Source organism: Rutidosis leptorrhynchoides, chromosome 6 (assembly GCF_046630445.1).
Source record: "Rutidosis leptorrhynchoides isolate AG116_Rl617_1_P2 chromosome 6, CSIRO_AGI_Rlap_v1, whole genome shotgun sequence".
Taxonomy (NCBI): Eukaryota; Viridiplantae; Streptophyta; class Magnoliopsida; order Asterales; family Asteraceae; genus Rutidosis; species Rutidosis leptorrhynchoides.
Genome location: NC_092338.1, coordinates 309,123,416 through 309,195,504, shown reverse-complemented (window position 1 = coordinate 309,195,504; position 72,089 = coordinate 309,123,416). Strand labels below are relative to the sequence as shown.

The 72,089-nt window shown below is 34.0% G+C and overlaps 2 protein-coding genes and 1 non-coding gene across 3 annotated transcripts; all 3 read left to right on the top strand.

The window, feature by feature from the left end:
* Positions 1-10,177: 10,177 nt before the first annotated feature.
* LOC139856654 (small nucleolar RNA R71) lies at positions 10,178-10,284 on the top strand. The gene has a single exon (XR_011762121.1). It is a non-coding gene; the product is annotated as a small nucleolar RNA R71 (small nucleolar RNA).
* Positions 10,285-47,915: 37,631 nt separating this feature from the next.
* Positions 47,916-48,500, top strand: LOC139854638 (L10-interacting MYB domain-containing protein-like). The gene is made up of 2 exons (XM_071843932.1): positions 47,916-48,254; positions 48,336-48,500. Exons 1-2 carry the CDS (start codon positions 47,916-47,918, stop codon positions 48,498-48,500), a joined length of 504 nt encoding a protein of 167 aa, XP_071700033.1.
* Positions 48,501-55,198: 6,698 nt separating this feature from the next.
* Positions 55,199-58,074, top strand: LOC139853174 (mitochondrial import inner membrane translocase subunit PAM16 like 2-like). Its single transcript, XM_071842556.1, has 4 exons — positions 55,199-55,323; positions 55,998-56,085; positions 57,077-57,210; positions 57,639-58,074. Exons 1-4 carry the CDS (start codon positions 55,321-55,323, stop codon positions 57,765-57,767), a joined length of 354 nt encoding a protein of 117 aa, XP_071698657.1. The 5' UTR covers positions 55,199-55,320; the 3' UTR covers positions 57,768-58,074.
* The last annotated feature ends 14,015 nt before the right edge of the window (positions 58,075-72,089 follow it).

Genomic DNA, 72,089 nt, shown 5'->3' with positions numbered 1-72,089 from the left:
ACAGTGCACCCACTACTTAGGGTGACTACGCACGAGTCGAACTCGTGAGTTTGCTCACTCACCTTAACTAACCAAAACCACCGTAACACTTCCCGAATCACAAAGAACCCGATGTGACAATAAGCACATCACTCGAGACCACTACTGATGTCTGTTTTAGGGGTGTGGTGAAACGGTTATCAGTTTTATATTATTTACTACAGGAAATTACCTAAAATTAAACTAAAACACATTAGGCAAGTATACCTATCGTATAGTAATATAGCTAAGGTAAAGTCCGGGAGGACGATCCATGGACACTTTTATTAGGTGCTTTACTAGGTTATCTAGGTAAATTAAGTAACTATGTTAGATTTAGTAATATATAGTAATTATAGGTAACTTTGGAGAGATTTACCGTTTAATGACCGGTTTGTCTTTTTGGCTTTTCTTTTTAATTTAAACAACAAGATAATAATTTTAAACTAGAATAAAGCGACAAAGTAAATAAAAATTACTGCAGTAAAAATAAAGTACTTTAACTAAACGAGATGAAAATACAATAAAAAGAGTATTATGCTTATTTAACTTCTGTAGTTACGATGTTTGACTTTTACTTTTTTACTTTTTTTTATCCTGGGTTAATTTTCTTTGCACCCGTAGAATATTTAATATGTCCACCTGGAGTTGTCCAGCGTAATCCTATAATTACAAGCATCAAATGCGAGTGTCCTCGTCATTCTATCATGTAACCACAGTCAAATATTCTAACTAATTACTATTTAGATGGTTTGACGCGGTTGTCACGTATGTCAATAATTACACCAGTTGTCACTGAATGTAACCCACCTTAATTTTAACTAGTCTTTTAACCATTAATCCATTTGCGTATCCGTTTCAATGAATAATTTACCATATAAATAAATAACCCGTCTTTCGTGTCCGGTCAACGTATGTGATTATTTATACATATAGTGAATTATAAGTAGTGGTAATTTAACAAGTTGTCACTTAATTATTTTATCATACCCATTAATAGTTAAAACCTCAATCTCCCTTAAGGTCGTTCTTTATCTAAATATTAAACGTTGTACAAATTAAATCATCCCATTTCCTATTTTTAGTCAAACATAATAACTACTTGGGTTAAATAAGCATAATAATAAATTAGCTATTAAACATGGTAGAAAAATAAATAAAACTTAGACAAAAGTTCTTAACTTCCATTAATTCAACGCGGTAGAAATCTTCAATTACAATACTCGTACAATACCAAATATTAACACACTTTTTATTACGGAGTAAATATTAATACTACTATTTTTACTAAACCAAATTACACTACGGAGTATAACAGTTGAGTATATATTTTTTCTAACTTGTGTGGTGCTCTTCTACAAATGGAATTGGAGTTGGATATTTAACTTGGAAATTTTGAGTCAAAGGAACCAGTACCTAACTTGTTACATATTTTAATACCATTTCAGTCTGACTAGATTCCAATTGATACCTAACTTGTAATATATTTAATTTCATTGCATCTTGTGGGTATGACTTGAATTACGTCCACCTTTATGGATAATTTGGGGTAAACATTTAAATCAAAGTTGTAGTGCTCTGAGTTAAGAACGTCTGGGCTTTGGATTCACCTTTTTTCGAGTCCGGATGATTTAGTTATGATTTTTCTCGTGCAGGCACGCAGAATTGGTGATTTCAATCTTTTTAACTTGTAGTCTTGAAGCGCAATGTTTTGGTCTTTTGTTGCTCATCGGAAATCTTCATTTTGTCTTCATTTTGAGCATTACTTCCTTGATAATCCATAATAACATTTAATTCGACGCTTTAGATATTCTAACCAATTACAACCCGAAAACTACTCAAATACACATAAAATCATAACATTTAGGACTGATATTGCGACTAATAATATGTTCATTTTGAGCAATATCAAAATCCCCACACTTGACCATTGCTTGCCCTCAAGCAATACAGAACTAGAAATACTCCGAAGTAATGGAAATCACACTTCACATAATTTATTCTTTTATTTTTCACTCTATTTCACACTATATACAATGATGATTATTTCTTTTTCACGTCACGATACAAATTCCGTCAATTCAATTCATAACAACGAGCAAGTTCCAAGTTAATGAAACTTAAGGGTCGTAGTTAAAGTCTTACGTGACTTAGAAAAATTTGGATCCTTAGGGAAATAGGAACCTGATGAAAACATTTTGTATTTTGAAAATGCATGCTAGTTTTTACACTAGACACGTTTTCCGAATTAACCCATCACCGGTGTAAGTTTTCATAAACATTTTTGTGGGTTGTGGGTTTCGTATTCTCTTTTGATTTTAAGCTAAAAACTTTCAGTTTTGTGTACCCACTTGCTATCCCTGTGTTTGGAAAGCACACATCCAGTTTACTTGTTCCGTATATTACCTTACTTGCAAACTACCGCCCGGTTGTAAAGGAGAGCGATGAACAAGAAACTGTTAAGACTATGTTACATGAACATGCATAAAATCATGGTCAACATCGTGTCGGATGCAATTACTATCCTTGGTAGGAGAAATAGTAAAGATCACCCTAGAAGTTTTTGGTCTGGCACAAGGTCCTGTCTTCGACCATGCTATGCAACCACCTTTCGTACGGTTGACACCCGATTTAGTTCAGGTGACCTAGTGAATTTCGGTAAATTCCTAGGATTTTACGTTCAACAGTAATGAACGTACTAAAAATAAGTTCTTTGAAAACAAATCGGTTTTATATTTTTCAAAACATTTTCTCGATCAAGTTCGAGTATAGATATCATCGAATTCCATGAGTTTGTAATTCTCAATCTTTAAGGTCAATCTCTAGGATTGAGTTATATCAGGCTTAAATGCTGATTTTTAATCTTTAAGGAGATTATCCTTTCTGGAGATCTGATTCATCAGTCTTATCCAGCTGATTTGCAAGGGGTCCTCCCCATTTTATGAGACAGATCCTCTCATGGATAGGATAAGTCTGACCACTTGGTGACCCTGTTTGATGCTGAGGTCCGTGGATTTCCAGCTGATTTTCGAGAAAACTTTACAAGGTTTTTTGTAGACTCTACAGCCAGTCTGGACGACAACTTCTTGACCTAAATCAAGAAGCGCGTTTCTTTTTTGGAAGACTTTACTTCCTCTAAGGATGGAATTGATTCATCCTGAAGACCTCGTGTATTAAAAGATTAATATTTTTCTTAAGGAAGATAAGATTTTATGAACACATTTTGATCTTTTAAAAACATTTTGTACGAAGGGTCAGTTGGGTGCAACACTATCCCTTATAGTGTAGATCACCCTTTTAGTTCTCCAATTGGCCCATGTCTCGGTTTCAATCATGCTGTTTAATCACCATTCTTTATGGATTACGACAAATGTACCTGCAAAAACTTCGCACAAACACGTGATATGCAATTTTAAATAAATAGATTGGTAAATCTCCCCACACTTGGCTTTTTCTTTGCCTTTTTATTCTCCTCTATTCTATTAAATAAATTCAACATTTGTGTTGTTTCTCAATTTATGTTCATTTTAGGTGACGATAGTTTCAGTAAATTTTACTTAATTTTACCGTTCATAAATATATATAAACATGATTTGAATTTATTTAGCTAGAATTTTTTTTAAAATTTTTCACAAAATTTAAAGAATAAGCCAAGTGTATAAATCGAGAGAATTATAACCCCTCCCCACACTTGAGATCATGCAATGCCCTCATTTGCAATGAAATCGGACAAAAATTAGAATTCACGAGGGCAATTAGTATAGAAAGGGAGTTAAAACCTCTTAGAGCTAGAAAGCCCTAACTTGCACTGTTTGGAGTTGAATTGGTCTTTATTACCAATATCTTCTCTTGTTTACATGTTTCGTCAAAAATTAGTTACTTTTGCTGAACTTACTGCCAGTCTATGAACATGCCTTGTTTTACCTATTTTCACACAACAAACAAAACAAACAAGCATGCACACAAAGACACACATTTTTTTATTATTATTATTTTACAATACTTAAAATTAATAACTTGCAATAATAAAATTTGCGCCCCGTCCTTGGGTAGGGTAATTTCGGTTTTATCACCTATTCTTACCCGCGACAAATTGTTATAATTATCATTTCAAGTCGATACATAGAAAATAAAATCACACAAAAGAATTAAATTTATTTTTGGTATATTTTAAATTAATAAGGATAAAATAACGATAACAAAATTCTCGCCCCACCCTTGGGTAAAGTAATTTCAATGTAAACACTTAATCTTTACTCGCAACCAATTTATAGCAATCGTCATTTTAAAGTTATTAATTAAAAGTAAATTTTTATCCCACTTAAGTCAAATTATCTTTAATAATAATAACAAAATTTTCCGTTCTAGCGTGATTTCAGCAGGAACTTAATTTCACTCATGAATATTTTGAAATCGTTATATTAAGTATTTGACTTAAGATATTTATATCTTCTCAATAAACGATATTCCCTAATTCAAAATTTAAACTTTTGTTTGATAACAGTAATTTCAGTTTTAGTTACCTAATTTTACCGATTACCAATTTAAATACTTAAATTAGAAGATTTATCGCTTGAAAGCCGAAGATTAAATTCATTTAAACAAACAAACAAACTTAAATTACAAATACATTTGTCTTTTTAAACAGACATACTTGTTTATCACACAACAGCATACTAAAATAAATCACACATCAAACTTGCACACTTGCACACATGCACACTCGCACACTTGCACACTCGCACACTTGTGAGAATTTCAGAATCTCACAGAATTATCATCTTGAAAACGACCTGAGCGAATTGCTTTGAAAGCGAGTCGACCAAGTTGATTTTCCATAGCTTCATATGCGTACCCTGTTGGGTTTAGTAATTTTTCTTGGAAACACTTGACTGGCCCTTCTCGGCATAAAGTTACAAACTCAAAATTAGAATGTGTTTGATTCTTCGAGCATTTTCCTTTGTGGGACCACTTTCCGCACTTGTAACATTTCTCGAGTTGTTTTGCCCTTCGTTTTGTAGCAGATTTAGATGTACCTTGTGCGAAATTAACTTTGTTATGTTCTGCCCTTTTCTCTTTTCTAATAGCATTCATTTTCTCCCTGATCTCCAACACCATATCAATTGGTAAGGTGTAGATCAGTGCGTATGTGAGAAGAGAATGGTTTTGATCGACCGAAGTGCGCGACTTATGCATCTGAAAACAAATAGAAACAAAAATAAAACACACGAAAGAAAAATAAAAATTTAGAATGGGGGGAGAAGACTAGTTCTTTAGGGCCTGCTAGGGAAAGACCAATCGGATTCCATTCTTGGAAAACTAAACAAGAACAGAATATCAAACACGAGATCTTTCTCTCTCTTGGAACATTCGACTCTCCCCACACTTAGTTAGCTGTGGTGTCTAACTTATGATTAAGATCATTATCAATCTCTCGTGGTCCATCAAAATAGTGTTTCAGCCTGTGTCCATTTACTTTGAATGGTTTATCATTTGAGTACACTAATTCGACCGTTCCATAAGGTAAAACTCTTGTAATTATGAACGGTCCTGACCATCAAGATTTTAACTTTCCAGGAAATAGTTTAAATCTAGAATTGAATAGAAGGACACGGTCTCCTTCATGAAACATTTTTTTGTTTAAACGTTTATCGTACCATTTCTTTGTTTTTTCTTTGTAGATGAGTGAGTTTTCATATGCATCATGCCTTAACTCATCTAATTCATTCAGCTGGCTTAAACGTAATCGTCCTTCTTCATGCAAATCAAGATTGCATGTCTTAAGAGCCCAAAATGCTTTATGCTCAATCTCAACCGGGAGATGACATGCTTTTCCATATACGAGACGAAAAGGTATGGTTCCAATTGGAGTTTTATAGGCCGTTCGAAAGGCCCAAAGAGCATCCTCCAATTTCATGGACCACTCCTTCGGATTTGCACCTACAGTTTTCTCCAGAATACGTTTTAATGCTCGGTTAGTGTTCTCAACTTGTTCACTTGTTTGTGGATGATAAGCTGTCGATATCTTATTAGTTACCCCATATCTTTTAAGAACTTTCTCAAGTTGAGCGTTGCAAAAATGTGTACCCCGATCACTTATCAAAGCTTTCGGTGTTCCGAACCGTGCAAAAAGACGTTTCAAAAAGTTGACTACAACTCGTGCATCATTTGTAGGGAGAGCTTGCGCTTCCGCCCATTTAGACACATAATCAATAGCAACTAGTATGTAGAGATAATTATGAGATTTTGGAAAAGGGCCCATGAAGTCAATGCCCCAAATGTTGAAAACTTCGCAAACTTGAATGGCATTTTGTGGCATCTCATCGCGTTGACTTATTCTCTCGACCCTTTGACATGCATCACAGGATTTACAGAGAAGATGGGCATCCTTGAAAATAGAAGGCCAATAGAATCCAGCCTCGTAGACCTTTCTTCCCGTGAGTTGAGGTCCATAATGCCCTCCTGTAGGACCTGTGTGACAATGGAGTAAGATTTGTCTAGCTTCATTCTCGAATACGCACCTGTATATTACTCCATCGAGATAATTTTTAAACAGATGTGGATCCTCCCAAAAGTAGTATTCAATGTCGCTAAAGAATTTCTTTCGTTTTTGATACGACATTCTCTTTTCAAGAAATCCACATACCAGATAGTTCGCATTGTTGCGAACCATGGTATTTCATCACTCTCGATCTTCATGAGATGTTCATTAGGAAAGTCATCCTGTATCGCGGATTCATCGAGAGTTTCTAGTTTAGGGTTCTCAAGGCGTGAAAGATGATCGGCGGCAAGATTTTCTGCTCCCTTTTTATCTCGAATTTCGATGTCAAACTCTTACAGGAGCAAGATCCAACGAATTAAGCGTGGTTTAGCATCTTGTTTTGAAAACAAGTACTTAAGAGCAGAATGATCGGTATAGACAACCATTTTTGCTAGAACAAGATATGATCGAAATTTATCAAAAGAAAAGACTATAGCAAGGAGTTCCTTTTCAATGGTTGTGTAGTTCATTTGTGCTCCTTGTAAAGTCTTACTAGCTTAGTAAATGGGTTTAAATCATTTTTCTATCCTTTAACCAAAAACGGCTCCTATTGCAAAATCACTTGCATCACACATGAGCTCAAATGGAAGGGTCCAGTTTGGAGCTATCATGATTGGCGCATTGGTGAGCTTTTCTTTAAGGATGTTGAAAGATTTAATACATTCGTCCGAGAAGACAAATGGATTATCTTTTTCGAGGAGTTTGTTCATTGGAGTGGCAATTTTAGAAAAATCCTTAATGAATCGTCGGTAAAAATCGGCATGCCCTAGAAAACTCCTAACTCCTTTGACATTGGTAGGATGTGGAAGTTTAGCAATTACGTCAACTTTTGCTTTATCCACTTCAATTCCTTCACTTGAGATTTTATGACCTAGAACGATGCCTTCTTTAACCATGAAACGGCATTTCTCCCAGTTAAGCACTAGATTTGATTTCTCGCATCTAATTAGTATTCGTTCAAGATTTGAAAGACACGACTCAAAAGAGTCACCGAAGGCTGAAAATTCATCCATGAAAACTTCCATGCATTCTTCTATCATATCATGGAAAATTGCCATCATGCACCTTTGAAAGGTTGCAGGGGCATTGTAAAGTCCGAATGGCATGCGTTTGTACGCAAAAGTGCCATATGGGCATGTGAAGGTGGTTTTCTCTTGGTCTTCGGGTGCGATTGGGATTTGAAAATACCCTGAAAAACCATCAAGGAAACAATAGTAACTGTTTCCTGCTAACCTTTCCAACATTTGATCGATGAAAAGTAAGGGAAAGTGATCTTTTCTGGTGGCGTCATTTAATTTTCTATAATCAATGCAAACACGCCATCCAGTTATAGTCCGAGTAGGAATAAGCTCATCTTTTTCATTTGTGATCACGGTAATGCCACCTTTCTTAGGTACGCATTGCATCGGGCTTACCCATGGACTATCAGAGATGGGATAAATTAAACCTGCATCAAGTAGTTTAATTATCTCTTTCTTCACCACATCTTGCATGTAAGGGTTTAGTCTTCATTGACGTTGCACACAAGGTTTGAAATTATCTTCCATGAGAATTTTTTGTGTACAATATGAAGGACTTATACCCTTGATATCTTGGATCTTCCATGCAATAGCTGGTTTGTGGGCTTTTAACACGAAAATCAATTGAGATTTTTCATTTTCGGAAAGGGAGGATGAGATGATTACAGGTAATTGAGATTCACCATGCAAATATGCGTATTCCAAATGGTTTTGAAGTGGCTTTAATTCCAATGTTGGTGGTTCTTCAATCGATGATTTGTACCTGTATCTGTCTTCCTTTTTCAGAACTTGAAGTTCTTCTGTTGTTGGTTCGTATTCATTAGCCATGAGTGTAGCTAATAATTCAGCTTCATCAATTGGTTCTGTTCCTTCTCCTAAAGAACATTCGCCCGTTCCTTGTAATTCTGGAAATTCTTGTAACAATTCTTTATGTTCATCTATAGTTTGCATATAATAGCACGCGTCATCTGTAGATTGAGGTTGTTGCATAGCCTTATCAACAGAAAAGGTCACACTCTCGTCATCTATACTTAGGGTCAATTTCTTACCAAACACGTCTATTATTGCTCTAGCCATGTTTAAGAATGGTCTTCCTAAGATAAGAGGAACTCGAGAATCTTCTTCCATATCCAGAATCACAAAATCTGCTGGGAATACTAAAGTACCAACTTTAACTAGCATATTCTCCATTATCCCTCTAGGATATTTGATTGATCGATCAACTAGTTGTATGCTCATTCGTGTTGGTTTTAACTCTTCAAGGCCTAGTTTAACGTATAATGAATAAGGCATTAAGTTAATACTAGCACCTAAGTCTGCTAATGCTCTTATTGAATCAAGACTACCCATTAAACATGGAATTGTGAAACTTCCGGGGTCGGAGAGTTTTTCGGGTATCTTGTTCAATAATACTGCCGAACATGCATCATTCATTGTGATAGCTGAAAGTTCTTCCATTTTCTTTCTGTTTGTGATCAGGTCTTTCAAAAACTTCGCATATCTTGGCATACCTGAAATTACATCGATGAAAGGAAGATTGACGTTTATTTGTGTGAACATGTCAAGAAACTTTGACTGTTCGGCCTCGAGTCTTTCTTTTCTTTGTTTGCTCGGGGAAGGAAGCGGTGGTTGGTATGGTTTAACGTATGGTTTAGGTCGTACTGAACCTTCTGGGATTTCAGCTTGTTGTTCATTGGCTTTCTCAACTACAGGTTCAGTCGCCTTCTCTGGTTCTGGTTGTGGTGGTGGAACAGGATAATCGGAAATGACTAGTATAACAGGTGGCGTAAGCATCAAACCACTTCGGGTGGTAATTGCTTTGGCTGCTTCATTTCGAGGGTTGGTATTCGTGTCGCTCGGTAAACTCCCTGGCTTTCTTTCACCAATTAACCTTGCTAGGTTACTTACTTCTTGTTCCAAGTTTTGGATAGAAGCTTGTTGGTGTCTGAATGATTGCGAGTTTTGTTCATTAGTTTGTTTTTGAGATGCAACAAACTGTGCTTGGGATTCCATGAGCTTTGTCATCATTTCCTCCAGGTATGGCTTTTTCTCGTCGGTTTGTGGTGGCTTATTTAGAAAACTAGGTCTTTGCTAATTGCTAGGACCTTGTTGGTTATACGAGTTATTGTTAGGCCCATTTGGATTGTAAGGGGTGTTGTAAGGTCGGTTGAAATTATTCCTTGGCGGTTGATAATTATTTCCTGGCCTTTGGTTCATGTAGGAAATATTCTCACGTTGTTCCATCGTTTGCTCAACACCGAAACAATCTTTCGTCAAATGTGGTCCTCCATACTGCTCACAACTGATTCGTATCGAGTGAATATCTTTAGTCATCTTTTCCATTCGTCTATCAACAGCATCTAACTTTGGGGAAATGGAATCAAAGTCATGGCTAGAATCGGCTCTAGCCGCTTTAGATGAACGAAAGATATCTTTTTCTTGGTGCCACTCATGTGAGTGGGATGCTGTATTATCAATAATTTTGTGAGCTTCGGTTGCGGTTTTCTTCATAATGGAACCACCAGCTGCTGTGTCGATGTCCTTCAGTGTAGCGACGTCGACACCTTGGTAGAAAATTTGTACTATTTGATAAGTGTCTAAACCATGCTGAGGACATCCTCTCAACAACTTTCTGAATCTTGTCCACGCCTCATATAATGTTTCATTTGGCTTTTGCGCGAACGTAACAATTTCTCCTTGAAGTCTCACGGCTTTAGATGCCGGAAAGAATTGTTTAAGAAATTTCTCAACTAAAACATCCCATGTGTCAATCGCTCCTTCAGGTAACGATTCTAACCAATCTTTGGCTTCCCCCTTTAAAGTCCAGGGAAATAACATGAGATAGATCTATTCATCCTCAACTTCTCTGATTTTGAATAGAGTACAGATCCTATTAAAGGTACGAAGATGTTCGTTTGGATCTTCCTTCGGCGCACCACTAAATTGGCACTGATTAGTTACCATGTGTAGGATTTGTCCTTTGATTTCATAATCTGGTGCATTAATGCCTGGTTGAGTAATGGCATGACCTTGGCCAGTGCGTTTAGCTCGCATTCGGTCTTCCATACTTAGAGGTTCCAGATTTTCCATGATTGGATTTGTTGAATCTGAATCACTAGAGGATTCTGACTTAATGGTTTCTTCCTCGACAATCTCTGGATGAGTGATTTGTGGTTCAGGAGGAATGATTAGTGGTTCAGGATCTCTGAATTGTCCTTGAATATCCTCCGGGTGCTCAATGATTGCTTCTGGTTCAAAAATCGGGTTTTCGGATATTTGAATCAGCGAGGACGCACGATTCGATGATGATCTTAACGAAAAGTTTAACTTATTGGGATTAGCTAGGCTCCTAGATCGTGTTACAGGTGGTGAACGTATTGGTGATTTTTTCAATTTGTACATTCATTACCTATTACAACTAAGAATTAACTATAACTTATAAAAATTACCAATTTATTAATTTAAAAATTCTATTTAAACTAAAAATGATAACTAAAAAAAAAATATTTATTATATTTATTATTTAAACTAATTTTATATTTATAAACTAATCTTATATTTTAATACTAATTATCCAAAAATATCTAATTGATTAAAACTAATTAAAAACCTAATTTAATAATAATTAAACACTTAACCCTAATTTAATTAATAATATTAAAAACTTAACCTAATTTAATTATTAAACTAATTAACCCTAATAGTACGATGTATGCAAGTTTAAATTGTGTGTGAAAAATTCTGGATCAAAGTAGCGACTGCTTTTGTTTGCCTTTTAAATTAACAATGAAAAAGAAAAAGAAAAAATTTATTCATTCAGATTTCGGGAACATAGTCATACCAGATGCCAGACCAGATCAATTGGTTTATGCACGTTCCTGGAGGATCTTTTTTTTTAATATAAATTGTTACTTTTGTTAAGACTCCTCTATAATTGATATTATTTTAATCAAAAGCACATGGAAATCTGTTAAAGTTGCAAATAAAAATCAAAAAGGGAAAAAGAAGGCAGATCAAGTTGGGAGGCTACGGAGTATATTATGGACACAACACACAATTTAAGAGTCAAAAGATTCTATCATTGTACACACATGCATGCATACCATGACACATATATTCATATTCTATTTCCTATTTTATTTATCTAGTTTCAACTAGTGTTTGTACTGTAACAGTAATATATGGAATTTTTTTTTATTTTTTTTATTTTTTATATCCTAATTAAAATTTCCTAAAAATTATGTATATTACAAAATCTATCTTAAAAACTTAAATACCCCGTGAAGACACAAAAAGTGTCCCCGGCAGCGGCGCCAAAAACTTGATGTCTATTTTAGGGGTGTGGCGAAACGGTTATCAGTTTTATATTATCTACTACAGGAAATTACCTAAAATTAAACTAAAACACATTAGGCAAGTATACCTATCGTATAGTAATATAGCTAAGGTAAAGTCCGGGAGGTCTATCCATGGACATTTTTATTAGGTGCTTTACTAGGTTATCTAGGTAAATTAAGTAACTAAGTTAGATTTAGTAATATATAGTAATTATAGGTAACTTTGGGGAGATTTACCGTTTAATGACCGGTTTGTCTTTTTGGCTTTTCTTTTTAATTTAAACAACAAGATAATAAATTTAAACTAGAATAAAGCGACAAAGTAAATAAAAATTACTGCGGTAAAAATAAAGTACTTTAACTAAACGAGATGAAAATACAATAAAAAGAGTATTATGCTTATTTAACTTCCGTAGTTACGATGTTTGACTTTTACTTTTTTACTTTTGTATCCTGGGTTAATTTTCTTTACACCCGTAGAATATTTAATATGTCCACCTGGAATTGTCCAGCGCAGTCCTATAATTACAAGCATCAAATGCGAGTGTCCTCGTCATTCTATCTTGTAACCACAGTCAAATATTCTAACTAATTACTATTTAGATGGTTTGACGCGGTTGTCACGTATGTCAATAATTACACCAGTTGTCACTGAATGTAACACACCTTAATTTTAACTAGTCTTTTAACCATTAATCCATTCACGTGTCCGTTTCAATGAATAATTTACCATATAAATAAATAACCCGTCTTTCGTGTCCGATCAACGTATGTGATTATTCATACATATAGTGAATTATAAGTAGTGGTAATTTAACAAGTTGTCACTTAATTATTTTATCATACCCATTAATAGTTAAAACCCCAAACTCTCTTAAGGTCGTTCTTTATCTAAATATTAATCGTTGTACAAATTAAATCAACCCATTTCCAGTTTTTAGTCAAACATAATAACTACTTGGGTTAAATAAGCATAATAATAAATTAGCTACTAAACATGGTAGAAAAATAAATAAAACTTACACAAAAGTTATTAACTTCCATTAATTCAACGCGGTAGAAATCTTCAATTACAATACCCGTACAATACCAAATATTAACACACTTTTTATTACGGAGTAAATATTAATACTACTATTTTTACTAAACCAAATTACACTACGGAGTATAACAGTTGAGTATATATTTTTTCTAACTTGTGTGGTGCTCTTCTACAAATGGAATTGGAGTTGGATATTTAACTTGGAAATTTTGAGTAAAAGGAACCAGTACCTAACTTGTTACATATTTTAATACCATTGCAGTCTGACTAGATTCCAATTGATACCTAACTTGTAATATATTTAATTTCATTGCATCTTGTGGGTATGACCTGAATTACGTCCACCTTTATGGATAATTTGGGGTAAACATTTAAATCAAAGTTGTAGTGCTCTGAGTTAAGAACGTCTGGGCTTTGGATTCACCTTTTTTCGAGTCCGGATGATTTAGTTATGATTTTTCTCGTGCAGGCGCGCAGAATTGGTGATTTCAATTTTTTTAACTTGTAGTCTTGAAGCGCAATGTTTTGGTCTTTTGTTGCTCATCGGAAATCTTCATTTTGTCTTCAACTTCCTTGATAATCCATAATAACATTTAATTTGACGCTTTAGATATTCTAACCAATTACAACCCGAAAACTACTCAAATACACATAAAATCATAACATTTAGGACTGATATTGCGACTAATAATATGTTCATTTTGAGCAATATCAACTACATCCTAGGAACCAATAAAAGATTCCTAACTTGTCCCGATTCTACCCCAACCATGCCACGCTTCCTCCGCTCGGTACTCGTCATGTCATGCTTGGTGTCAAGATACACGGTTGTAATAATGGTGATCAGTCACTATTACAATTGTGTATCTTACCATTTTCGCATGGTCACGCAAAGTACTTTACCCTGACTGACGCGACATTCACACAAAATAACACGCGATAACTCCTAGCACTCAAATGACCAAAGTCCTTACGGTGAACTTGATCACTCAAAACCGCCAAACATCCGAATCTCTCCAGTAGATTCGTCTCTAGGATACCGCACCAATAGATACCTGTATCTGCACCTATATACAATATAATAATAAACATACAAACGTACACCGCAACAAGTCAACCTACAACCTACGTGACTATCACTAAAACAACGTTCAAGTTCGCCTACTTACATTAGGCATTAACTATCTAAGGCACTAATTTACACACGAAATAAGGCCTCGCATAATCACACTTTGGACAAACAAAAGTCCTAGTTAGTCACCTACTCTAAGGCACTAACAAATCTCAATCTGACCCGTATTCCTACAAGTCCCGCAAATAACGCACAACCGTCAATAAGTCTAAGACTAGGCACCTATTCCAAGGTCACCTAATTCCCTTAGACTATGCTCTGATACCACTTATAACAACCCCAATTTCGTTTACCAAAAATGAAGCACATTTTTTTTATAAGTTAGGTCCCAATAGCATCCAAGTACATAACCATTTCAAAATAGTTTCTCGTATACAATTTATCATACTAACACGTTAACGTTTTATCTTGACTCTTGGTTTACAAATGACATCATACATCCTTACGAGAATGTATTTCACATACAAGGTTTGACTCGACACAACCAAACAATACGACCTCGAAACATTTATTCAATACCACGGTTAAGACACAATAGCCCAACCCGATACCAAGAGCATAATCTCGGGGACTACCAAATCCCCAATCCACGTCCAAATCCAAAAGCTACCCCATCAAGCCCAAGCGCTCCTACGCATCTAGTCTAACAACTAGCTAGCTTCACAATCACAATACCTGTAAAAGGTAAACAACGAGAGGGGTAAGCAAACGCTTAGTGAATGCAATAATTATACATATACATATATAATCTACTTACTTGCAATCACTTACCCAATACCGCATACAAGCTAGCAATTCAACAACCATGCAAACATCATGCATAAAACTAATATCCGCAATTCACAATAAGCTAGCAACACCAATAACATATAGTTCACAATTTAATATGCTAATACAAAATTCACACAACCATGGTTAACCAATCGTACAAAGGAATGGTACTCGAATTTCTCATCGGTGTTCATAACAACCATTAGTATACAACAACATATATCATTAACCCTTGGGTGGAACAACAACACATATCAGTTCATAACAACCGTTAGTGTACAACGACATATATCACTAACTCGTGGGTGGTAAGGACAACACATATCCATTCATAAAATCCGTTAGTGTACAATGACATATATCACTAACTCGTGGGTACTAAGGACAACACATATCCATTCATAAATCCGTTAGTGTACAACGACATATATCACTAACTCGTGGGTAGTAAGGACAACGCATATCCATCCCACACAAATAAATACATTATATACATACACGTATACTTATTCCACTCACCTTGGATTGCCCGCACAAGTCATGTATGTAATTCGCATCCAAACGCAACCGAGCAAGCCTTTACCTATAATACGCATATAGGTATACACATAATCAACATACATTCTCTAAAATAGAATTCGATGCCAACACCCTTAACCAAGGGTTTATACCTAACTCCACAATCTGCCCATTAGACACCTAAAGTGGACTTCACCAACTACCACTACGGGTGGTAATTCAAACCCCACAACAAAGTACAATTTAGCCCAAATCATACTTTATACCAATTAGACCAAACCTAGGTCTTAACATTAAATTACTACTTAGGTAGTAATCATTTCGAACGTCATTTACGCCAAAACCCCAACACGTGTAATATTTACCCATTTTGCGTTTGACCACGTTTGACTTATGTTAAAATATCACTTTAACCCAAAATTACTTCTCGCGAGTAATTACATCCAAAAACATCATTTAACACTTAACAAAAGCGTTTAACATCTATTTAATCCCAATTAGTGTCATCCTCAATTTTGACCCAATTCAAATTACCCATTTTGGCCAAAGTCATAAAAATGCCCCGTAATCATTAACGGCTAGTGATTTTATTTACAAAACACCAATTAACAACTAAATCAAGTATTTACATACTTGATTCACCAAAACCTGACTCAAAACTCATTTTGCCACCAAACCAAGTCAACACCCATTTTGACTAGCAAACTTTGTTCTTAAGAACATCAAAATTACTAACAACCTTTCAATCTAGTGATTTAACACCCGAACCATGACAAATACTTCCAAAATCATCATTAAACCCTAAACCCACAATAATCGGGTTCACTTACACTAACAATACCCAAAACCCCTAAATTTCACAAGAAGTGGGTTCTACAACTCATCACTAACATAAACCCTAACCAAAATAAGAATCAAACAATGAAAATCGGAGTTAGAACTTACCACCACTACCAAAATGTAGCTAGGAACGAGATGAACAACATTAACACTCGCGACTTGACCCGAATCACTCTTCCACTTCCTCAAACCAAGCTCTCTCTCTCTCTCTCTCTAAAATGGGTTCCTCTCTCTAGAAATGGATGAGAGTGTTTGTGTAGGTGAGAAATGAGCTAGAGATAAGATTGTATATGCATTTGTGGTCTACAAATTGTTCCCTAAGTGAAAAGACCATTTAGCCCCTTAAAAACCCTAAATTTAAGGTTAAATTCGTAACCTGCCAGCACCAATATTGCGGCCGTAATCCACAAAATTGCGGCCGTAATCCCCAATATTGCGACCGTAATCCCTAATATTGCGGCCATAACTTTGGCTGTTTTCAGAAACATGTCTCCCTGTTCAAAATTTGCGGCCGTAAGGCCATAAATTGCGGCCGTAAGTTTTGGTTTTCAGGCCCTTTTTCGTGTTATGACTAGATTAAACAAATGTGGCTAAATTCAAGCATAAAAAAGATCGAATACGCACCTTTGGACTTTGTACGTCGACCAAAGCAACATGCCAAAGAAAAAATGGGGTGTTACAGTTTATAATCTAAACTATGTTGTAGTCAAGTCGCGGTTAGTTTTCGGGTAAAAAACGAGCTTTAGATCAAGAATTGGTCATTTTAGCTTGAAACCTTTGTTAATCTTCTGTTGTAGATGAACATTGTCGGTCGATTGTCTATTGACACTCGACCGATAGTCAAGACCCTCGACCGACTGAGTTGACCATCAATCGATGGTGTCTGCTAATGACTACTGACTGATTGACTTGACACTTGACCGATTGTGTATTGACAGTCGGCCGAATGTCTTTGACAGTTGACCGATGGTGTATGGAAGTTGAAATTTTACTAAGTGTTGTTTTCTAGCCGTTATGCTGCTCGTGTGTCTAATTTTATTAAGAACACCATAGCAGCTAGGATCGTGGTTTTAGTATGATTTTGTATTATGTATGTCATACTTATGGGTGTGTTAAACTATTCCATTGAATAAAAATCTGGCTTTGTAAGGGGTCGGTAGATGTAGACCTTTTTGTTTATAATTCAATAGTATCATCACTAATCTTGGAATAAAGTTACCGACTCGTGTTATCTTTGCTCAGGTGATAAAGACAGAGAGAAGGCTCATAAATATTAGACCTCTGAGAACTTCTATTGCTGGTATTCAGTGAGTGGAACTAGCCGTTAATGCATAGTATAGAGTAGCTAGTTATCTTTGTGCCATGCTAGTTAGGATTGCCATGCTACTCTTGTTGTTGGATACTGAATGCTATCGTATATGTGGATATGTGTTTGCTTTCTATGATTACCTTAGTACGTCCCTATCGAGTTAGCGGTAGGTAGAGATCAACCAGGTTTAGGGGTTGGGTACCTTAAGGTAGAGGGATCGTGTAAGTTTGAGCGCCGCATTTGTTGCGTATGAAGGACTTATACGATTCGTTATGCGAAGGAAATTCCAGTAAACCCAGTCTAATCAACTGTTGTTAATGGCTCGGCCAGGCCGTCGGAGTCTCTTGTGACAACACTAGTAGTTTGTGTGCTTTAGAGGTATGACGATGTATGATAGTGTTGTATACTATTATTAATTGTTAGTGTCATTCACCTAGCTTCGTGTTAACCCCTTCATTTCCTCCCTGCAAGTTGTTAGCTTATCAGATTGCATTTTTTGGGGAGTTGATGGGCGTGCTGATGTTATGTTTGCCATGAAGTTAACTCTGATGTGGATTTTAATTTTATTAAGTAAATTGTAAATTATGTTTAAGTGACACTTATGTTTGCCATGAAGTTAACTCTGATGTGGATTTTATTTTTATTAAGTAAATTGTAAATTATGTTTAAGTGACACTTGGTTTCTGTAATGATATTATAACTTAAATGGTTGTGTTTGTTTAGATAACGTATAAATTACTTCTTCTGTGTATTAAAAAAATAAAAAAAATCTGGCCGGCGTAACAAGTTGGTATTAGAGCATAGGTTTGGCAAATTTTGTAAACATACTACAACAGAACCTGGGTACACGTGTTAATTTGAGTACATCTTATCATCCTTAGATAGACGATCAGAGTGAGAGAATGTTATAGACCTTAGAGAATATCTTAAGAGAATGTGTACTAGATTACGGTGGGTCGTGGGATTCACATATGATGTTGGTTGAATTCGCGTATAACATCTCTTATCATTCGAGTATAGGGATGTCGCCTTATGAAATCTTATACGGTCGTCATTGCAGAACTCTGACTTGTTGGTTAGAACCTGGGGAGAACAATTTGCAGGTTCCAAAATTGTTCAAATGACGGCTGAAAAAATTGCTATTGCACGAGAAAAATTAAAAGCCGCTAGAGACATGCATAAAATGTATGCTGATTCGCGTAGACGTCCAGTAACTTTCGGTGTAGGTGACTGTGCATATCTTAAAGTTTCACCGTGGAAAGGGGTTATTAGATTTGGTAAACATTGTAAACTAGCACCGAGGTATATTGGTCGTTTTCAATCAGTGGGGTTTTGAACGATCAGATGGTGGTGCTTGACCTTCCTCCCGAGTTAGCGGTATTCATAATACATTAAATGTGTGTTATCTTTGTAAGTTTAAGGTGGACGATGAAACATAAATTTTATCGATTAAAGATCTGAAGGTTGATATAAATAAGAAGTTAGTTGAAGAACCGATTCGGATAGTCGTTAGAAAAGTTACTAAGTTAAGAAAGAAAAAGATTCTGGTGGTATTAGTTAAGTGGAAGCACAGTTTAGGTTCTAACCTTACGTGGAAGACAGAAGAGGTGATGAAGACCCGTTACCCTTACATGTTTGACCAAGACAGATTCCGAGGACAGAATCTCTTTAAGGGTGGTAGATTTGTAACAGACGGAAACCCGAGCTAGTTGTAAGTGGACTATTTTTCCCTTAGGGTTTGTGTCGAGTCTTATGTGCTTTTATTTTAATTAAGTGCTTTATATTATTTAAATATTATGTCAAGAACAGTTTATGACAAGGGTCACAGAACAAGTTCAAGTGTTTTAATTGGACCCCGTTTGAACCACAAAATGAAGTACGAAGGTTATCAGATAACATATAAATACCCGTGTGTCGAAGGGTATTTGATTTTAACCCTTAGAAGCTTTTTATCAGTTGAACTTAATCTCTTTCACCAACTTTTCACTTCTAGAAACTTTCTTCTTCTACCTCTCTTGACCTAACTTTCTAAAATCTTGAATCTAATCCTTCAATCTCGTTTTTGGTTAGCTATTGTGTTGTTTAACCTGTCACAACTGAATTCGTGGTTAATCAAATGTATTAATCTTGGATTTTTTAGTTCATATCAGTAGTTTTTATGGTTATTAAGTTAGGTTTTGCTAAAAATAGGTTTTAAGTCAAATCTTGCAAAATTAGGGTTGTTGATGTTTAAAATTAGAAAATTTAAGTCCCTAAATGTTTTCCTAACTTGTTGTGTATGGATTTTGGGTCAAAAACAAGTATGGAAATGAGATTGAGTGATTTTGGTTCGAAAACCTGTCGTTTACTGCTGTTGTTGCTGAAGAACACAATCGTACGGATGCAGCTTGCAACCGTACGGATACATTGTATAACCGTATGGGTGCACCTGCAACCGTACTGATGCACTGGTGTTGTACAACCGGGATATGAACATGTAACTGCACGGATACTCATTGTATCCGTATGGATGAGCTTATAACCATACGGATGCATTAGCAATCATATGAATGTGGACCAGTGTAGTACTTATTGTTTATTTAGCTGCTTTCTAGCTGTTATGCTGTTCGCGTGTCTAATTTTGATTAGAACGTTGTAGTGACGTAGTTTATGATGTTCTCAGGTGATAAGAACAAGGACAAGGCTGAGTAGATAGAATCTGAGCAGTTGTTGGTAATCGGTGAGTGGGTCTATCCGCGGATAAAAATTAAGTAGCAAGACATGCTACTGTTATTTACTCTGTTACTGTACTATTAATATTTCCATGTGTAGACAATTACCATATTTAGTTAGTGACTGCCATGCTAGTTAGATATTTTCATGACTGTTATGTGATTTATGTGTTCACTGATCAATCCTATATTAAAGAGTACTTAATTAAGGATCGAGTGCAATGATGTTAAGATGGAGAATGGGATGTTTGATGATTATTTTGGGCCCTGATGATCGTCTTTCACTTTGCCAATCAAGTGATCAACCACCCCGACCCGGTCTTGATTGTTAATTAGCATGATTCACCTTAAATCAATGTAAAAGTTCCTTGGGCAAAGTCACAAGTGAAAATTACAAAGGTCTCGGCAAGTGATATAGAATCAACAACCTATAAATGAGAGGCCATTGATATCGGCTAAAAAGTCACATTTTTACCCCCGATATTAGCCCCATTTATGATCAAGTAATTGACTTTATCATGTAAATAAACATTTATTTTCTTCATTTAGTAGATTATGTTATTGCAAAGGCTATGTTTCAAGAATCACTAAAAACGGATGAAAAACGAGGAAAACGAGCAAAACCGGCTAAGACGATTAACTCGCGTTTAAATAACTTATTTTATAATTTTTAGAAAAATTTATTCACTTATTCTCATATTGTAGGATATTTAATTACGAACGTGTGAGCGCAAGAATCGTCAGAAACGGAGCTAAAACGAAGATTCTAGAGCGAAAACGGTGAAAGACAAGAAATCAAGTTACGATCCAGTGAATCAGCAAGCCAAACGGGCTGCCAAACGGCCTGCCAGTATGGCAAATGACTTGCCAAATGGGTCAAGCAAACGGGCACAGCAAACGGGCAAGGCTGGCAAACGGCCCCTGACAACGGCTTGCCAAACGGCATGCCAGCCGTTTGCAGGCAAAAATTTGGAATAATCTAGAATGTGCTTGCTCTCCAAGTTATACTTGCTCTCCAAGGTCACCTTGGCCACTAAGTTCTCAAGATGCTTTGCTTGGTCACCAATCCCATTTATTTACAACTTTGCCATCAAGCTTTTCTATAAATGGGGGCTTCATCCCACCATTTCAACACACACCAATTCTTCACTTCTCTCTCTAAATATTTCATTATAGTCTCTCTCTAGTGATCTATAGAAGATTAGTTCTCTCTCTACTTTCTCTCTATAGATTCTATAGAGAGAAAAGTACAGAGATTAGGAAAATAATTATCTCTCTATTGTCGCTATCTAGTGATCAATAGGAGAATAGTATGTAGTTAGTAGTAGAAGCTATCAAGCAATGTAACGCTATAGATATTATGAAGAAATACAAATGTTATTCTGCCGACATTATTCGGTAATCTCTATCCTTTCTTTTATTAATTTATTATAATATTCTTGTTTGATGTTGTGATTTATTAATATTAGAAATGCTTATTGCCATGATGTGTGAGTAATTGCTTGATTGTTTGCCATGATTTAATAATGTTAGTTAAGGATGATTATCGTTTCGTATTCGCTTTCTGTCTATGATATTAAACCTTGTTATTATCGTCCTTCCACCAATAAACGTGATTAAAACCTTTTATAAAGTCGACAATTATAAGGTAATTAATTATCTATGTTTATACGTTGGTCAAGGTATGAACCCATCGGAAATACTATGAAGTACATGGGGAATTATCATAGGACCAGATCAAGACATTGGTCAAGAGTATAAGACTCGAAGAAATAATGTTGCAACAGTAGAGTACAGTGTTGATGTACTATAGGACTACTTGAGCATGGTCAAGGTTAGAAGCTATGGAACTACTATAAGTCTAGTACATGATGGATAACTAAGGGATTTATTGGGTAGATTTAAGTAAGGGCTGGTTTAAATCATAAATGGGAATTTAACGCACTATAATACAAACTAAGCTTATAAATCTTTAAGGATGACTGAGAACCATCAGAGGTTCTAATTTGTCTACAAACCCTTAGATTTTACCAAACTATTGACAGAAAGGAATTTGAAACACAACCATAACCACTCACTTGGGTGATACACTAAGGTGTTAAAAAAGGTTGGATATTATATGTATATGGCTATGCTACTTTATTCGTGCACCCAAGGTATGCACTGCATCCAAGATGGGCCGCGTGTATCCTTAACCTGGATAATGCATCGGGAGTTGAGCACAGTCCATCCGATCAGAATCTTAAAAGCCTAGTTCCTCGTGACATGCTAATCGGAAAATCGCTTAGTAGGGAATCTAGTGTTCACACTAAGGTATATCTATCCAAGGAGTGTCTCATAATCATCCCGACGCTACGTTATCTTAAATCATGGTGAACCACGTCTTCTCTGTCCTTAGTTGTTGCATGCTAGCTAGATTATTTTAATTATATTGCTTTAATATTCTAAAAGCAATTATAAATCGAATCAACCCAACTATTGCCTTTACATAATTTGATATTCCGGATAAAGTGGTGTCTAGAATAAACCGGTTGGACTTGATTGTTGGATTTTCCGAACAGTCGCTAATTTATTGGGACCAAAAGGATCCTGCCTCTCCACACAAGGTGTACCTGGCCACTAGTCTTGGATACTAAATTGTGTACAAACCCAATCTTAATTACTAAATTATCTGAATAAGCTCCGTTTCAAATTCGACTGCTCAAGGAATGACCCTAGGTCATATTTGCCCTTGCTAACCCATAGAAAGGAATAATAGATTTAGGCCCAGCATATATAAATTAAACAATCAACTTCTTCTGTTGATATCCTGAATTGACGTTTTGCGACATAACGACACCGCATAAATAAACCGTCCTATTCTGGCATATCAGGAGAGAGTTAATTTTTGGCGCCGCTGCCGGGGATCGGTAGTACGATTTGGAACCTGTTTAGATTAGTTAGTTTTTAAGAGACCCTTTTCACTTAGACTAGCTTTGTCAGAAGTTACTAGTTTACCGTAGTTAGGTTAGATAATATTAGCTTAATTTAGATTAATTGAAAATTTTAAAATGGACTTCCTTATTAGTGAACCTTTAGGATGGTTTAACCTACTTAGACCGCTAAGAATTCTTCCGACACATCCTTTCTTCTATCCGATATCATGCATTGTACCCATCCGACGAGATCCACACTTACCTGCCGATAGTTCGACGATGGCCGCACGCATCACTCTTGCTGACATCACTAAACCCTCGTTAGAAGAATGAGGAGGACCGATACTCTATCCAGAGGTTAAAGGAGCGTCTTTTGTGCTTAAGCATAGCATCTTACAACTCATTCACAACCATTGCCAGTTCCACTGCTTACCAATTGACGATCTCAACTGTCACATAGATAGATTCCTCTCCTTATCCAACTCATATAAGCAAAAAGGGGTTGAACAAGATGTAGTTCGTCTGTATATGTTCCCCTATTCCTTAACTCTTAATGCAAAAACCTGGTTCGAGGGGTTAGAACCCAACTCTATCACCTCATGGGAGGAAATGGCAACAACTTTCTTAATCAAGTACTTTCCCCCATCAAAACAAATCAGACTTAGGAATGATATCTTAAACTTTCAACAAGCCAACGGTGAATCACTCTACACTGCATGGGAAAGATTAAAACACTTGCTTCGAAGATGCCCGACCGTCTTGAGAGCTCTGATCAGATTTTGACCTTCTACAAAGTTCTGAATCAGAACAACAAGTCTACTCTTGATGTTGTTTCTCAATGCAACTTAATGAACTTCACTGCTGATGAGGCCTGGAGATTGATTGAGGAGATGACTATGCACCATCACGATTGGAACACGGAAGAGCACATTTCATCAGCCTCCGATCCTATCAAAACCATCAAATTTCTCTCGGACCAAATAGAAAACATCACCAAAGAATTCGGTGAGCTAAAGAAACTCCCGCAACATGTGTCTCAAGTGCAATTATTCCAGAATTGTACTGACCCACATCCGGCCAAGTTATACGAGGCTGAATGTGAGGACTCTGTTGTCTACTCTGATAAGATCCTAGCTCATCCGCATAACCCACCCACCAAACCCACTACCCTACCAGAGACAAGTCCAGACGATGTCCTACTGCGTATCATCAACATGATCATAGCAAGACAAGACGCAGCTGACTTAGTCATGACTAATCACCTGAGTAGTCTTGAAAATCAAATAAGCCAGCTAAATCAACGTCTTGATTCTCTAGGTTGTCCTAAAAATAACTCAAAGGTGGCACATAGCAGACCTTCAGTTTCTTCTAAGGAGAAGAAACTAACTAATACCCATTCGGTAGTAGTCATTGAGTCATCACCTAAACCTACTGGGAAAACACCCATTCCATTCCCGGGCCGTCTCAAGCAAAGACATAACAAGATGAAATCTTTCAAGCTTGACGGTAAATTTTTGGACACTGTGTCTAAAACTCCTCATAGTAAGAAGTATTTTAGGAAACTCCTATCAACCAAGGATAAGGTACCCGAAGTACCCAATGTCCCACTGAACGCGGATTGTTCAGCCATTCTCTTAAATACTCTTCCTGAAAAACTAGGGGATACCAGACGATTTACCCTTCCTTGTTCTATCTACCAATCTGATACTATCTATTCTCTCGCTGACCTTGGTGCCAGCATCAATCTCATACCCTACTCACTGTTTCAGAGACTCGAAATTGGAAACCTTAACCCTACCAAAATGAGCATCTAACTAGCTGACCAATCCACTAGATATCCTAAGGGAATAGCTGAAGACGTCATGGTTAAGGTCGACAAATTCCTTTTTCCGACCGACTTTGTGGTTATGGACTATAAAGAAGACATGAAAACCCCCATCATCTTAGGAAGGCCTTTCATGAATACAGCCAAAGCGATCGTTGACATTTATTCACGAACTATCACCTTGAGAGCCCGTGGAGAAGAGGTCACTTTCACGATCGATGAGTCTGTATGTCCTTCTGATGGGAACGCCGAAATAAATACCATATCCACTGATGAAGTAATCTTCCGTGAACCAAATTTTGAGAATGACGAGAAGAAGATAGAAGTAGAAGACAAGAAGAATAACCACTTCACACCAACCCAATCTTCACTCCCGCCTTATTTTGATCTTTTAATGACAGGAGAGGATTTCGTTCTAAAAGAATTCTCTGAACTAATTATACTTGAAGCTCCCGACCGGAGTGACGAGGGGGAGGATGAATAAATTGAAATTGAGAGACCGGATAAGAAGAAGGAGATGGAGGATTCTAGCACCGAAGTAGTTGTTAATGTTGCTACCACATTGGAGATGTCAATGGACATCGTCCCACCTCCATGTCTAGAGTACAACATTACGACCAACCAGAAGTCACAAAGAAGAAAGACGGGTTTTGCGTCAGGGCTACCCTATAAACCATCACTCAAATACATAATGACATACACATCATGGAGTGATGAGGACCCTTTTGATCAACCCGCACAAATCAAGGAGGTAAAAGAAGTTGAGAACTTTGTTATACCTTGAGTTAAACAAAGCATTCACTTCAAAACACCTTCTCCTCTCATTGGACATACCTTTTTCCATGTCCACTTCAATCTCATCAGTATGTTCCAATATTACCTCTTGTGTCTACTGATGGATGCAAGGGAGCTGCCTAGATTTCCTAAGAAATAAGGTTAGAGTCAGGCTCGTGACTCGAACAAAAGCAAGCGCTTCTCGGGAGGCAACCCGTGTGTTTATTTTTCTAAAGCTTTAATAGTAGTTAGATTAGGATAATTAGGTTAATTGAATAAGTGAGAAAGTGAAACTTAAAATGGGATTTTCAAAGTTTCTTACTTGTCATGAACTTAATTGCAATATTTTCAAAAGTCTTAAAGGCATTCAACACTTTAAGTGTGGGATTAAGCATTTTAGTCATACACTGACTTGTTGAATTTCCAAAAACCTAATTTTGAAACCCTCAAGTTTTCAAATGTCTTTTTCATCAAAACGCAAATCAGTTAGTCTATGGCCTAAAGCTTAATCACATGTCTAGGTTTAATCTTTTCCATTTTTACAAGTAATAGACAGTTACTGATGCCTGAGGTGGAGACTCTTTGAATAATGATGAAACGACAAGTAAACCTGTTGATTATATCATTGCAAGTTATTGGTGGATGTTGTATGGAGGATGAGAACGCCCTAATAAGCTCGAGTACACTTCAAGAAGACCAATTCGAATCCAGCAGAAGATGGTTCCGAATCCGTCTACCTTTAGATCCTCAGCTCACAACCGCACCTAAGGGGAGTAATTTGTTTCTTTCTCTTCATATATTTATTTTGCTTCGTTATATCCTTAAACTATACTCTATCCTAAGCTTATCACTAAGTGTGGGATTCCAACCAAATATTGAGCTTAGATACATTTTTCGACATGTTCAAACTCTAAGTGTGGGATTTTAGATCCCTAAAATCTAAGAATGAACATTAGGGACAATGTTCCTCTAAGTGTAGGATAGCGGTGTAGAACACCGTAATTAGCTATGGGATGCTTGAAAAATGTTCTTAACGTAAAATTTTACTATGCTTTTCGAGTATACCTACTATTTAGATTCTTTGTCCTCAACGTAAATTTTTCAAAAATTTTGGCTAAATGATACTTTCTGAAAAAGTACTTTCGAAAATCAAGCGTGTTTGTTCTAAAATTAACACAAATGAGGACAGAAATCTTCTTAAGGATGAACCGATTCTCTAAAAGAGCATTGCATGACTAGGCATTATCGACCCAATATAATTGTTGTGAGGTACCCCAAAAATGGCCTAATAAGCATTCATTTTTAAAGCTTCACTATCTTTTCCGTTGAGAGTGCCGATGTTAGCATTTAGAGTTAGAACTTAACCTTGAAATACATTTCGAGGCCAATGGTTAGTAAGCGCCATACGTGGTGTAGGTGCGATACTCCTTCCGAAATCATTCTGAATAGAGAAGACAAAAACCATCCGTTTCCGTTTCCACTCCACGCATTTAAACCGACCAACTCACGAAAAAGAGTTGATGAGTCAGAAAATACTCACCCCAAATTCCTATCAAATACGTTACCCTTTCCACCCTCTTTCCTTTCTCATTTCCAAAATCTAGAAATTCAAAGAGATATATCAACCAAGTTTACTTCAAACACTTGTCGAAAAATTCCGAAATTCCAGACTATTTTTGATAGGTCAAAAAGACTTATTTCTGGTGAAATACCTTTCTCTCTGGGCACAAGAAGAAATAGACAAAGTTATGAAGATGGGAAAAAAAAAAGAAAAAAAAAGAGAAAAAAAAGTTGAGCAAAGTCTCAAAAATAAAGAAGAGAAAAGTCTTCAAATAAAAGCATATATTCCCAAGAAAATGAAGATTGTGACCCAGGAAGATTGCAGAAAAAAAGCAAAGTCTTCGCTGAAAATCAGCACCCTCTAAAGGAACTCTTCAAAAAAAATAGAGTACCATCTTTCCTAGAAAAAGTATATCCTCATGAAACCGAAATCTATCGAATCTCTCCAAATTTCAAAGATTCGAAATCACCCTTTTCGCCATATCAAAGCCTTCACTTTTCTCTGCAAACCAACCTTTAAAACCTGCTCTTCCTCTTGAAAGAATGATTAAGGAGAAGATCAGTGTCGTCCTTATCTAACCGGTGGAGATTTGATTCTTGGTCAAGCCTATAACAATACTTGCAACATGACTGGCTGTGAGCGAATTCATTTCATAGATTGATAGGGAATCTCAAAACACTTGAGTGATTTGAGTGACCCGTGTAAGGAAGCCAAAGTCATGTAACCTCCCCTCATGCTTGCAGAGATAGTTTCTAACCCTTTTAGAAGACAGTTTGTCTGATCTTGCTCTTATAATAAATAACAAGCCACTTGAATAATAGAACGGAAATCTAAGAAGCACCCTTGAACTCAAAATAAAAGAGAGGTTTGCTTGAGGACAAGCAAAGTCTAAGTGTGGGATATTTGATATCGGCTAAAAAGTCACATTTTTACTTCCGATATTTGCCCCATTTATGATCAATTAATTGACTTTATCATCTAGATAAACATTTATTTGCTTCATTTAGTAGATTATGTTATTACAAAGTCTATGTTTCAAGAATCACTAAAAACGGATGAAAAACGAGGAAAAACGAGCAAAACCGGCTAAGACGATTAACTCGCGTTTAAATAACTTATTTTATAATTTTTAGAAAATTTTATTCACTTAATCTCATGTTGTAGGATATTTAATTACGAACGCGTGGGCGCAAGAATCGTCAGAAACGGAGCTAAAACGAAGATTCTAGAGCGAAAACGGTGAAAGACAAGAAATCAAGTTACGATCCAGCTAATCAGCAAGCCAAACGGCCTGCCAAATGGGCTGCCAAATGGCCTGCCAGTATGGAAAACAGCCTGCCAAATGGGTCAAGTAAACGGGCACAATAAACGGGCAAGGCTGGCAAACGGCCCCTTGCAAACGGCTTGCCAAACGGCCTACCAGCCGTTTGCAGGAAAAAATTTGGAATAATCTAGAATGTGCTTGCTCTCCAAGTTATACTAGCTCTCCAAAGTCACCTTGGCCACCAAGTTCTCAAGATGCTTTGCTTGGTCATCAATCCCATTTATTTACAACTTTGCCATCAAGCTTTTCTATAAATGGGGGCTTCATCCCACCATTTCAACAAACACCAATTCTTCACTTATCTCTCTAAATATCTCTCTATAGTCGCTCTCTAGTGATCTATAGGAGATTAGTTCTCTCTCTAGATTCTAGAGATAGAAAAGTACAGAGATTAGGAAAATAATTATCTCTCTATTGTCGCTCTCTAGTGATCAATAGGAGAATAGTATGTAGTTAGTAGTAGAAGCTATCAAGCATTGTAACGCTATGGATATTATGAAGAAATACAAATGTTATTTTGTTGACATTATTCGGTAATCTCTATCCTTTCTTTTATTAATTTATTATAATATTCTTATTTGATGTTGTGATTTATTAATATTAGAAATGCTTATTGCCATGATGTGTGAGTAATTGCTTGATTGTTTGCAATGATTTAATAATGTTAGTTAAGGATGATTATCGTTTCGTATTCGCTTTCTGTCTATGATATTAAACCTCGCTATTATCGTCCTTCCACCAATAAACGTGATTAAAACCTTTTATAAAATCGACAATTATAAGGCAATTAATTATCTGTGTTTATACATTGGTCAAGGTATGAACCCATCAGAAATACTATAAAGTACATGGGGAATTATCGTAGGACCAGATCAAGACATTGGTCAAGAGTATAAGACTCGAGGAAATACTGTTGCAACAGTAGAGTACAGTGTTGATGTACTATAGGACCACTTAAGCATGGTCAAGGTTAGAAGCTATAGAACCACTATATGTCTAGTACATGGTGGATAACTAAGGGATTTATTAGGTAGATTTAAGTAAGGCTGGTTTAAATCATAAATGGGAATTTAACGCACTACAATGCAAACTAAGCTTATAAATCTATAAGGATGACTGAGAACCATCAGAGGTTCTAATTTGTCTACAAACCCTTAGATTTTACTAAACCATTGACAGAAAGGAATTTGAAACACAACCATAACCACTCACTTGGGTGATACACTAAGGTGTTAAGAAAGGTTGGATATTATATGTATATGGTTATGCTACTTTATTCGTGCACCCAAGGTATGCACTGCATCTAAGATGGGCGGCTTGTATCCTTAACCCGGATAAAGCGTCGGGAGTTGAGCACAGTCCATCCGATCAGAATCTTCAAAGCCTAGTTCCTCGTGACATGCTAATCGGGAAATCGCTTAGTAGAGAATCTAGTGTTCACACCAAGGTATATCTCTTCAAGGAGTGTCTCATAATCATCCCGACGCTACGTTATCTTAAATCATGGTGAACCACGTCTTCTCTGTCCTTAGTTGTTCCATGCTTGCTAGATTATTTTAATTATATTGCTTTAATATTCTAAAAACAATTATAAATCGAATCAACCCAACTATTGCCTTTACATAATTTGATATTCCGGATAAAGTGGTGTCTAGAATAAACCGGTTGGACTTGGTTATTGGATTTTTCAAACAGTCACCAATTTATTGGGACCAAAAGGATCCTGCCTCTCCACACAAGGTGTACCTGGCCACTAGTCTTGGATACTAAATTGTGTACAAACCCAATCTTAATTACTAAATTATCTGAATAAGCTCCGTTTCAAATTCGACCACTCAAGGAATGACCCTATGTCATATTTGCCCTTGCTAACCCATGGGAAGGAATAATAGATTTAGGCCCAGCATATATAAATTAAACAATCAACTTCTTCTGTTGATATCCTGAATTGACATTTTGTGACATAACGACACCGCATAAATAAACCGTCCGATTCGGGCATATCAGCCATGCTCTCTATTTATAGTTTCCAGAATATTCGCGGTATGCGAATTGTCTATTCATCCGCGCTGACTTAGCGAAAATAACCAGCAGTCTTATATTAACGCGCCATATTACCGCTATCTTAACTTTCAGCGAATATGGAAAGTCCTTTAAATGTACTTCGCGTAACTTTTGTTTTTAGCCCTTAGTAATTAAAATATACATATACAATGCTATGTATATGATTACGCACTGTGTTTGACACCAACTGAGGCTGGGTCAGGTTGGGAAGCCACCGAGGTTGGGCTAGGCAGGGTTCGTATGAGGTCAACTGAGGCTAGGGATGGCAATGGATCGTATATGGATCGGGTGATGCCGTATCCATATCCATATTCATTTAGTTTTTGTTCATCCATATCCATTTAGTTTCAGGTCATCCATCCATATCCATATCCAATGGATTTAGCGGGTTAATGGATATCCAATGGATGTTAAAAAAATTTATAATATTTGATTAAAATAAAAATGTAGTATATCAAAAATAAATATGACATGACATAATTAAAATCTATACATACGAAAGTGTAATCCTTGTCGAAGATATAACAAAATTTTTTTATTTTTACTATAAAACATAGATTATGAAAAATTAAATATGAAATTTGTAAGTTTATTTTATTTGACATACGTGTTTTATTATAATATATTATAGTTAATAGTTATTTCATTATGGGTTGAAAGAAAAAAGTAAATATAACGGTAAATAAACTTGTAATCGTAAATATGTACGCATATATCTATATTTATATATTTGGATATGTATTTAGGGTGGTAATGGATATATCCATGGATGAAACTTTTCATCCATATCCATATCCATATCCGTTAAGGTTCATCCATATCCGTATTCATATCCATTTAGGTTCATCCATATCCGTCACGAAGCGGGTGGATCGGGTGAATATCCATCGGATCGGGTGGCCATTGCCATCCCTAACAGAGGCTAGGTTAGATTGAGACCAAGTCCTACAATTGGTTCAGTATAGCATAGAAGGACGCATGTGTTTATGCAACAGACTCGGTAGGAGGGACTATCGGCAGACTCCAATTCGATCAGCTGGGAGTCGTGTGCTCGTACAAGCCTCTGATCTTCATATTGTTGTTTGTTGTGATTGCTATTGTTTGTATGCTAGTTCAGGACATTAGCATAGTAATAGCTGTCATATGCCATGATGCTTAGATGGTATCTGTTAGATATTCCCGCTCACTTAGCGTTATGCTAATTCTCCACATTTCCACCCTTGCAGGTTTAGGTACTGCTAATGGGCTGGGAATTTGTGCTTGAAGACATGATTGACATGCAATACTCTGATGTGTTTGTTTTATTAAATAAAAGTATTCTAAGTAACACTGTTATTGTAGTAACTTAATGATGACACGGGTTTCTGTATTATATAAACTGTCATGGTGTGTTTTATAATTAAATGTCTTCCGCAGCGATATATATATATATATATATATATATATATATATATATATATATATATATATATATATATATATATATATATATATATATATATATATATATATATATATATTGGCCGGTGTTACACAAGGCAGCCTTGTGGTGTCTGATTTTATGATTTTTTTTTTCAACTTTTACCGTAACCGTGGCATATAATGTAGTGACCCGAACTTTTCCATGTTTATATATGTTAAATGAAATTGTTATTTACATGATTAAGTGTTTCCAACATGTTAAGCAATCAAACTTGTTAAGACTTGATTAATTGAAATAGGTTTCATATAGACAATTGACCACCTAAGTTGACCGGTGATTCACGAACGTTAAAACTTATAAAAACTATATGATGATATATATATGGTTATATATATAGTTAACATGATATTATGATAAGTAAACATATCATTAAGTATATTAACAATGAACTACATATGTAAAAACAAGACTACTAACTTAATGATTTTGAAACGAGACATATATGTAACGATTATCGTTGTAACGACATTTAATGTTTATATATCATATTAAGAGATATTTGTACATCATAATATCATGATAATATAATAATTTAAAATCTCTTTTGATATTATAAACATTGGGTTAACAATATTTAACAAGATCGTTAACCTAAAGGTTTCAAAACAACACTTACATGTAACGACTAACGATGACTTAACAACTCAGTTAAAATGTATATACATGTAGTGTTTTAATATGTATTCATACACTTTTGAAAGACTTCAAGACACTTATCAAAATACTACTACCTAACAAAAATGCTTACAATTACATCCTCGTTCAGTTTCATAAATAATTCTACTCGTATGCACCCGTATTCGTACTCGTACAGCCCATGTGAGTCACCTAACACATGTACGAACCATCATTTGGCAACTAGCATGAAATATCTCATAAAATTACAAAAATATGAGTAATCATTCATGACTTATTTACATGAAAACAAAATTACATATCCTTTATATCTAATCCATACACCAATGACCAAAAACACCTACAAACACTTTCATTCTTCAATTTTCTTCATCTAATTGATCTCTCTCAAGTTCTATCTTCAAGTTCTAAGTGTTCTTCATAAATTCCAAAAGTTCTAGTTTCATAAAATCAAGAATACTTCCAAGATTGCAAGTTTACTTCCAAGTTTTCTAAATCCATTCCAAGTAATCATCCAAGATCAAGAAACCTTTGTTACTTACAGTAGGTTATCTTTCTAATACAAGTTAATAATCATATTCAAACTTTAATTCAATTTCTATAACTATAACAATCTTATTTCGAGTGGAAATCTTACTTGAAATTGTTTTCGTGTCATGATTCTGCTTCAAGAACTTTCAAGCCATCCAAGGATCCTTTGAAGCTAGATCTATTTTTCTCATTTCCAGTAGGTTTATCCAAGGAACTTGAGGTAGTAATGATGTTCATAACATCATTCAATTCATACATATAAAGCTATCTTATTCGAAGGTTTAAACTTGTAATCACTAGAACATAGTTTAGTTAATTCTAAACTTGTTCGCAAATAAAAGTTAATCCTTCTAACTTGACTTTTAAAATCAACTAAACACATGTTCTATATCTATATGATATGCTAACTTAATGATTTAAAACCTGGAAACACGAAAAACACCGTAAAACCGGATTTACGCCATCGTAGTAACACCGCAGGCTGTTTTGGGTTAGTTAATTAAAAACTATGATAAACTTTGATTTAAAAGTTGTTATTCTGGGAAAATGATTTTTATTATGAACATGAAACTATATCCAAAAATTATGGTTAAACTCAAAGTGGAAGTATGTTTTCTAAAATGGTCATCTAGACGTCGTTCTTTCGACTGAAATGACTACCTTTACAAAAATGACTTGTATCTTATTTTTCCGACTATAAACCTATACTTTTTCTGTTTAGATTCATAAAATAGAGTTCAATATGAAACCATAGCAATTTGATTCACTCAAAACGGATTTAAAATGAAGAAGTTATGGGTAAAACAAGATTGGATAATTTTTCTCATTTTAGCTACGTGAAAATTGATAACAAATCTATTCCAACCATAACTTAATCAACTTGTATTATATATTATGTAATCTTGAGATACCATAGACACGTATACAATGTTTCGACCTATCATGTTGACACATCTATATATATTTCGGAACAACCATAGACACTCTATATGTGAATGTTGGAGTTAGCTATACAGGGTTGAGGTTGATTCCAAAATATATGTAGTTTGAGTTGTGATCAATACTGAGATACATATACACTGGGTTGTGGATTGATTCAAGATAATATTTATCAATTTATTTCTGTACATCTAACTGTGGACAACTAGTTGTAGGTTACTAACGAGGACAGCTGACTTAATAAACTTAAAACATCAAAATATATTAAAAGTGTTGTAAATATATTTTGAACATATTTTGATATATATGTATATATTGTTATAGGTTCGTGAATCAACCAGTGGCCAAGTCTTACTTCCCGACGAAGTAAAAATCTGTGAAAGTGAGTTATAGTCCCACTTTTAAAATCTAATATTTTTGGGATGAGAATACATGCAAGTTTTATAAATGATTTACAAAATAGACACAAGTACGTGAAACTACATTCTATGGTTGAATTATCGAAATCGAATATGCCCCTTTTTATTAAGTCTGGTAATCTAAGAATTAGGGAACAGACACCCTAATTGACGCAAATCCTAAAGATAGATCTATTGGGCCTAACAAACCCCATCCAAAGTACCGGATGCTTTAGTACTTCGAAATTTATATCATATCCGAATGGTGTCCCGGAATGATGGGGATATTCTTATATATGCATCTTGTTAATGTTGGTTACCAGGTGTTCACCATATGAATGATTTTTATCTCTATGTATGGGATGTGTATTGAAATATGAAATCTTGTGGTCTATTGTTACGATTTGATATATATAGGTTAAACCTATAACTCACCAACATTTTTGTTGACGTTTAAAGCATGTTTATTCTCAGGTGAATACTAAGAGCTTCCGCTGTTGCATACTAAAATAAGGACAAGATTTGGAGTCCATGTTTGTATGATATTGTGTAAAAACTGAATTCAGGAAACTGATTTCGATGTAACATATTTGTATTGTAAACCATTATGTAATGGTCGTGTGTAAACAGGATATTTTAGATTATCATTATTTGATAATCTACGTAAAGCTTTTTAAACCTTTATTTATGAAATAAAGGTTATGGTTTATTTTAAAAATGAATGCAGTCTTTGAAAAACGTCTCATATAGAGGTCAAAACCTCGCAACGAAATCAATTAATATGGAACGCTTTTAATCAATAAGAACGGGACATTTCAGTTGGTATCCGAGCGTTGGTCTTAGAGAACCAGAATTTTGCATTAGTGTGTCTTATCGAGTTTGTTAGGATGCATTAGTGAGTTTGGACTTCGACCGTGTTTACTTGAAAAAAAAAAAAAAGATTGCTTAACAAATTTTGTTGGAAACTATATATTTTTAACATGTGAATATTATGTGATATATTAATCTCTTAACGTGTTTGATATTATGTGATAGATGTCTACCTCTAGAACTAGTCTCATTGACTCACCTAATAATAATGAAGAGTCAAATATAAATTGGAATGATTCGTGGACTGATTCACAAGTTCCCGAAGAGGAACCGGAAGAAGAATCGGAACCAGAAGAAGAATCGGAACCGGAAGAAGAACCAGTGGGGGAAATAATAAAACGGTTAAGTAGAAGAAAAACCTCAACCAACCGACCAAAGTTAATTATGGTCAACGGTGTTTCCGCCAAGGAAGCAAAATATTGGGAAGATTACCAATTCTCCGATGAATCGGATCCCGACGAGGATTCCGATGATGTTATAGAAATTACCCCAACTGAATTTAAAAAGGCAAAAGAAAATAATAAGGGAAAGAGCATAAAAATAGAGAAATCTAATTCCAACCCCGATGAACTTTATATGTATCGTCAACCCCCGAAGCCCTTAAGTTGTAACAATGACCCGGGAACCTCTAAACCACCAGGTTTTTCTAAACCGTTGTGGAAAATGACAGCTTGTATTAGGGGAACATCATATATCCCTAGAAACTTGGCAAAATGAACCAAAACCGAAGAAGAAGAAGAAACGAGCGAGTCGGAATAAGATAGTTGTATTCGTGTGGTGTAATTTATGTAATATAGTGTGCTTATGCTTTATGATATATGTAAAAATTGCTTGTATTAATATGTATTTTTTTTATGAATCTAACTCTTGTCTATTTTACAGTATAAAAACACAAAATGGATAGACAACCCAATATTTTAAGAGACCTACCCGGAGACATGATTGATGAAATCTTGTCTAGAGTCGGTCAGAATTCTTCGGCACAACTATTTACGGCGAAATCAGTTTGTAAGACATTCGAAGAACGTTCCAAGAATGTCTTGGTTTATAAGAGACTTTCGTTTGAAAGATGGGGGATATCACATTGGGAAACCCATAAGTTACGATGTGTTTACTTTGACGCATATATTGCGGGGAACCCAAATGCTATTTTACGCAACGGGTTAAGAAATTATTTTGACTCAATGTATCCGAATATAGGACTTCATGATTTAGAAAAAGCGGCTAACATGCAACATAAAGAAGCATGCTATGCTTACGGGTTAGTAATGTTCGCTTCTCACCAAAGTGAGAAAAAGAACATCGGGCTACAACTATTAAACAAAACGAAACCACAAGTGACGGAGTCGGTAATTGGGGTAAGAAATGAGGTTTTTAGGTTATTACGAGACTGTTGGTCATTACGTAACCTTCATCCTTTTGACGATGTTACAACACGTTGTCATACTATCGGTCACAACGGTTACGTTCAAAAAGACCAAGGATGGGAAGTGGTATTAGTAAAACCAGAATGCATGACTTGTTTCTGGACGTATGAATTACGTGTCTTTGTTGCCTTTGCTGAACGCCTTATTTATTAACTAGAATTATCTTCGCAACTACTTTGTATCAAAGTTTTATGTGCTATATTTCATGCTATATGTAAAATAGCGGTATTGTAAGTTTGCAAGTTATTGTATAAAGGTTTGAATATGATATATATTTTTTTTTTTTTTTTTTGTGATTAGTTTTTCATATAGAATTGTAGTAGTTGAAATGGTATGTTAGCTACTAAGTATGAACTTAACGGGTAGGTACTACCCGAATTAAAGAGTATAAAATGCTAATATGAAGAAAGAGCTTTTATAAATAAGTTCATATTACGCTACGAAATACTATTGACTACTCTTGATATTCTATATGATTAACTCGTTTCATTTGACTATTTTGAAGGAAATGACACCGACTACTCGACACACCTTCAATATGAGTGAAGAGGAATTTCGTGCCTTTCTTGCTTCAAACAGAGCCGCAGTACAGGCTGCGCTACATACCAACAATAACCTTGGATCTATCAGTACAGGAAATCGTGTAGGATGCACCTACAAAGAATTCACTGCCTGCAAACCTTTGGAATTTGATGGAACCGAAGGACCGATCGGATTGAAACGGTGGACCGAGAAGGTCGAATCGGTGTTTGCCATAAGTAAGTGTACTGAAGAGGACAAAGTGAAGTACGCTACGCATACCTTCACAGGTTCTGCGTTAACATGGTGGAATACCTATCTAGAGCAAGTGGGACAAGATGATGCCTACGCACTACCGTGGTCAGCATTCAAGCACTTGATGAACGAGAAGTACCATCCCAGAACCGAGGTCAATAAGCTCAAGACAGAACTTAGAGGGTTACGAACCCAAGGATTTGATATTACCACGTATGAAAGACGATTCACAGAATTGTGCCTATTGTGTCCGGGAGCGTTCAAAGATGAGGAAGAGAAGATCGACGCGTTTGTGAAAGGATTACCGGAAAGAATCCAAGAAGATATAAGTTCACACGAGCCTGCCTCCATACAAAAGGCATGTAGAATGGCTCACAAACTAGTGAACCAGATTGAGGAAAGAATTAAAGAACAGACGGCTGAAGAGGCCAATGTGAAGCAAGTCAAAAGAAAGTGGGAGGAAAACAGTGATAAGAATCACCAATACAACAACAGCAATTACAACAATAATCGCAACAACTATCCCAACAATCGCAACATCAATCGCAACTACAACAAATGGCCCAACAACAACAACAACAACAACAACAACAATAACAGCAACTACAACAATCATCCCAACAACAACAATCAGAAGCAGCTATGCCAAAGGTGTGAAAAGTATCACTCGGGGTTCTGCACCAAATTTTGCAACAAGTGTAAAAGAAATGGTCATAGCGCGGCGAAGTGTGAGGTCTACGGACCAGGGGTTAACAGAACGAAAGGAACAAATGGTGTCGGAACGAGTAATGGCAGAGCAAGTAGTGTCGGAGCAAGTTATGCCAATGTAGTTTGTTATAAATGTGGAAAACCGGGCCACATTATTAGAAATTGCCCGAATCAGGAGAACACGAATGGACAAGTCCGCGGAAGAGTTTTCAATATTAATGCGGCAGAGGCACAGGAAGACCCGGAGCTTGTTACGGGTACGTTTCTTATTGACAATAAATCTGCTTACGTTTTATTTGATTCGGGTGCGGATAGAACCTATATGAGTAGAGATTTTTGTGCTAAATTAAGTTGCCCATTGACGCCTTTGAATAGTAAATTTTTACTCGAATTAGCAAATGATAAATTAATTTCAGCAGATAATATATGTCGGAATCGAGAAATTAAACTGGTTAGCGAAACATTTAAGATTGACTTGATACCAGTAGAGTTAGGGAGTTTTGATGTGATAATCGGTATGGACTGGTTGAAAGAAGTGAAAGCAGAGATCGTTTGTTACAAAAATGCAATTCGCATTATACGAGAAAAAGGAAAACCCTTAATGGTGTACGGAGAAAAGGGCAACACGAAGCTACATCTTATTAGTAATTTGAAGGCACAAAAACTAATAAGAAAAGGTTGCTATGCTGTTCTAGCACACGTCGAGAAAGTAAAAACTGAAGAAAAGAGCATCAATGATGTTCCCGTCGCAAAAGGATTTCCCGATGTATTTTCGAAAGAATTACTGGGATTACCCCCACATCGATCCGTTAAATTTCAAATAGATCTTGTACCAGGAGCTGCACCAATAGCTCGTGCTCCTTACAGACTCGCACCCAGCGAGATGAAAGAACTGCAAAGTCAATTACAAGAACTTTTAGAACGTGGTTTCATTCGACTAAGCACATCACCGTGGGGAGCTCCTGTTTTGTTTGTCAAGAAGAAAGATGGTACATTCAGGTTGTGTATCGACTACCGAGAGTTGAACAAACTTACCATCAAGAACCGCTACCCAAAACCGAGAATCGACGACTTATTTGATCAACTACAAGGCTCGTCTGTTTATTCAAAGATTGACTTACGTTCCGGGTATCATCAAATGCGGGTGAAAGAAGATGATATTCCAAAGACTACTTTTAGGATGCGTTATGGTCATTACGAGTTTATGGTTATGTCGTTTGGATTGACTAACGCACCAGCTGTGTTCATGGACCTTATGAACCGAGTGTGTGGACCATACCTTGACAAGTTTGTCATTGTTTTCATTGATGACATACTTATTTACTTAAAGAATGACCAAGAACACGGTGAACATTTGAGAAAGGTGTTAGAAGTATTGAGGAAAGAATAATTGTACGCTAAGTTTTCAAAGTGTGCATTTTGGTTAGAAGAAGTTCAATTCCTCGATCACATAGTGAACAAAGAAGGTATTAAGGTGGATCCGGCAAAGATAGAAACTGTTGAAAAGTGGGAAACCCCGAAAACTCCGAAACACATACGCCAGTTTTTAGGACTAGCTGGTTACTACAGAAGGTTCATCCAAGACTTTTCCAGAATAGCAAAACCCTTGACTGCATTAACGCATAAAGGGAAGAAATTTGAATGGAAGGATGAACAAGAGAAAACGTTTCAGTTATTGAAGAAAAAGCTAACTACGGCACCTATATTGTCATTGCCTGAAGGGAATGATGATTTTGTGATTTATTGTAACGCATCAAAGCAAGGTCTCGGTTGTGTATTAATGCAAAGAACGAAGGTGATTGCTTATGCGTCTAGACAATTGAAGATTCACGAACAAAATTATACGACGCATGATTTGGAATTAGGCGCGGTTGTTTTTGCATTAAAGACTTGGAGGCACTACTTATATGGGGTCAAAAGTATTATATATACCGACCACAAAAGTCTTCAACACATATTTAATCAGAAACAACTGAATATGAGGCAGCGTAGGTGGATTGAATTGTTGAATGATTATGACTTTGAGATTCGTTACCACCCGGGGAAGGCAAATGTGGTAGCCGACGCCTTGAGCAGGAAGGACAGAGAACCCATTCGAGTAAAATCTATGAATATAATGATTCACAATAACCTTACTACTCAAATAAAGGAGGCGCAACAAGGAGTTTTAAAAGAGGGAAATTTAAAGGATGAAATACCCAAAGGATCGGAGAAGCATCTTAATATTCGGGAAGACGGAACTCGGTATAGGGCTGAAAGGATTTGGGTACCAAAATTTGGAGATATGAGAGAAATGGTACTTAGAGAAGCTCATAAAACCAGATACTCAATACATCCTGGAACGGGAAAGATGTACAAGGATCTCAAGAAACATTTTTGGTGGCCGAGTATGAAAGTCGATGTTGCTAAATACGTAGGAGAATGTTTGACGTGTTCTAAGGTTAAAGCTGAGCATCAGAAACCATCAGGTCTACTTCAACAACCCGAAATCCCGGAATGGAAATGGGAAAACATTACCATGGATTTCATCACTAAATTGCCAAGGACTGCAAGGGGTTTTGATACTATTTGGGTAATAGTTGATCGTCTCACCAAATCAGCACACTTCCTGCCAATAAGAGAAGATGACAAGATGGAGAAGTTAGCACGACTGTATTTGAAGGAAGTCATCTCCAGACATGGAATACCAATCTCTATTATCTCTGATAGGGATGACAGATTTATTTCAAGATTCTGGCAGACATTACAGCGAGCATTAGGAACTCGTCTAGACATGAGTACTGCCTATCATCCACAAACTGATGGGCAGAGCAAAAGGATGATACAAACGCTTGAAGACATGCTACGAGCATGTGTTATTGATTTCGGAAACAGTTGGGATCGACATCTACCGTTAGCAGAATTTTCCTACAACAACAGCTACCATTCAAGCATTGAGATGGCACCGTTTGAAGCACTTTATGGTAGAAAGTGCAGGTCTCTGATTTGTTGGAGTGAAGTGGGGAATATACAGATTACGGGTCCGGAGATAATACAAGAAACTACCGAGAAGATCATCCAAATTCAACAACGGTTGAAAACCGCCCAAAGTCGACAAAAGAGCTACGCTGACATTAAAAGAAAAGATATAGAATTTGAAATTGGAGAGATGGTCATGCTTAAAGTTGCACCTTGGAAAGGCGTTTTTCGATTTGGTAAACGAGGGAAATTAAATCCAAGGTATATTGGACCATTCAAGATTATTGATCGTGTCGGACCAGTAGCTTACCGACTTGAGTTACCTCAACAACTCGCGACTGTACATAACACTTTCCACGTCTCGAATTTAAAGAAATGTTTTGCTAAAGAAGATCTCACTATTCCGTTAGATGAAATCCAAATCAACGAAAAACTTCAATTTATCGAAGAACCCGTCGAAATAATGGATCGTGAGGTTAAAAGACTTAAGCAAAACAAGATACCAATTGTTAAGGTTCGATGGAATGCTCGTAGAGGACCCGAGTTCACCTGGGAACGAGAAGATCAGATAAAGAAGAAATACCCGCACTTATTTCCAGAAGATACGTCAACACCTCCAACTGCTTAAAATTTCGGGACGAAATTTATTTAACGGGTAGGTACTGTAGTGACCCGAACTTTTCCATGTTTATATATGTTAAATGAAATTGTTATTTACATGATTAAGTATTTCCAACATGTTAAGCAATCAAACTTGTTAAGACTTGATTAATTGAAATAGGTTTCATATAGACAATTGACCACCTAAGTTGACCGGTGATTCACGAACGTTAAAACTTGTAAAAACTATATGATGACATATATATGGTTATATATATAGTTAACATTATATTATGATAAGTAAACATATCATTAAGTATATTAATAATGAACTACATATGTAAAAACAAGACTACTAACTTAATGATTTTGAAACGAGACATATATGTAACGATTATCGTTGTAACGACATTTAATGTTTATATATCATATTAAGAGATATTTGTACATCATAATATCATGATAATATAATAATTTAAAATCTCTTTTGATATTATAAACATTGGGTTAACAACATTTAACAAGATCGTTAACCTAAAGGTTTCAAAACAACACTTACATGTAACGACTAACGATGACTTAACGACTCAGTTAAAATGTATATACATGTAGTGTTTTAATATGTATTCATACAATTTTGAAAGACTTCAAGACACCTATCAAAATACTTCTACTTAACAAAAATGCTTACAATTACATCCTCGTTCAGTTTCATCAACAATTCTACTCGTATGCACCCGTATTCGTACTCGTACAATACACAGCTTTTAGATGTATGTACTATTGGTATATACACTCCAATGATCAGCTCTTAGCAGCCCATGTGAGTCACATAACATATTTGGGAACCATCATTTGGAAACTAGCATGAAATATCTCATAAAATTACAAAAATATGAGTAATCATTCATGACTTATTTACATGAAAACAAAATTACATATCCTTTATATCTAATCCATACACCAACGACCAAAAACACCTACAAACACTTTCATTCTTCAATTTTCTTCATCTAATTGATCTCTCTCAAGTTCTATCTTCAAGTTCTAAGTATTCTTCATAAATTCCAAAAGTTCTAGTTTCATAAAATCAAGAATACTTCCAAGATTGCAAGTTTACTTCCAAGTTTTCTAAATCCATTCCAAGTAATAATACAAGATCAAGAAACCTTTGTTACTTACAGTAGGTTATCTTTCTAATACAAGGTAATAATCATATTCAAACTTTAATTCAATTTCTATAACTATAACAATCTTATTTCGAGTGGAAATCTTACTTGAAATTGTTTTATTGTCATGATTCTGCTTCAAGAACTTTCAAGCCATCCAAGGATCCTTTGAAGCTAGATCTATTTTTCTCATTTCTAGTAGGTTTATCCAAGGAACTTGAGGTAGTAATGATGTTCATAACATCATTCAATTCATACATATAAAGCTATCTTATTCGAAGGTTTAAACTTGTAATCACTAGAACATAGTTTAGTTAATTCTAAACTTGTTCGCAAATAAAAGTTAATCCTTCTAACTTGACTTTTAAAATCAACTAAACACATGTTCTATATCTATATGATATGCTAACTTAATGATTTAAAACCTGAAAACACGAAAAACACCGTAAAACCGGATTTACGCCGTCGTAGTAACACCGCGGGCTGTTTTGGATTAGTTAATTAAAAACTATGATAAACTTTGATTTAAAAGTTGTTATTCTGGTAAAATGATTTTTATTATGAACATGAAACTATATCCAAAAATTATGGTTAAACTCAAAGTGGAAGTATGTTTTCTAAAATGGTCATCTAGACGTCGTTCTTTCGACTGAAATGACTACCTTTACAAAAACGACTTGTAACTTATGTTTCTGACTATAAACCTATACATTTTATGTTTAGATTCATAAAATAGAGTTCAATATGAAACCATAGCAATTTGATTCACTCAAAACGGATTTAAAATGAAGAAGTTATGGGTAAAACAAGATTGGATAATTTTTCTCATTTTAGCTACGTGAAAATTGGTAACAAATCTATTCCAACCATAACTTAATTAACTTGTATTGTATATTATGTAATCTTGAGATACCATAGACAACTATACAATGTTTCGACCTATCATGTCGACACATCTATATATATTTCGGAACAACCATAGACACTCTATATGTGAATGTTGGAGTTAGCTATACAGGGTTGAGGTTGATTCCAAAATATATGTAGTTTGAGTTGTGATAAATACTGAGATACGTATACACTGGGTCGTGGATTGATTCAAGATAATATTTATCGATTTATTTCTGTACATCTAACTGTGGACAACTAGTTGTAGGTTACTAACGAGGACAGCTGACTTAATAAACTTAAAACATCAAAATATATTAAAAGTGTTGTAAATATATTTTGAACATATTTTGATATATATGTATATATTGTTATAGGTTCGTGAATCAACCAGTGGCCAAGTCTTACTTCCCGACGAAGTAAAAATCTGTGAAAGTGAGTTATAGTCCCACTTTTAAAATCTAATATTTTTGGGATGAGAATACATGCAAGTTTTATAAATGATTTACAAAATAGACACAAGTACGTGAAACTACATTCTATGGTTGAATTATCGAAATCGAATATGCCCCTTTTTATTAAGTCTGGTAATCTAAGAATTAGGGAACAGACACCCTAATTGACACGAATCCTAAAGATAGATCTATTGGGCCTAACAAACCCCATCCAAAGTACCGAATGCTTTAGTACTTCGAAATTTATATCATATCCGAAAGGGTGTCCCGGAATGATGGGGATATTCTTATATATGCATCTTGTTAATGTCGGTTACCAGGTGTTCACCATATGAATGATTTTTATCTCTATGTATGGGATGTGTATTGAAATATGAAATCTTGTGGTCTATTGTTACGATTTGATATATATAGGTTAAACCTATAACTCACCAACATTTTTGTTGACGTTTAAAGCATGTTTATTCTCAGGTGAATACTAAGAGCTTCCGCTGTTGCATACTAAAATAAGGACAAGATTTGGAGTCCATGTTTGTATGATATTGTGTAAAAACTGCATTCAAGAAACTGATTTCGATGTAACATATTTGTATTGTAAACCATTATGTAATGGTCGTGTGTAAACAGGATATTTTAGATTATCATTATTTGATAATCTACGTAAAGCTTTTTAAACCTTTATTTATAAAATAAAGGTTATGGTTTGTTTTAAAAATGAATGCAGTCTTTGAAAAACGTCTCATATAGAGGTCAAAACCTCGCAACGAAATCAATTAATATGGAACATTTTTAATCAATAAGAACGGGACATTTCATATAACGTCTCAAGTGGTTTTGGCTTGAGCGTAGCAATTCCTTGTTTTGTTGGAAACTTTACCAATCCATGAATTGTTGACAGTATAGCCCTGAACCTTTGGAGCGATATACTTCCCAATATGGCGTTGTATCTCGAATGTAAACGCACAATGCATAACTCGGCGTCTTCAGTGTGTGTCTTAAGTTTGTCCTTGTCGTCTCTTAACTATAACTTTAGATCCAAAGTTCCTTTTGGCCACGTCGATTCTCTTGAGAACCCTAAGAGGACCATGGCTGAAGGTTTGATAGTTTGGCTGACGGATTCCGGTAACTATCTGAACTAATGTTCGTACATAATATCCATGCTACTTCCCGTGTCCATATGCAAAAGTCTTATCTCGTACCCTGACTCGGGTAGGTATCCTTGTACCACGATTGGCGCGCAAGAAGTTTTGATTAGTCGGATGGCAGGGAAGGACAATTCTGCCTTTTCACCTTCGCTTATCTGACTGGCTTTGCGCTTTCCATCCCTCCGCGGAAGGATACTTGTCATGTCGGTACCGCCCTTTCTCGCTTGTTAATAGTGCACGACTAAGACTAAAACAGAGAGAACTAGCGAATGTTATAACCAAAAAAGTAAAAACATTTATCAAACCTTTTAACTCCGTTATCCCACGGATAGTGCCATTTGATCAAGCATAAAATGATCCATGGGGTTCGGTCTACACTTGATCAACAAATCAGGGGGATTTAAGGGCCTCTGAGTTTAACTCTCCGGTCCAGAGTACCATGAATACCTTGTTATGAGATGATGATCTCAGAAGGGGTGGTTAAATGTTTCCTACCATCGTACAGGTTAGCCGGAATCGATGGCTCGGTGATGGCGTTAGAATTTATGTTCAACGAATGTTACCTCAATCCGTGGGTTGGATGCTATATGTATTCTGGTAACGCGGGTGGATGAGAGATTAACAGATTTCTAAACGTGATAAACATTTGATTGTGTGTCTTGAGTAAGAGTTGTAGGATGAAGATGGTGATTCTATAAGATTGGGTTGTATTATGTTTATATATAGGTGGATGCCATTGTCTTTTAATGCCACGTAAGGAGACAAAAGACACGTACTAGTGCCATGATGTATTTTTTGGCCGGATAAAGTGACATAAGCTTGTGGTCCCTGTTGTATCGTGCTGCTAACCAGTTTCTGCCATTCGTATGAAATGTGGATCCTACCGGCCACACGTAATGCTCTTTGTCTTATTAAATACATACTTGTTCTTGTATGCGCCCGCCGAGTTTGCTCCGTGTTATTCGCGTGATGATGATTATACCGTGCACAACCTGCCTTAGGTTGTTTTGTTCTATTCGTCTTACACTAGTAATTCAGCGCTGTAACCACGTTCTTGCCATGTGTGATGCGTGCATAGCGCTTGTGCGGTTATGCGTATCATCACTGACAAATTCAAGTGAGGTTTGAGATTAAGATGAAAAAGATGAACTGGGAGTTGTTAGTTCGTTGGACAAAATGTTAGCATACATTTGCCAAACATTCGAGTTTGGGTTTGCTATTGATGAGGGAGAATGTGGTTTGTATTTATAAAAAGTGAGAGAAAAGATAGATGAAAGTGAGAATGTGGTTTGTATTTTTAGTTGAAAATGTGTGAAGTTATTATTATTCAAGTTATATATATTTAATTTTTGAAAACTATCTTCTTTTATTTGTAATTTTTTTTATTCGGTTGAGAAGGTCAAATGTACCAGCATCTAATCAAACGCCAACACGTGGCCTTACACCTCGAACTCCTTCCGTGCCGCTGGCTAGCACGCCACAACACGCCACGCCATAGACGCGTCGAGAAAAAAACAAGTTCAACACGCGCGTTGAAATGAGTCTTAGGGTGTGTTTGTTTGCTGCTGAACTGGATCATTCAGCACTGAGTGCTGAATCGGTAAGCATTCAGCGCGTTTGATATCCACATCTGAACGAGGGGTTGGTGCTGAACGAGGAAAAAAGGGCGCTGAACCATTTGCCTTCTAGGCCCTCTCTAAACCGTTCAGTAATACACTTTTTTCTTTAATACCCTTTCCCTTCCCAATATATTTTCCAGTCTCTTCCTCTTCTCTTCCATCTTCTTCACAAGATTTCATTGAACTATTAATTCTTCATCAGGTAATTCTTTCATCTATTATAATCTTCAACTTTGAAACCCTAATTTTTTTCCCCTCTTTTACAATATATAGATATATAATATACAGCGAGATTGAAATTTTTGCATATATACACGTTGATTCTTAATTTGTGAATATATGTTGGTTGATTCTTTTATTATCTTGTATATGCTTTTTAGCAATATTTTATTCACTTATATCCTAGCTACCTGATATGAGATATAATTTGCTGCAATTTTTTTTATTGATTTACAGTAAGGCCTTTTGAATTTATACTAACCTAATACTCCGTATGTATGAGATATCATTTGGATTGTTAATTCATAGTAAGACAATTAATTTTATTGATTGTTAATTTTATAAGAAAGTTAGGTTTTAGTCCATATTTTTTTTGGGATTTCCTAATTTAGTTATGGATCAAGTTGGTGATTCTTTGAAATTAAAAAAGGGTAGGCTGAACTGGAAACATGATGGTTTAGAGAAAACTTTTCTTGAAGCTTGTATTCACGAGATTGTTAATGATGGACGAGAAGGAAATAGCCTTAAGATGCGTTCATGGAAAAACGTTGCAGAAAAGCTTAAAGAAGAACATGGTTTTATTGCGGATCAACGACAAATGAAGAACCGTTTTGACTATCTTAAAGGAAAGTTTAACGTGTGGACAAAGTTACACAACAAAACTGGAAATGTCTATGACCCAGTAACAAAGAAGTTCAATCTTACAAAAGAAGAATGGGAGATAGAGATAAAGGTTGAATTTTGTAGTATATAGTTACGAATTAGTTTTCTAAATTACACATATATACTTATATATAAATATATTTTTAAACAGTTGAACAAGTATGCGGAACCCCTAAAGAATGCACCTTTGTTGTATCCCGATCTCTGTGCTCAACTATTTGATGGAGCAACTGTTACCGGGCTTGATGGTTGGGGACCGGCATCTACCTTACCTCATCCACAAGAAGCTCATGATGATCTCGAAATAAATGAGTAACCACTGATTTCAACAAAAGAACCAAATGCTATGTCACAAGAGTGTTCCTCAACTCGCTCTCCAACTCAAAGCAAAAAAAGAAAAAGGAAAGATGTCAATCATAACATCATGGTTGTTGCCGAAGATATATCTAATATCGCAAATATGATGATGGAGAAACATAAAGGAGATGACATGAGTGCTTGCATTGACAAATTGGAGAAACTTGGTTGGGAACCAAACAATCCAATGTATGAGACTGCACTATTACTTTTTGGTGAAAGTGCTGACTTTAGGAAACTTTGGTTGGTACTAAAGCCTGAAAGCTGTGAAAGTTGGATTAGAAATGCTGGAAAAAAGTATGGGTTGTTGACTTTTTGGTTCGATTAGATTAGTTGGATTATGAATGATGCACTACTACCTTTTGATTATCTGTTATGAACCTATTATGGGTTTTTGTTTTGTGTTAGAAACTTGGATAACTGATGTACTATTTTGGTGATGTACTCTTTTGGTAATTATGTTAAGTTCTATGTAAAAACTTTTTTGGGTAATTGTTTGAGAACTTTATATGCATCAGTAATCATCTAGTTTCTATCTTGGGTATTATTTTACATCCTTTATGTTCTTGCATATAAAACAAAATAAGTTGGTAGGTGCACTAAAATTGAAACAAGTTATGAAACAGGTTGTTATCTCTAATATTTTGTGTAATGTATATGCTTATGAAACAGGTAATTAATGGATTTGGAAGACGAACTTGTGCTTATGCTCATTATATGTTGGTATTGGATGATAAATAATTTACAAAGAATTGAAAGGATTAGAGATAACACTTCGGCATTGAGTGGGCATGCTTATACTCAAGAATTATTAACCGGATCAAATACACAATGTCATGAAATGATGCGTCTTTCTCGTGATGCATATGTGTTGTTATGCAACCATTTTAAACAAAAAAATTGGTTGACAAGTAGTAGGACCATAAGTGTTGAAGAGAAGATGGCAATGTTTTTGATAACTTTAGGTCACAATGAAAGTTCTCGAGCGATTAAACGGAGATTCCAACACTCTACACAAACTATTCACAAATGTTTCCATGAAGTACGGCGTGCAATGATGAAATTTGCAAGGGAAATTATAGTGCCAACTTCCTCAGAAGCAACAACGAATATGTCACAACGCAATAGAAATCTAAGAGAAAAACTTTCGGTATGCCCTTTTTTATAACCTTAAACATCGTTAAATAAATTCTTATTATTTTTGTCTTTACAAAGGGGGGTGGTAGGTGCATTGGACGGAACACTTATACATGCAGTTGTACCACATAATCAACAAACTCGTTATAGAGGTAGAGGAAAAGGTGAATGTTATCAAAATGTATTGGGAATATGTGATTTTGATATGATATTTACATTCGTCTGGGCCGGATGGGAGGGCATAGCACATGATGCTAGAGTTTTAACGGAAGTAGCTTATAACCCAACGTCTGGCTTTCCATTTCCTCCGCCAGGTACAATCGTTCTTCATTAACGTTAATTAATATATACACGTTGATGCTATATATATTTATCTATTTGGTTATAAATAATATAGATAAATATTATCTTTGTGATGCCGCCTACTCCAACACCCGTGGATTTTTGACTCCGTATCGCAATACAAGATATTGGTTAGCGGATTTTGGGCGTCGATGAGCCATAAATAAAGAAGAAAAGTTCAACCATGTTCATGCACAACTTAGAAATGTAATTGAGCGTGCGTATTGTAGTGACCCGGAGATTTCCGACTAAATCTAAACTTAATCTTTATATGATTTCGACACGATAAGCAAAGTATGTAGAATTGAGTCTAGAAAATTTTGGAACAATGTACATATATTCAATTGACCTTCGACCATTTACGACGATTCACGAACAATTCTTTGTAAATATATATATATATATATATATATATATATATATATATATATATATATATATATATATATATATATATATATATATATATATATATATGAATTCAATACCTAAATAATATTATATATTGTAATCAATAAATGTTAAAGATTCAATATATTATAATTAGTAAATATGATATAATTAATAAATTATATTATATTAAATGTAATTACAAATTAATTATGAATTAAATAAATTACTAGTTATTATTTTCTGTAAAATCATAATTCGTATTATTATGTTTACCATTGCTATTATCAACTAGTATTAATATTATTATGATAAAGATATAAATATGAAATTTGATATATATAAATATCATTATCAATACTAAAATAACTTGTGTTATTATCATTATCATTATCATTATTGTTAAGTTTATTAAAAATTCCTATTTTTATGACTTATTACTTTTAGTATTAATATTATTATTAATATTAATTGTATTTAGATTATTATTAATATAATTATTAATTATTAACTTTAAATTATAAAAGAAAAAGAAAGATCATTGTGTACTATTAGAATCACTTTCAGTTGCCCATCCCAATCAACACTGTAATTGATTTTTGTTTTGTATCTAAACTGGAATCACAAATCAGTCTTAGGTCAATATCAGACTTTTTGCATTTTGTTCTTGTCTACAACTTCTCATCCGTCGACTTCAGGTTCCAAGACAACACAGAAGAGTCCAACAAATTGTTACACATCGTTGTCTTATTTTTATTTTTTTATTTCCTTCTGACTTCGTATCTGTGGGAGATTGAGTGTCGATACCCATTTGCTAATTATATTAGTCAATTACCTCGAATTATTGAAGAGTTATTCTATCATCCATTATCATTATCAATCACATTATATTAGACAGCTGCTGCAAATTAGTTTCTGTTTCAGCTCATTACCACACCTCTCATCACCATTCCACAACTATCATCTAACACCAATTAAAACACAACCATGACACCACAAATGTTGTTACTACTAATACTTGTTTCATTTTCTGTGGAGTCCGGTTCAACTACTACAAGGTACGAGTGACATGAGCTACTATCTACTTCTATTACCTTTCTGTTTTCATGTTACAAACCATCGCTATCCATCAACAACACCATGTTAGGTAACCATCACCACCGGAAGTCACCACAACCTTGCTACCATGTTTATGTTCCGTATTGAACATAAACCCACCACCTTTTATGATCAAAACCCACCTCATCCGTCACTCTCACAACTCATCAAAAACCATCATTACCTTAGAACCCCATCTTGCAGCTGCATACGATATGCTTTTGTTTCTAAACATTATTTTTTTTTGTTTGAATTGATAACCAAACCACACTCATAAACACCTTTAAACCACTACTCCTGCTCGCTGTTTTCTACTGCTACTGCAGCTTCTATTTACAACCATCACCATCACCTTTTATACGTCGAATACTGCTGCAAAAACTACTTCTGTTTCTGTTCGAAAAACTCAACCAAAACCACCAAACAAACTGCTACTATTTTTGTTTTTTTTTTTATCGAGTGAAAGCCACTCAATACAATTATAAGATGGAATACTTTTAATATAATGCAGTGTAGAAAATGATATAATGGGTATTTTATATCACAACGTGTTACTAGCTAGGAGTTGAAGTGAAGACCCACACATTGAATAGAAAAGTGATACATGGGCCGCTGTATAGTCTAAAAGATGGGATCCAAGAATGAACACGTTAGCAACATACAATTTGAATTATTTTAACAATGCAAAGATTATGTATATTTTAAAACAAACCGTGTCACTTTCCTTGTTATGATGAGGGTTACCCAATCTAATGCTTTTCCTCTTCTCTAGTCCCACCATTACAACCAACACAAGTAAGTTATTTCAATTCCATGGGAAGGTTTCTGTGGGTCACGACATTGATCAAAAGAAGGGAGTAGGTCGACATTTGAATATGATACAATTTAAAATGTATCAACTTGTGAAGGTGCATATTAGTAGGTAACTTTTAGTGGGACAATTACAAGTGGGATTAGACACAAAGTAGTCAATCCATGTTGTAAAGTGACGAGTGGGGATATGTCTTTTACGGGTTCCATAAACTCAATTGATACTGTGAACCGTAGTGATAATAATTGATGATGAAAGATGATGGTCATGATGAGATAATCATGATATGGTGTGAGATGATAATGGTGATGATAGATAGATGATTTGATGATAATGAATAAGATAAAAGTGATGAGAGAGGAGGATGAATAACTGAATGAATCAAAGGAATTAAATTCGTATGATGGCTGTTGTATTCGTGGCCTCCTCTATTTTTTTTATAAACCGAAACAACCCTTTCTGATTCGAAATTGGGCTTAGCTAATTGCTAAAGCGGGCTACAAGTTATTTAACAGTTGGGCCGAGTAGTTGATTACATTGTTGGGCCAAGATATGTTTTTCAGTCGGGCCGAAATAATAAGTTATATATATATATATTTTTGGGGCATTTAAAATAGAAAAAGAGTTATAGAGGGATGGTTAGGAGAGTGTCGGGGTTTAAGCGAGAGGTCATGAGTTCGAGCTCGGGCAGAGACACTTTATGCTCCTTATTTTTTGAAGCTTTTTCTTGAGGTAGCTATTATTAATATTATTATAAAATTATTATTATTATAATTATTATTATTATTACCTAATTATTATTATTATTTTCATTATCAATATCATTATTACTATAACAAATAAATACTTTTATGAAATTATATATATAATAAAATAATTATGTATGAAAATATTAATTCTAATACATTATAGTATATAATCATATATATATAAACTTTAATACATTATATAATATTTTAATTAAAACACTTTAATATGTATCTAATATATAAGTGTTAAATATTTATTTAAAATATATAATTAGATGTAACTAAGTTATTTATTAAAATATAAACTTGTTAATTGCTATTATGTGTGTTAATATAAATACTTGATATAGGTTCGTGAATCCGAGGCCAACCCTATACTTGTTCACTATCGTCATATGTATTTTTACTACAAAATACATTAGGTGAGTTCATTTGATTCCCTTTTACTCTTTACATTTTTGGGACTGAGAATACATGCGCTGTTTTTACAACTGCTTTATTAAATGCTTTTGAAATATATTTTGAACTGCGAATACATGAAATGCTTTTATAAATATTTGACGAGATAGACACAAGCAAAACATTCCCCGAATGAATTATTATACAGACAGAAGTTCTGTGGATTATTATTGAATTATGTGGACATGATAATTGCCACCATTGAATTATGTGGACATGATAATTGCCACCGTTGAATTATGTGGACATGATAATTGCCACCGTTGAATTATGTGGACATGATAAGTGCCACCAATTGATATGAATGTTATGTATCGAGAGAATGATTTTATACACAGGTTATGTGTATGTTATTTTTGTGCACGAAATATGTATACGGTTACTAAGATTTATGAAAGATGATTTCGTACACGAGAAAGGTGTACTGTATTTAAAAGATATCGCATGTACATTACAGGTGGGTATAGGATTCGGGCACATTTGTACCATGCAGGATTTAAATCTTGTGGTCTATCAAAATGTTGAATTTTATTGTTTTAAGATAAACCTATGAACTCACCAACCTTTTGGTTGACACTTGAAAGCATGTTTATTCTCAGGTACGAAAGAAATCTTCCGCTGTGCAATTGCTCATTTTAGAGATATTACTTGGAGTCATTCATGACATATTTCAAAAGACGTTGCATTCGAGTCATTGAGTTCATCAAGATTATTATCAAGTCATTTATAGTTTGATATATTAGGAAATGGTATGCATGACGTCAAATTTTGATGTAATGAAAGTTTGTCTTTTAAAAACGAATGCAAAGTTTGTAAAATGTATCATAAAGAGGTCAAGTACCTCGCGATGTAACCAAATGTAATGTATTCGTCCGGATGGATTAGGACGGGTTCTTTCACGTATGGTGCTTTAAAGAAAAGATTTCGAATTTTACGAGATATGGCTCCTTATCCTTTTCCAATACAAAGGGACGTTGTGATCGCGTGTTTTGCGATTCATAATTTTATTAGAAAATACAACATTTATGATGAAGTGTTTCCAGAATTTGAGGATGATGAGGAACCATCCGAAGAAAATGAGCAACAAAATATGCAAGGAGTTGAATGGGGTTCCTAAGGCACTCAATTTATGAACAATCTACATGATGAAATTGCTAATCAACTCTTTTCAAATGAACAAATCGTTAACAATTAGATGTCGTTTGTCCTTTTTTTTCTTTCTATGAATGAATGTTAAGATATCAATATGATTTTGGTGATTTTAAGATGTTTTATTTATATTTTATTTTAACTTATATGTGTTGTATTTTATTTAAAGTTTCTATATTTAATTCAGTTCAGAACAGATCAAAATTTTTTTATTATTCAGCACTAATAATACATAAGGTTAAAATTGTAATTTTATTTCATTCAGAGTGTTGATTCAGAATACATATCAAACAATGAATTTTCATTCAGAAGCATACTGATTCAGAGCTTCTGAACCATTCAGAGCTCTGAATCGTTCAGTGCTAAATCATTCAGTTTTATCAAACGCACCCTTAGTTGCTTAAGGGAGAGCTAAAGGGTGCACGCCTTATTAATGGAGAAACAAAATTTAAAGGACCGAATCAGACACAAACATATTCTTATATAAACCTTTGGATTTATTTATCTAATACGTCCGCCTTTCCCAAAATCCATCATTCTGATATTCCCTTAAACGCAAATAAAACCCTAATTTCACTTCCGACGAAATCTCATAGAATCATCAAATTTCAGAGATCGCTGATCGGTACCCTTAAATTATCCCCATGGTATGTTATGATTTCAGATTATCTATTTTAATTATAATTATATGTACCTCGTTTCGTAGCTGCTCATATGAAAAACATAGCGGAAACATTCAACGCATATAAATGATTTTTTGTATGCCGTTACATGAAATTGAAGCTTTCATTGCATCTATTATGAGGTTTAATTTATTTAATTTGTTTCAATCTTGGTTATTATAAACACCGCTAACCCGATCTTGGCTGTTAAGGCAGATGTGCTTGATTTTTGATTTGAAATTATATATATATATACATATATATATATATATATATATATATATATATATATATATATATATATATTATATATATATATATATATATATATATATATATATATATATATTTAATTGGTATTTGAATTGAAAGTATTTGTAGGTTGTCTATGAATTGCATAGCATAGCTCTTGAGCCTTTCAAATATAATAATTGTACATAGTTAATGTATTAAAATGCATTACTGTTTTTTTGGTTCTTACAATTTATCTTGTTAGGCTTTAAAAAAATTATCTTGTTATGTTTAAGCAGCTATAAGTTTTAAGAATCTATGATTATTTTTAACTTTTGTTTAGTTAATTTACAGTTTACGATGGGCAGAAAGTACATTATGTTTCTTCTTGTGAGTTTTGAAATCTTTACTTCATCATTCTTTTGCAGGCGGCTAAAATTCTTGCAAATTTGATTATAATGGGCGGTGGAATATTAGTTAGGGGAATGGTTCAAGCATATCGCCAGGCCCTTCAGAGTAAGTTTCTCATATACTCCTAATATTTTCTAACTTCGTTTTTCATTTAGTAATATATACAAAATAAAAAAGATGATACAACTATATAGGAACTTTGACATGCCATCAGGAGATATCATCTTCTGTATTTTGGGCATGTTTGGCATGGAGCTTTTTACAGCTTTTAGCTTATAGCTTTTATGAAAAGGCTCCTATCTAATTAAAAGCTCCGTTTGGTTATAAGAGCTTAAAGCTTTTAGATGGATGGAAAAAGCTAAAAACTGATAGAACCGGCATTTGAGAAAAAGCTCATAGCTTTTTGTCATTTTAGTTCCAACTACTCTATCAAATAACTAACTACATATAAAAAGCTAACCGCTACCAGCTGCCCGCTAACAATTACAAGTTACAAGCTATCAACTACAAGATACCAGCTACCAACTAGTTTTGCCAAACATACCCTATTGTGGGTTATTTTCATTCATAATTAGGATTTGGTATGTGATCTGTAGCTTTGAAGATTATTACACCAAGTTATGGGCTTAGCGGCTTATGTGTGGTTTTAGAGTTAAAATGAAAATTATTAATGAACTGTAATAGCGTTGTATTACTGTGGTGCTCTTTACATTGAAAAGTTTTAAATCATAAAAAAAAAAACTGTTATCAGAGTATTATCTAAAATGTGTCTCTGTCTTATATTTTCTCATTTGCTTTGCTGCTGAGCTGATGGATATTTGTTACATCTAGAGTAAATGTTGCTATGAGTGTGATATATACTTGTTGGGCCGATCTGTATGACCTCACACAAAGCATCATTACCTTTTCTCTGTAAATTTTATATATATGCTTGCATATGCATTACAAAAAAGGAGTTTCCTTTAAGGTATAAGCACATCTGATTGGGGCTTACTTAGGCGGCAAATATATTATTATCAGCTTATCAATCTAAATTATTTTGTTTCAGTTATTTTTTGTAAGTTTTTTTTATTTACTTTTGGAGCCAAATCTGCAGACGCTTCAAAAACAGGTGTAGCTAATGAAACATTACAGAATGCTGTACGTAGAGGTAGCAAAGCTATGACTGAACAGGAGGCCAGACAAATTCTCGGTGTAAGCGAGCAGTCATCTTGGGAGGAAATTGCAAAGGTTCGAACTTATTCTTGAATTTCAGAGGTTTCTTAGTGGATTTGTAATGTGGATTTGTAATGGGTATAACATGTTATTATTTGGTGTGAGTTGAAATGGGTTGGCCAGAAACTATTTTTTTTTCTTTCTTCGTTCTTCTTTATTTGTTTTGTAACAGAGTGCTAACAGAAAAACTATAAGAAACATTTTTAATTAATTAACTGGTTTTGGAGCTTTTGTGTGTGAATACACTTGGGTTGACTTTCGGCCTGTATGTTTATTGACCCACATGTTTTTTTAGCTAAATATCTTAGCTTAACTTGTTTGACTAGTTGGAGGTAGAGAGTTGATGTTGTGACATGTTATATAAGGTATGTACAATGTACATTATATCTGAAAACATTTCAAATGTTTAGTAACTAACTGACTATTTGTCGAACGTTGTACAGAAATATGATACTTTATTTGAGCGGAATGCTACAAGCGGGAGTTTTTATCTGCAGTCAAAAGTTCATAGGGCCAAGGAATGTTTGGAGACGGTGTATAAGAAAGATCAACCCGGCGATCCTGTAGGTTAACTTTGATTTCTTTTACCTGAAAACATTTGTATATTAGGAGTCTGGATAGATGATTAAGAGAAAGATCAAATTTTGTATTCTTGAATCTTGTATGTAGGCCATTATTGGCCTTCATCATGTGTTGTGTTACCATCTTTAACAGACTACATCACTAGACTCTGAAGAAGTTAGTTTGATATTATGGTTTGTTAGAGACAGTTACGTTGAACCTTTATTATTATACCCAATATATCAATATATATGTAATATACACACTATGTGATGTAAATGTATTGAATATTGAATATTTGTATAGACAAAATTTCATTCCTCGTCCCTGAACTTTACATCGATTTTGACTCCCTGTCCTTTTTCTTTTTTTTGTGCACTCCTCGTCCCTAAACTATTAAAAGGGTACATCTCTCGTCCCTCTGTCTAATTTCTGTCAAAACCTGCCGTTACCCCCTATCACGTGCAGAGCATGTGGGGGTAAAAAGGTCATTAAACTAGAAGGACGAGGAGCGTAATTTTGTCTTCTTCTTCAATATTCAAATTAATCCCAAAATCATAAACCTTAATAAAATTAATTTTATTCCTCTTCTTCAATAAAACTTAAATCTAACACACACAAAAATTATCAAATAGAAACACAAATTCATTCCAGAAACCATGCAATCCAGAATTCGTCCGTTTGTTTACTCCCTAAAATTTCAAATCTTTTCAGAATCCAAACCTCAAATCATCAAATACAAACACACACACACCCACTCTCTATTCATCTTTCAAGAATCTAGGGTGATTTCGTTTTCACTTTGCATCGCAGTCACCGAATCTGAGCTAAGGTCGCCGGATTTTTTCGAGTTCGTACCAGATCTGAGGTTAACCATATCCCGCCATCAATTTGAGGGTGAAGGAGAACGTGAGGGCGTACCGGAGGCTGCCGGCGACGGAGTTCGAAGTTTCGGCAGGGGTTTGGATGCGTAACACTTGAATTACTGCAGGTATTATTTTTTAGGTATACAGTTCATTTTACAACAAAGAGCCATAAATGATTCTCAGTTTGACAAAATTTCAATTATCTAGTTGAAGAAGTGCTGCTACTATCTTAATTTGGATTGGATGCGACCTAATATATTAATTTGAAATTTTTGTGGAGAACAGGTGGTAAGAGAGAATCAAGTAGCAGTGGTTGTCGATGAAACTTGTTCTAGAAGCCAACACGACAAAATATCTCTAATGTATCTGGGTTTTGAATGTATGGCTTTAAATATATGGCTTTTGTATTCAGAGATTTGTATCTGGATAAAGATTTGGTAACAAAGATTCTTTAATTTGATTATATAATTTTTGTGTGTTAGATGTACATTCATAATTTAGGGTCAAAATGTGTTTAAGTTTTATGGAAGAAGAGGATGAAGAGGAATGAAATTAATTTTATTAGGGTTTATGATTTTGGGATTAATTTGAATATTGAAGAAGAAGACATAATTACGCTCCTCGTCCTTCTAGTTTAATGACCTTTTTACCCCCACATGCTCTGCACGTGATAGGGGGTAACGGCAGGTTTTGACAGATATTAGACGGAGGGACGAGGGATGTACCCTTTTAATAGTTTAGGGACGAGGAGTGCACAAAAAAAAGAAAAAGGACAGGGAGTCAAAATCGATGTAAAGTTCAGGGACGAGGAATGAAATTTTGTCATTTGTATACACATAAATAGAGCAGTTGCAGCAGAATATTGTTGGTGATAACGAGTGAAACTATAGGTAAACATCAAAATCATAAGAAAAATGAACCTTTACTCCATAAGTTATGTAATGTGATTTTTGTTAACTGAGTTTTTATTCTAAAGGTTAAAGATATAAATACGTTACATACTTTTACTTTTGTTCCAATGTAGTTTATATATCAAATAAAATACTAGTGTATGATATATATTTTCAAAAAGTGTGCTAATATGAACGCATTGAACTTGTTAACCGGATAAAATAAAAATGAACGAACAAAAGTGAAAGTATATAGCCTATATCGGAAACAAATCATTTTTATATATAGCCTACATCGGAACACAAATAAACTTATAAAAGTATATAGCTTATTTGTAGCCATATAAAATTAAAAAAAAAATGTTAAAATATTGATTTTACCGTTTCAGCAGATAACCGGTCACCAATAGCCTACATTAGAACACTTTTTGACAGTATGTGACCTACACTGGTAATATATTGGGTATATAGCCTACATTGGAACAAAAGTAAAAGTATATATCATATTTATAGCTTTAACCATTTTTCTAAACGTATCGTAACTATGGATAGACTTAGGCCACATGCAGTCGTTCACAACTTTAACAGACATTTTCACTTACACATCAGCGCCACATCAGCACAAACACTTTTAACATTCCTCTCACTAAACACTCACAATCATAAACTTTACCACCTCACTTTACCCATTTTTTATTATTATTTAAAACTTAAAATATAAATATAAATAACATTTATAAACTAAAAAAAATACAAATAAAATTAATAAAAAAGACGATTACATTAAATAATTAAAATACGATTACAATAAAATTAAAATTAAACTACGAGTACATAAAAAAAATACGATTAAATTAAAACAAACTAATTTATTGGGGAAACAAACACAAACACATTTTTATTCGGAATCTGAATCCGAAAAAACGTCAGTCGGTGTCGTAAGCGGGTTGCGAGGGTATGTAACGGCCACTGTCATTGCACGCTTGGTTGAGTTCTTCCATATAACGTCAACCCAACGATTCCGCGTCTTCATAAATTAAATAAAGAGATATCCGTTTGACACCTTCCTCGATGGCATCTTTTATCCCGTACCAACGATCGTCGGTAGTAAGATACGTAGCCGCCAAAGTGGGATCAGACTCATCTTCAAAAAACATTATGTCCGACCATTCGAACGCAACATTTTGTTTCAAAAATTCGCGAAAGGCTTCAACACTGAGGTCGCGGACGTCAACATTTTCGAACGAAACTTTGGTACCACGTGTGTTATCGTATATTTTGTAGTCAAGATCAAACGAACCACTGTAAAAACGTCGAAAGAAACAAGCATCAGAGGTATTGTCAACATTTTTGGTTTGAGAGTGGAAATGATTTTGGTTTGAGATGGTGTATGTTTTGGTTGTGAAAATTGTGAAATGGTATGATTTTGGTTAAGTACTGGTGTGTATATATATGAAATGGGTTGGAAAAAAGAAAAAAAAAAGCCAACGGTTTGATTTTTAAAAATTTAAATTGAAGTGGGGCCCACTTTTACACCCGTTACAATTGTTGCAGCAGCCACTGGCGGAGCCAGTGGCAATCTGCTGTGATGGTGGTGATGCGGTGGCGAGTCGTTAAAGGTGGTGGTGGAGAAACACTGCATGCGGCCTTATGATTTTGTTAACGTGTGTCCTATTTGCAAGGTACATTTAATGAACCTTTAATTTTTCTATATATGAAAATATCTAACTAATACCCACATAATTAAGATAAATATTAACTCGAATCAGTGAATGTAACATGTTGATGTTACCACTAATATTTAAGGAAACTCTAACTACATTTTTACATTGATATTTAAGAAAACTTTAACTAAATAAAAATCTAGAACGAGATGGGTTTTAGAAGGGGATGAAAACTCGAAGTATTTCCATTCAACCATTAAGAGAAGATATAACAAATGCAACATCAGTGGTCTTAGCATAAACGGTGTTTGGAATGAAAATCCATTCGATGTAAAGGGGGAAGTTTTGTCACACTTTCAGAAAATATTCGAGGCGAAAACAGAGAATAGACCGCAAATGATGGACTGGTTGGGTAATGTTGGTGTCACGACCCGAAAAATTTCGACAAATTTTGAACCAAACTCACGATACGATTTCATAATTCTGACATGATAAGGAAAGTCCGTTATGTCGCGTCTCAAAATTTTTGAACTATTATCGTACATTCATTTGACTTCGACCATTTCCGACGATTCACGAACAATTAATTGTAAATAGATATGTGTGTATATATACATACACACACACACACACACACATACATACATACATACATACATACATACATACATACATACATACATATATATATATATATATATATATATATATATATATATATATATATATATATATATATATATATATATATATATATATATATATATATATATATATTGAAAATATAATTTGAAATATTATATGTTGTTATTAAAATTAATTATGTAAAATAAAATAAAAATATGATATTATGATAATTATTATTTAAAACATATCTATATATATATAAATAATGTATGTTAAACATATATATGATTTCGAATTTATTTAGTAAATGATAGTAGCACTAGTGTCATTCGAGTGATAGTAAACAAGGTAAAATACGAAATTATGAACATTTAATAATAAACGTTGGTGTGTAATTAAGTTATAAAAATTTTAGTGTTGCTAAGATTATATTTAAATATCTTAAGGTGAATTTTAACACTTCGTATATTTTACCTGGGATTGAGCGCTAATAATAGATTAATTTTTATTTAATAATTGTAAACAGTTAATGACCATTTTTATAAAATAATGATCAGAATAAATAATTATACTTAATATAAAATTTTGAGATTTTTCTGAGAACTTTTTATCCGCCACTTATTGACAATGGAAGTCGAAATAATATCCCTAAATAAATTATGTCGACAGAGAGGACAAACTTGAGGCTGCTAAATCAATTGAATTATTAAAGTAATGTTTTCGTTTCAATTCCCTCGTTCAATTAGTGTCATATCAAGATATATATATATATATATATATATATATATATATATATATATATATATATATATATATATATATATATATATATATATACACACACACACACACACACACTTATATATACATTCACAGAAGACATATAGATATATATCCATTACCACTATGTCTTCTCCTCTAAACCGTCGACTATCATCACCTTCAAACCACCGCTCGCCACCACTTCCGGTCACCATGTTAATTGACCAAACCTTCACCACCTTCTAAACATGACCACCATCATGTAAGTTGCAACCACCTCACCCTGCAACCACCACCTCGTCACTCTCACCACCCTAACCCGCTAGTTACCGTTTCTATTTCAAGTTTACAAAACGAAACCCACTTACAAACCACTAATCAATCGTCATCTTCGTTGAACATTCGAACCACCAACATTCACCCTTCATCGCCACCACAACCGCCACCACCTCACTAACCATTATTCTCCCTCTCTTTCTTCTCTCTCTTCTATTCTTATCAAAGAACTACCATCACCGCCACCTTTGTTCTATCACACAACCACCATCACAACACCATGGACACTCTTGACACTCGAGCTACTATGTTTCTGTTTCCTTTCTATCTTGGTTCACCACGAACACCCAACACCATCAAGAACCTGCAAATGTTAATATTTTTACTCAGCTACTATATATCCATCGTTCTGTTTCTACTCGCACAACAAAACCCATCACCATCGAAGATCTGTGCTAACTTTCTGCTGCGTTTTACTGCCGTCAAACACAACCATACGCCATCTCTCTCATCTCCATCATGAGTCACCTATGCATCCGAAAGAAATATATCAGGGTCGATCACTTCACGGTTAATATGTTGTTATTCGAAAACCCATTTATAGTTTCATTAATGTTCGCTGTTACAATCAGTCTTAAACCACCATCAACCCACCTGCATATTACTCGAGTTTTTTTTATATTCAATCCTCTATAACACCATCGTTTTATTTTTTTTAAGACAGAAACCCATCAAATTTCACTTATGTCACTTCTATTTTTTTTTTTATCGTCGTAGCCTGCTATTGCATACAACAATTACCAGCAAGTTTAAGTAGTGGAAGCATTTTGAAGTGGATTGTGGGTTAGTGGGTCATACATGTTCCCCTTTACCTTAGTGCATAGCATATTGTCATTTAATTAGTAAGATGATGATAAGATGATTATGGAAGATAATTATGACGATTTATAATAATAACCGTAAATGATGTTAATGATGATAAGTAGATGATGAGTTAGTGAGACCGATTAATATAGGATATATGAATAAACGTATGAAGTATTACAAGAAATAACAAGCGGAGCAGTGGTCTAGAGGGTGTTTGCTAAACAAGAGGTCGTGGGTTTGAACCTAGGCTGCTGCAGTTTAATTTTTTTCTATCAATAAATAGCTGCATAGGTTGAGCTAAGAGTGATTGGGCTGTTGGGCCAAGTGTGGTTGGACTATTTGGGCTTGAAACAGAAAATGGGTTAAAACAATTAGTTTGGATATTAAATCAGGAAAGTAACAAATGGAGCATTCGTTTGGAGTGTTAGCGGGTTAGCGAGAGGTTGCGGGTTCGAGCCTGGGCAGTGGCGTTTTATTTTTAAAGCTCCTTTCTTCAAAGGTTGTACTCTTTTATTATTATTTTTATTATTATTATTATTATTATTATTATTATTATTATTATTATTATTATTATTATTATTATTATTATTATTATTATTACTAATACTTTTATTAATATGATTATTATTATTATTATTATTGATATTTTTAGGATTATTATTATTATTATTATTATTATTATTATTATTATTATTATTATTATTATTATTATCAATATAAGTATCATTATTAGAATTATTATTATTATTATTATCATTTTCAATGTTATCGTTATTATTATTATTATCATTATTATTATTATTATTATTATTATTATTATTATTAAAATTATCATTTTTACTAAAATTATCATTTTACTATCATTAAAACTATCATTATTATTATTATAAATAGAATTATCATTATTATTTTATCATTATTATTTTTATTATCATTATTATTATTATTATCATTATTATTATTATTATTTTTAACATTAATATTATTATTTTTAACATTATTAATATTATTATCATTTTTACTACTAGTATCACTATTATTATTATTATAACTATATTATTATTATCAATACTACTATTAATATTATTATTATTATTATTATTACAATAAAAATTAGTTATATAAAAATATATTTAACAAAACATATAATTTATTAAGATAACATTTATATCACTAATAATATATAAATTTGTTCGATTACAATTATGTGTGTTAATATATATAAATGATATAGGTTCGTCAATCCGAGGCCAACCCTGCAATTGTTCAGTTCAGTCGTATGCATATTTGTACTACAAAATATCGTATCGTGAGTTTCATTTGCTCCATTTTTAAATGCTTTTGCAATATATATTTTTGGGGACTGAGAATACATGCGCTGCTTTTATAACTGTTTTACAAAATAGACACAAGTAATTGTAACTACATTCTATGGCTGGATTATCAAACCGAATATGCCCCTTTTTAGTCTGGTAATCTAAGAATTAGGGAACAGACACCCTAATTGACGTGAATCCTAAAGATAGATCTATCAGGTCCAACGAGCCCCATCCGGGTTACAGATGCTTTAGTACTTCGAATTTATCATATCCGATGAGAGTCCCGGAATGATGGGAATATTCTATATGCATCTTGTTAAGGTCAGTTACCAGGTGTTCACCATATGAATGATTTTTATACACAGGTTATGTGTATCATGTTTTGTACACGGGTTACGTGTGCGGTTAAATATTTGAAATCTTGTGGTCTACTAAAATGTTGAAATGATTATTATGATAAACCTATGAACTCACCAACCTTTTGGTTGACACTTTTAAGCATATTTATTCTCAGGTATGAAAGAAATCTTCCGCTGTGCATTTGCTCATTTTAAAGATATTACTTGGAGTCGTTCATGGCATATTTTAAAAGTCGTGGCTTTCAAGTCGTTTGAATTCAAAAGGATTGTTATAAAGTCAATGACAGATTAGTCATTCGTATTAGGGGAATCATATATCATTTGTATCGAAAGGTTATATTTTGAAATGAGTTTGTCTTTTAAAAGAATGCAATGTGTGTAAAACTTATCATATAGAGGTCAGTACCTCGCAATGGAACCAGATGTTGAAGACTTCATCCAGATGGATTAGGACGGGCCTTCACAGATGGTATCAGAGCGTTGGTCTTAGCTAACCAGGTCTTGCATTAGTGTGTCTAACTGATAGTTGTTAGGATGTATTAGTGACTCTGGACTTCGACCTTAGCTGCATTTCAAAGGTTTTGCTTATCATTTCTTGTCGAAAATTATCTGCTTATCATTCTTAGTCTAGACATGTCTTCCTGCACTTATTGCATAGATTGTGTACAGACGAATTCATATCTTAGCATATTTGTTACTGAAAACCTTGCCTGACATCTTCCAAAGATTCCTCCGTGATTTATGGGATTTTGGTATTATATATACATATGTAAATTATGTATTGAAGAATACCAATCTAAGTCATATAATCTATTTCGCATCAAAAATCATTTCCCTGATTATACAAGATGGATCCCGCTAGTTCGAGTTCCCCAGATTCCGATAGCTCTTCCGATATGGATTTCTACCTGAGATCCGAAAGCAGTGTAACCGGAATGAATCAACCAATTAGTTATCATCTATTCTGGATGAATTGGGGATGAGTTCGTAGTCAATTTGATCAATGGAGATGAGAAGAAGGTAATCCCTTCCACCCACCAACCTGTACTCTTGGCGAAGAACCTGAAGCACTTACCGGTGAACCAGTCCGAAACACCATTTTCACCCTCATTTCCCGAATATCTCGCCATGATAATATACTATCTCAAATTCAAAACCTTATTCATCCGCTCGTTCCAACCGTCAACCATCCTGGGGTAATAGAAGAAGTCAATGAACTTCGTGCTCGGGTAATGACTTTGGAGAATATGATGCACAACTTGCAGGCATCACAAGCATCAACAATACCACCAGCATCAGCACCAGTACCACCAACAACAACATCCGCATCACACACCTCAACATCACAACCTATATCTCGAGCATGATCTTCGTTCTATATATTCATTCTACATCTTGTTCTACATCAATTATCTTCATTCTACATCTTGTTCTACATCGATTATTTTCGTTCTACGTATTATTCTACATCAAAGATTCTCTTGTACAAACTATTAATGGTGAGAATATTTTAACGGGTAGGTAATACCCTAGAAATAGTTAGATCTCACATTAACACGTTATACTGTACATTCTTCAATTCTGATTCAACAGTCATTAACTATCCTATTTGCATCCGCAAATATATGTATCCGTTCACTCAAGAACAACCATTTTCATTAAATTACATATTCTGATTTTGACAAATCAGAATCCAAGTCAAGATTTGACAAGTGGCATAATGAAGAAAATAATGGACAAAATAAAATTGATTAGTAACCAATTAATTAACAACGTAAAATTTAAATCTATACTAACCAAATCCTAGCTAACTGTTCCTATAATCGTTATGATTATTTTCTTATTACATTTTATTTATTGTCATTTTAATTATCGCAATTAATTATTGTAATTTTAATACTAGCAATTTTATTTATCCTCATTTAAATACTGTTATTTATTTTACGCACTTTAAATATTGTCATTTAAATACTGTTATTTATTTTACGCACTTTAAATATCGTCATTTAAATACTATCATAATATACTAGTCTCGGTTAATCCCGAGACAATATAATATAACCTTGATTAACTAGATTATATATTGAACTATTTGACTACTAACATTGGACTACTAACCTTGGACAATTAAAAAGTATTAAAAGATTAGAAAATATTAATTATAACACATTTTGATTTAAAATATCGTCAATAAGTTACATCATCTAGAGTTAAACATTTCTTCAAGTTTGCCACTTGATTCCATCTTAAACATCATTTGTATCTTGACGATTACATTCTGCGATCAAGCCCTTCGAAATTCAAGAAAACACGTAGGATTGATAAACAATGATTCAGATATGGTAACATTGTGTCACACCCCCAAATAGGGCCTGGGGTATTTGTGACTAATTATATCAAATCAAAGTTGTATAAACGAGAATGACTCTATATGAGACGTTTTATTGAGTTTTGCAGCGGAAGATAAATAGATTACATTGTATTTAGAGCATTAAATGTTCTTAATTGATATGATATGTAATGAAGACTCCAAGCATAGCAAACAATCATCATCAAAGCAGCAGATATACAGCAGAAGCAATATTTAAGTACCTGAGAATAAACATGCTTTAAAAAGTCAACACGAGGTTGAGTGAGTTCTTAGGTTTATTATAAATCAATAGTTCAGTATAGCATTAGACCACAAGATTTAAGTTTAAAGTTGATTGATACCAAATATATCAATCAAAAGAGTTGCTGTTTGTAATATCGCGACTAAACAAAAGTTACCCCGTGACACCTTGTACTGTCAGTGTCGTGGAATCATTATTATGTATCCAAGGACCAACGGTCAAATGGACAGAGACGTCACTCTCAGTAGCGCTACTCACAATAACTAAGCTTGCATCCTATACCTCAGCAATTAACGATATTACGGCAGAGATTTAGCATGATAAAGCACGTATATAGCATAAAAGTTTGAGTACTTGTGTCTAAACGTTAAACAGTTATAAAAGTTGCGCATGTATTCTCAGCCAAAAAATATATATAAAAATGGAGCTATGAAAACTCAAGATACGATACGATAGTTTGTAGTAAATATGTGTATAATGGTATTGAACAAGTGCGGAGTTGTCCTCGGATTCACGAACCTATATCAAGTATATATATTAACACATATACTCGTAATCGAACAATTTATATTATTATTAGTGATATACTTTTTATATCAATAACTTATATATTTCATTATACATTCATCTTATATATTTTAAATATATAAAATATAGCTTTTGTTATGTTATATGTACTAAATACATTTTTATTTGTATATTATTTGTTTGTTAAAATAGTATTTTTAATAATACTAAAATAATATTTGTAATGATAAAATAATGATAATGATAATACTAATATCAATATTAAAGATAATAATATTAATAGTTTTATTAATGATAATTCCAATGATAGTTTTAACCTTAAATCTTATAATGATGATAATAATAGTAGTTTTTAATAATAATGGTAATGAAAATGATAATTTTGATAATAGTATGTTTAATGATAATAATAATTATAACTATCTTATTACTAATGATAATATTAATAATAATACTTATGTTAATAATAATAATAATTCTAAAATGATACTAATACTAATATTAATGAAAATAATAATAAATTTTATTATAAAAATGATAATAATCATAATCATAGTAATAATAATAATAATAATAATAATAATAATAATAATAATAATAATAATAATAATAATAATAATAATAATAATAATACTTATACTAGTAGTAAAATGATTAATTTATATTTTAAATGATATTAGTAATAACATTAATAATAATGCAAATCATTTTTTTTTATCTATAATAATAATAAATGAATTTCTATCATAATACTTATATTTGTAATACTAATCTTAATAATTATAATACTAATAATAACAATAATAATAATTATAATGATAATAATAATTATAATCATAATACTTAGTAATAATAATACTAATACTTAATAATAATATTAACAATAATAATAATAAATAAATAAATAATTAAAAAATGAGAACTACCTTCAAAAAGCCTTCATTAAAAAATATGCCAAAGACGGGGCTCGAACCCACGACCTCTCGCTAACCCGAACACTACCTAGACCATGGCTCTGCTGCTTACTTATCTTATTAATATTTGGAATTAATAATATATAACCCGTGTTTTCCTGATTCCTTTTTCTTTACGGAAAAAAACTCCACCAGAGATCAATCCTAATCTATCAATGATTTAGTTAATTGATTTTAGGATTTAAAATTTATACAGAAACGATTAGTGGGTGACTAAATTAATTAAAACAGAAAAAAAATGAAACAGACCTGTTGTTCGTAAAAAAAAAAATATAAACTCAAATTTGATTTTCGAATTTAAGGATGTTTTAGACAATGATTATAACATGAAATAGGTTTTAAATCCATTCTATAAACTTCTAAAATCCTCAATTTAACTCGCAACATAACAAAAAATTCGAATTTGTTGATGAACAATCGTTTGACTTTTTAAAATCGAAACTTTGACCTCAAAATTAGAAATCGATAGAAGGAATTGGAGATTGATATTTTGCAGATAGTTTACATAAATAATTCTTAACACAACTGCATTAACACTTTTTGAAATTTATTTTGATTTCGAGCTTTTGATGAAGTGAACAATAACAGAGGTCGATGGAGAAAAAAAATTATTTCTGTTTAAATTAAAAAAAATGTTGTAATAATTGATAATGATGATGGAGAAATCGATTGGGTTTTTATAATCAAACTGAGGTGATCGATTATACAATTTCAATGTGGGTGTCGACTAGATCACGATCAGATAACAGAAAATAATAATAATAAAAAAAAGATAAAGCTGAGCGTGAAAATAAAAAAATATAAACTGGTTAATGATAATACCTAATTTAGGTATATGTTACTTTTTATTTTTTAATTAATATTAATAATTAATAATTATGTTAATAGTAATACAAATTAATAATAATCATATTAATAATAATAGTAGTAATTGTATTAATAATAATAATAATAATAATAATACTAAAATGGTAGAAATAATAATAATAATAATAATATTAGTAATGATAATATTAATAATAATAATAATAATTTCAAATAATAATAAATGATAAATGATAATAATAATAATAATAATAATAATAATAATAATAATAATAATAATAATAATAATAATAATAATAATAATAATAATAATAATAATATTAATAATAATACTAATGATATTTCATTATTTTAATGTTAATGTTAAGTATTAATACTAATACTAATAATATTAATAATATATTAGTAATTATATTAATGATAATGATAATTATTAATAATACTAATTATAATACTGATAATAATAATGATTGTAAATGATGTTTATACACACACATATATATTTACATATTTTTTTATAAACGGTTATTCGTGAATTGTCGAAAACAGTCAAAGTTTAGTTTAAATTTAATTGGAAATTTCCCGGGTTATCACAGTACCTACCCGTTAAAAGAAATTTCGTCCCAAAATTTAGTTGTTGCCATCAGTCGCCGTTGTTTGTGAACAGGTGAGGATATTTTCGTTTTATTTGGTTTTCACGTTCCCAGGTATACTCGGGGCCTTGCATGAATTTCAACGGATAGAATATTGTTTTGTTTTAAGAGTTTAAATCATATGATCCATAAATTCTACGAAGTGCATTTTATTATTAATACGGAGGTTATCTAAAGGATTTAACAAGAGTGTCATTGATTAGATTTTCTCAGAAAGAGATGATGACGCTATACAAGCATTTCAGTAAATTGGATACATGAAATGTGTTATGAATAATATTGAACTCATTTAAACCTTGAGCGTTTATGCCACAATATTAGGGTAGGCAAAACAGAGAGGAGTTCATGAAAATCACAGTCATGAAATTTGATAGAGGTCGTCATTGTTTACAACAAGAATGATGAATATGAGTTGAAAATAGAGTTTTATCAACATTGGGTAATATGGATGAAACGATTCAATTACAAGAAGAGTATAAAGAAGCTATCGTAAAAGATTGAAATGAGGAAATTAAATGTTCGCCTTAACTTTTGACGTAGTCACGATTGATTTCCGGAATTCAAGGAATTAAAGAAAACCTTTATAATCTTTATACGATTTGATTCTCCGGTAATTAAGGAATTTGGGATTTTCTTTGATTAAATGCGGTTAATTGTCATGATTGTTGTGTCTGGAATTGCGCTATAAATTAGCTTCTTCCATTTCATTATCTTCACCACTTCTATACTTTCTTCCTTAATTCATACTTTCAAAAGATTTGTTAATATACTTAATCCAGTTCTTGTTCTTGACCTTATATTGGTTATCACCACAATCATCCTTCTTTTACAACTCCCACCAGAGGAGTCTGTTTACTTCTACTATGCTCATGGATTTATTGTGTTTTTAGTTCTCCCGTGTCTTTATATTGCTATACGCATTGATATACACGGTTTGTAATTTCGGTGTCGTTATCGGGCTTTGTATTTTCCCTTATATGTCGAAGCGTCATGCTTTTGTAAAGTAAGTAATGGTCCTGAATTCATAGGTATGGAGTTTCGAATGATCATAATATACAAAGCAGAAAGGAAAGGTAATAGCACAATTTGATTTGTCAAATTACCAGGATAT

Coding starts and splice junctions, on each gene's coding strand:
- LOC139853174 (XM_071842556.1), top strand. Junction 56,086..57,076: donor ATATCGCCAGGCCCTTCAGA/GTAAGTTTCTCA, acceptor CCAAATCTGCAG/ACGCTTCAAAAACAGGTGTA. Junction 57,211..57,638: donor CTTGGGAGGAAATTGCAAAG/GTTCGAACTTAT, acceptor AACGTTGTACAG/AAATATGATACTTTATTTGA.
- LOC139854638 (XM_071843932.1), top strand. CDS start 47,916: ATGGATCAAGTTGGTGATTCTTTGAAATTAAAAAAGGGTAGGCTGAAC. Junction 48,255..48,335: donor AATGGGAGATAGAGATAAAG/GTTGAATTTTGT, acceptor ATTTTTAAACAG/TTGAACAAGTATGCGGAACC.